The sequence below is a fragment of the Panicum virgatum genome, chromosome 3N (assembly GCF_016808335.1).
Source record: "Panicum virgatum strain AP13 chromosome 3N, P.virgatum_v5, whole genome shotgun sequence".
Classification (NCBI taxonomy): Eukaryota; Viridiplantae; Streptophyta; class Magnoliopsida; order Poales; family Poaceae; genus Panicum; species Panicum virgatum.
This window is the reverse complement of record NC_053147.1, coordinates 18185480-18255286: the sequence shown is the minus strand read 5'-3', so window position 1 is coordinate 18255286 and position 69807 is coordinate 18185480. Positions and strand designations below refer to the sequence as shown.

The 69807-nt window shown below is 47.9% G+C and overlaps 5 protein-coding genes across 8 annotated transcripts; 2 read left to right on the top strand and 3 right to left on the bottom strand.

Moving 5' to 3' along the window:
* Positions 1-20793: 20793 nt before the first annotated feature.
* LOC120664793 (beta-galactosidase 8-like) lies at positions 20794-27625 on the bottom strand. Its single transcript, XM_039944132.1, has 19 exons — positions 27177-27625; positions 26944-27057; positions 26190-26385; positions 25708-25796; positions 25537-25617; positions 25332-25426; positions 24711-24781; positions 24412-24502; positions 24207-24324; positions 24029-24124; positions 23897-23945; positions 23400-23590; positions 23224-23295; positions 22998-23144; positions 22710-22760; positions 22420-22615; positions 21635-21765; positions 21457-21522; positions 20794-21179 (listed from the first exon to the last, which is right to left on the bottom strand). Exons 1-19 carry the CDS (start codon positions 27246-27248, stop codon positions 21093-21095), a joined length of 2013 nt encoding a protein of 670 aa, XP_039800066.1. The 5' UTR covers positions 27249-27625; the 3' UTR covers positions 20794-21092.
* Positions 27626-27829: 204 nt separating this feature from the next.
* LOC120664796 lies at positions 27830-33027 on the top strand. The gene is made up of 7 exons (XM_039944137.1): positions 27830-28036; positions 28551-28669; positions 29488-29570; positions 29812-29933; positions 30399-30563; positions 32482-32575; positions 32673-33027. The coding sequence occupies exons 1-7, from the start codon at positions 28006-28008 to the stop codon at positions 32878-32880; spliced, it is 822 nt and encodes a 273-aa protein (XP_039800071.1). The 5' UTR covers positions 27830-28005; the 3' UTR covers positions 32881-33027.
* Positions 33028-33773: 746 nt separating this feature from the next.
* Positions 33774-36760, top strand: LOC120664794 (probable ADP,ATP carrier protein At5g56450). The gene is made up of 2 exons (XM_039944133.1): positions 33774-34371; positions 35932-36760. The coding sequence occupies exons 1-2, from the start codon at positions 33781-33783 to the stop codon at positions 36556-36558; spliced, it is 1218 nt and encodes a 405-aa protein (XP_039800067.1). The 5' UTR covers positions 33774-33780; the 3' UTR covers positions 36559-36760.
* A 497-nt stretch (positions 36761-37257) lies between these two features.
* On the bottom strand, positions 37258-41050 carry LOC120664795 (nucleosome assembly protein 1;2-like). Of its 2 annotated transcripts, none has more exons than XM_039944134.1 (11): positions 40813-41050; positions 40676-40719; positions 40442-40537; positions 39618-39710; positions 39120-39222; positions 38968-39032; positions 38654-38838; positions 38379-38556; positions 38245-38288; positions 37849-38017; positions 37258-37751 (listed from the first exon to the last, which is right to left on the bottom strand). In XM_039944134.1, exons 1-11 carry the CDS (start codon positions 40874-40876, stop codon positions 37683-37685), a joined length of 1110 nt encoding a protein of 369 aa, XP_039800068.1. In that variant the 5' UTR covers positions 40877-41050; the 3' UTR covers positions 37258-37682. The 2 variants fall into 2 exon arrangements, with proteins under 2 accessions (XP_039800068.1, XP_039800069.1); XM_039944135.1 differs by having other exon boundaries at positions 39144-39222.
* Positions 41051-42579: 1529 nt separating this feature from the next.
* LOC120664792 (protein REVERSION-TO-ETHYLENE SENSITIVITY1-like) lies at positions 42580-45776 on the bottom strand. 3 transcript variants are annotated; one of them, XM_039944131.1, is made up of 3 exons: positions 45529-45761; positions 43861-44236; positions 42580-43173 (listed from the first exon to the last, which is right to left on the bottom strand). In XM_039944131.1, exons 2-3 carry the CDS (start codon positions 44140-44142, stop codon positions 42754-42756), a joined length of 702 nt encoding a protein of 233 aa, XP_039800065.1. In that variant the 5' UTR covers positions 44143-44236; positions 45529-45761; the 3' UTR covers positions 42580-42753. The 3 variants fall into 3 exon arrangements, with proteins under 3 accessions (XP_039800065.1, XP_039800064.1, XP_039800063.1); XM_039944130.1 differs by having other exon boundaries at positions 45464-45607; XM_039944129.1 differs by having other exon boundaries at positions 42582-43173; positions 45619-45776.
* Between the last annotated feature and the right edge of the window lie 24031 nt (positions 45777-69807).

Below are 69807 nucleotides of genomic sequence, written 5' to 3'. Positions count from 1 at the left end.
TCTTTCCCCCTCTCCAACATTATTTTCCAATGGCCTTTTTGACTAGTCTTGGTAATCCCATTAGATCTCTCTCTTAGTTTGACAATATTTCAGATATAATGTTTTGCTAGGATTGTTTTTACCTACCAAGCTCCACATAAGCCTTCCACTTTTATATATGAGTAGAATAGGTTGAAAACAATCTAATGTAGGCTTGAGCGACTTGATGAGATGAGTATTTCCATGATCTTTTGCAAGAGAACCTCACTTATGTTTGATATGCATTCTTTTGAAAATTCTTCATGATGAAACAAGGTAAAGGTTTGAAGTTCGCTTAAGTTTGAGAGCATTGCATTTATTTATTATTGTGGCTTGTTCTTTAATTGCTAGTCTATCTTCCATAATGAAAAAGTAGCCGGTCACAACATGAACTTAAATGCTAAATACTTGAGAGAGCAATATGTCTTGTTATGTATGACTAAGTGCAGAGAAGACATTGAGGGGCAACGCTGATTTCTTTATAAGCAAAGCTCCTGGACTTACTCGAGGACGAGCAAGGTTTAAGCATGGGGGGAATGTTGGCGCTCCTTAAGTACCCATTTTATCCCTTGTTTATCCTTGATAATGGCATGAATTCAATATCAAAATCACTAACCGTCCTAACCCCGGCCTAATTATTGGCCATTTTCACATATGCACATATATTTTGGAGGAACTTCGTTTTTGCAGGTTTTTGGCCTATTTTGGAGCATGAAATGACGAGGCCCGTGATCGAGCGCTAACACGGAGAAAGACGAAGGCCAAAGCCCAAAGGAAGGACCAAAGCCCATGTTGATTCGAAGCACATTCATGCACATCCATCCTCCAAGAGAGCCCAAAGGACCAAGCCCACGAAGATGAGATCAAGATACTTCGGGATTAAGCAAAGCAAATGAAGATTTAAGGAAGGATTCCCTATCCTATCCTTTCCTCGAAGATATCTCCAAGATAACAACGTCCAAAGGGGTGCAATCGTGAAGGACAGAAACTCTAGAAGATGCGAGGAGTCTACACGCCAAAGATGAGACCGAGGTGAGCCCGAAAAGGGGTAGGCCGGCCGGCCTAGGCCCATGGGGCCGGCCGGCCCAGCCCTTTTCTGAGGCGGTTTGGCCTCCCCTTCGACCGGTGGCTTCCTTGGCTTATAAATAGCTCGCACCTTATTCAACTCGAAGCATCCATCCAACCAGAACTCGACGAAAACCTAGGGCCAAGACCGGAGGGAGACGACGGCCGCCGCAAGTCTTCGAAGTTGTTTAGGAGATGGCTTAGGCCATCCCTAGCCGCCATGGCCTCCCTGCGTGGTTGTGTCATGGTGGAGTTCATGAGCTAGTTGGAGTCGTCAATGGTGTATACGCGGTGGTGGCGATCCAAACGAATCTATTATGTGAGTAATGTCTTCATGTCATCCGATCTATTTAGCGATCATGTCTCTCCTCTTTCGATTTCGTTCTTGCTTTGGGTGCGCTTATTCCTAGATCTATTCTCGAGATAGATTGCATGGGGTGTTCTTGTAGCTATGGTGGCTAGGAGTTCATACCGGATCTACCCAAAGGGGGTTCGACTTGCTTCAGGGTATCCCGTTGAAAAGGGGGGCGTCGTGACAGGCCGTCTCCACAGAGTAGGTTGGGTATCGAGGGATCGGATTGGAGGTTTTGATTTAAAGAGGCTTTGGATGAGATGCATGTTGAGCTTACTCGTTTAGCTAGAACTACAACTAGAATGCGTGTGATAGGTTTAGTCATGCCTTCGGTCATGCTTTATCCTTACCGATGTTCATGGATGAGATCAACCTTCGTACATCACTCATATTTATCAAAGGTTCACCTTTTATATGCAATTAATGCTTCATGTTAGGATAGATCCGTTAGATTAGATGGAAAACCCTAGTAAGTTCATTGTCGATCCACGGATTGATAAACCTTGGGGGAATACTCTAAGGGAAAAGCTACCACGAACCGTGCGCTTGCGGTATACAAATCGGGGGCGTTAGTGAACATCAACAATGACCTATTGCTTCCTTGTCACATTCGAAAGACTTGAGGAGGTCTCCGCATAGTGAAAGGACTCCTGTGTTGCCTGGCATCTTGGGGAGCAGGTAGACATAGTGTGGCACTGCCATGAACTTGGCTAGTGCAGGTCTTCCCAAGATAGCATGGTAAGAGGACTCGAAGTCGGCTACTTCGAATTTGATGTACTCTATCCGGAAGTTCCGTTCTGTACCAAATGTGAGTGGGAGAGTAACCGAGCCAAATGGTGTAGAGGAATTTCCGGGGATGATACCGTAGAACGGAGCCTTGCTTGGGGTAAGCAGACTCATATAATTGAGGCCCATCTTTACCAATGTGCTTGCAAAGATCAGGTTGAGCCCACTTCCACCATCGATGAGCACTCGAGTAAGCTTGGAGCCCTGAACGACTGGATCGAGTACTAGCGGGAACTTTCCAGGTTCAGAGAAGCTGGTCCACTGATCCTCCCTAGAGAAGGTAATGGGGACCTCGCTATATTTGAGTGGCCTCTGAATTGCTGGCTCGACTGAGAGGATCTCTCTGAGTAGGAGCTTCTGAGCTCGCTTGGAGAAGCTAGGATCTCCTCCAAATATGACGTTGATGACGTTTTGGTGCTGTTGGAAACCATCAGGGTCTTTCTTGTAGTCTTCATCATCTTTGGCTTGTTCTTTCTTTGGAGCAGTAGCAGGTGCCGACTGGAAGGATTTGCGCAGGATCGTGCACTCCCACATCGAGTGGTTGCTCTTGGGGTGGATTGGACATATTTTGTTGTGAAGGATCATGTCGAACTGGTCCTACGGCTTGTCGCCCTTCTTACCACGCAGTGAGCGATCCATAGTGCCGACAGTGTCGTCAAGCTTACGTTTATGCGTAGGATCTTGCTGGTTGCTGGGCCCTCCACGGTCGTTGTGGCACTTCCCGTTGTCGTTGTTGCGGCGGGGAAAGCGATTGCGTTCTTGCTCCACTTCATCTGCCCAGCGCTGCATCATGTCACGTCGATCTACCACCGTTTTGGGCCGATTACGCCCAAAGTCGTGGTATAGTGACTGGACGGTGATGCCGCTCTGGATGTAGTCGATGACGCCATCGTCGGCGACGTTGGGGATGGTAGCTCTTATGTCGAAGAAGCGCTTGACGTAGGATCTGATCGACTCACCTTGCTCCTGCTTGATCATGGATAGGGCGTGGCGAGTGGCTACTCGGTGTAGCGACCCTTGAAAGTTGTCGACGAACACCTTCTTGAGGTCCTCCCACGAGTGGATTGACTCACGCGCCAGGCTTTCGAGCCATGTGAGGGGTGCGGGCTCCAAGGCCACCGGGAGGTAGAGGACCTTGGTGTTGGTATCTCCCCCTGCAACACTAATAGCGGTCGAGTATAAACGTAACCACTGAGCAGGGTCTTGCTTACCATCGTACTTTTGGATGTTCGTAGGCTTGAAATCCTTCGGGTACTCGATGTTGTCGAAAGCCTTGCTCAGGGCTTGGAAGCGGTCGGAGTTGTCCGCAAGTTGCGCTCTGCGTCTTGCGTTGATGATGTCCCGTGTGTCCACAATGGAATCGGCTACCTCTTCCCTATTGTTCCCACGATTGTTGTTGTTGCGGTTTGGCTGAGGGCCAGGAGCTTGATTTGCTTGTGGTTGGCCACCTCTGGGGCGATGACTACTCGCAGCTTCCTGATCCTCTTGGTTTCTTTGGATCTGTTGTTCCTGCTGCTGTTGACGCTAGTGGCCTCCGGGGGTACGGCTTGCTTGAGGTATTGCTGTTGCAGTAGCCCTTGATCGCGTACCGTGAAGCGAGGACAGGGGGTTCTGTCCCTCGAGTTGTTCAATAGTGTTTTTGGTGAGATTTATGACTCATTCCATCGGGATTCTGGGGCATCGTCATGAGTCGCAGGGTTGCTTCTGTCATTGCGGCAATTGGTGTTCTGAAGATAGGATCCGCAACATTGTTGAATTCGTTGTTGAGGTTGCGTTGCGGGAAATGAGCACGTTCGGCCGCACGAGTCCTGCGCACTTCTTTGCATTGATTCCTTTCCTTGCGGGCTGTACGAGTGACTTCGTCTTCATCAGCTGGAGCGTCTTGGGTCAGATTGTCTGCTGAGATATGATCCAAGGCTTTGTTTGGATCATGGAGGCTTGGAGCTCCCCCGGGCTGGATCATTACCGGAACCAAACACTTGTGAGAGAAGCTTTCCAGGTCTGATTCGTAATCAGCTAGGACAGTTCCATCGGAGCCACTTTCCCTCTCGGTTTCGAGGGGAGTGCCGTGTTGAAATGGGAGATCATCAATGCTGGCGACTTCTCGCAGGTTGTAGAGTAGTTCTGCGAGGATATGACCTTGGCAAGATTTGAGTTGCATCTTAGCCAGCGCATTGGTGATTAAATCTAGGCTGTCTTGAGGTGTCTCGACTGGATCTGGGTAAATGTCAAAAATGGGTGCCTCCTGGCTAGCGGTGGCTGTTTGGTTTTCGACGTGAAGTAGGCGATCCAAGCTATTTTCATAGGAGGATCTAATCATCTGTTTGTAAACAGACGATGAATTGCGCAAACCATAAATAGGTTGCGCGATATGAGTCCTAATCCGAGTGGATTTCGGTTTGAGATCAATCTAAGTCCGAATAGAACTCGAGTTGTTTTCGAGTTTCAGCTCGATCTCCTTGGCGAGGTCGGGAAGCAACATAATGCCGCGATCATGAGATCTGGTGAGCTTGTTGGAGTCTTCCAACGTAGAGCTCTTCGGCGTGGGAGAGTTGGTTAAGTGGCTATCGAAGCCGCCCGAACCATTGGCGATGCAGACCCACGAACCGAAGATGAAGGTGGCGCCTCTGGGAGGCATCATGGTGCTGAAAGCGAAAGTGGCCATCGAACTCGCCGATGAATTCGCCGAGTCCACTACATGGCGCTCCAGCTGTCGGTGTTTACCGCCAAGCCTGCTCAGGGATACCCTTAGCAGTAGGATTTGTAGGTAGGGATCGACTGCTCTGGAACTCGATGGTGCAAGGAACACAAAGATTTAGACAGGTTCGGGCCGCGAGTTGCGTAATATCCTACGTCCTGTGTGGTGGTTTGTATTGTCTTAGGTGTAGATGTGTTTCGAGGGGGTCCCTGCCCGCCCTTATATATCCGGGGGGACAGGGTTACATGGAAAGTCCTAGCTGAGTACAGTTGGAGTCCTTCTACAACACGATCGGGTAGTTTCCTTGTACTGCAGCTAGTTCTACGCCTATTCGGGTAGTTACAAAAAAGGTAAGGTACATCTATGAGCTATCCCTTACTCTAGAACATTCTATGCCTGTGAGCAGTCCCGCTGCCCTGGGTCTGACAGGGAGTGCACTAACCACGAAGCAGCTTCGTAGCGGACCGACAGGGCTGTCACCACCGCAATACTATAAAGTACGAGGCAAACAAAGGCAATCTAGGGCCTAGACACCACGTCTAATCCTTCGATTACTACTCTAGCGGCGTACAAGGTTACCCGTCTTTATTAGGGGCCCTCTACCAGAGCATACGTGACAAGAACGCACGATGAACCCGTAAACGAATAAATAACATAAGAATACTTAGCCAAGAATTTAACAGAAGATGAACTCCGGATACTTACTCAAGTGATTCGTACCCATCGAGGTACCAAGACGAAGAGAGGCCGACAAGTCCGGCTCTTCTCCGATCCTCCTCCTCGCACACTCCCTACTCTAAAGATACAAGTGGAACACTACTACTACTTCTCCTCCTTGAAGTGTATGAGAATGGAAGGGGAATGGCTTGAGAGGGGTGAGGGAGGCCCCTTTTATAGTCCTAATAGGTCGGTTCCTGGGTGAGATAAGGGCGGGAACACTGATAACCGCCTTCTAGAGGATAAGAGGGATCTTCCCACCAAAGATGAGCCTGAACCGCCTCACAAGGGGGTCGGCCCATCCATGGGTTCGGCCAAACCCCGACTAAGGCGGTTTGGGCCCATCTTTGGCCGGTGCACTCCTTGTGGGCCCCTTGTTTAGGATTTGTGGTGCCCGGCCTTGGTTGGTCTGTTTGCTCGGTCAAATGGGCCTCTTTTGGATGTGTAACGCAGACAGCGATGTTCTGTGTATTTCTGTTGTGTCTTCTGCGTGTTTTCATGTTATTCCCGACTTGTGTCCCTGCAAACCAAGAATCACCAAAACTCGTGGAAATGGTTAGCAATAAGCCCTATAGCTATGTTTGGTGATTGAATGTTATGAAAAGCTGTAGGAATTGACGGCTTTATTCCTGACTTAAGGACCGTCAACAACACCCCCACACTTAGCCTTTGCTCGTCCTCGAGTAAAGAAACATCCTAGCCTATGTAGACGACATCATTGTCATCAGTGCGGCACGACAAGACCACATCTCCGACCTGGCAGAAACCTTCGCGAACCTCCGGAAGGCCAACCTAAGCCTCAACCCTGAAAAATGTGTATTTGGGTACACAAGGGAAAGATCTTGGGATGCCTGGTTTCAACTAAAGGCATTGAAGCAAACCCAGACAAAATTGCAGCCCTCTGCAACATGGAGGAGCCACAATCAATCAGGGGTGTACAAGAGCTCACAGGAAGAATCGCTGCTCTAAACAGATTCATCCCACGCTCGGCAGATCGAAGCTTGCCTTCCTTCAAGGTGCTCCGAAGCTCTCAGAAATTTGAATGGGGCGATCAACAAAGAGAAGCTTTCAACTCCCTCAAAGAGTACTTACAGCAAATAACTAAACTAACCTCTCCAGACCCAAAGGAGACACTCTTGCTATACACCTCAGCCTCTCAAAAAGCTGTCAGTGCTGCATTAGTTGTTGAAAGAGACAGATGGCACTCGCAAGCAACTACCCGTTTACTTCGCATCCGAAGCTCTAGCAGGTTCCAAGTTGCATTATTCGGAACTTTAAAAGATATCCTATGCAGTCATCATGGCCTCTCGTAAGCTTCGTCACTATTTCGAAGCTCACAGAATCATAGCCATCTCCAGTCAACCCCTACATGACCTACTACATTACAGAGAAGCTTCACCAAGAATAGCCAAATGGGATTCAGAATTATTAGAGCTGGTAGTTGACTTTGAAAAATGAACAGCAATCAAATCCCAGGTCCTGGCAGATTTCATAGTAGATTGGACATCCCCCGAAGTCTAGGCAGAAGAGCCCGTAGAAACATGGACAAACCACTATGACGGAGCTTAGCAGAACGAAGGTGTTGGCATCGCAGCAATCCTCGAGTCACCTTCGGGAATAAAGATAAGATACGCTGCTCGTCTAAGCTTCGATCAATCAGCACCATCCACAAACAATACAACTGAATATGAAGCTCTCTTACTTGGGCTTCGCAAAATGAAGGCACTTGGACACCCAAACTACGTCATCAAGATAGACTAGAAGGTCATAGCCGACCACATAAAGAAAGAGTCCGAGGCCAAGAAGTCCGAGCTCATCGAATACTTGTAAACAGTAAGGGCAATGGAAAAACATTTCAAAGGCTTTACCATCACTCTCAGTCCACGTGCCCAGAATGACGAAGCCGACAGGCTCGCAAAGTCTGCTGCTAGAAAGCAGCAACTCCCGCCAGATGTCTTCTTCGAGGAAATCTCCACACCTTCAATCAAGGCAAGGAAGGAAAGCAGAATCAACGCAATCTTCAGTGAAGATTGGAGGGCGCCAATAATGGCGTACCTTCGGGGCCACTACGAACCTTCCGACGAAGCAGAGGAGAAAAGACTCTCTCAAAGAGCAAGAGGCTATGTAATCTCGCAAGGCGAGCTATACAAATCAGGGGTAGTAACCCCTTGGCTCACGTGCATTTCAGCAGCTCAAGGCATTGAACTCCTCAAAGAGATTCACTCCGGCATTTGCGGATCTCACATTGGAATCAGACCTATTGCAGCAAAAGCATTCAGGCAGGGATTTTTTTGGCCATCAGCATTAAAAGACGCAGAAAGAATCGTCAAAACGTGCGAAGCTTGCCAAAAACTGGATCCCAAATCCAACAGACCTTCGGATCCCCCACAGCTGATAGCCCCCGCCTAGCCCCTCCAGTGGTGGGGAATGGACTTGGTAGGCCCCCTGCCTACTGCCCAAGGAAACTACAAATATGCAGTGGTTGCAGTAGAATACTTCACCAAATGGGTCGAAGCCAAACCCCTGATAAACATTACCTCCGAAGCAGTCCGCAAATTCTTCTGGCAAAAAATAGTATGCAGGTTCGGGGTACCCAAAGAACTGACAGTTGACAATGGCAAGTAGTTTGACTCGCAGCCGTTCAGAGAATTCTGCCGAAGCTTAGGAACAAAAATCATGTTCGCCTCGGTCTACCATCCTCAGTCCAATGGGGCCGTGGAGCATGCCAATGGTATCTTCACAAGCATCAAAAAGTGCCTCCTTGATCAGAAAAAGGGGAAGTGGGTTGATGAACTCCCGAAGCTTGTCTGGTCGCACAACACATCTGAAACTAGGACCACCAAGTTCATCCCATTCAGACTGTTGTACGGTGCCGAATCTATGAGTCCAGAGGAGCTAAAGAACCAAAGCCTAAGATCAACCTCTACACCCGGAGGCAATGAACCTTCGGATGAGTTAGATCTAATTGAGCTTGACATCTTACAAGCAGGCTCCAACTTGAGCAAATACCAAAATAAAACCAGAAAGTGGAGGGATAATAAAGTAGTTAAGAAGGACATCTCCGTTGGGGATTGGGTACTCAAGCAAAGGCCAAATGCAGAAAACATAGGAAAAATGGAACCAAAATGGGGCGGCCATTACCTTGTCATTTCCAGCAAGAGGACATGGTCATACCACCTAGCTGATTCCGAAGGCAACGAGCTGCCGCATTTGTGGAATGCCGACAGCCTCAAGAAGTACTATATCTAGCCAAATGTAAAACGGGCTGGACTGTGAGCCTATAAGCAGGACCAGACCCATTAGGCACTTTTCATTTTTATTTCATTTCGGAACTTTCGGGCCGTACTCTTTTCCTCACAAAAAGGGGACTCCACTCAGGAGGTGAGGTTTTTAATGAGGCGGACCCTTGTAACTTTCATTACCTTATGAATGAAAATAATTTCCCCTATCCCCAAAGCTCTCGACAGTCGAAGCATCATTTAAGCCGCAAAATTCGACCGTCACTCAACTCAATTCGTAAAGTTGAGTCAGCTAGGCTCGTATCCCTCACGAGCCCAGCATACTTATTCCAAGGGGTCCAAATCTTGCTTTAGGCAACATGGGCAAGGTGGGGGGAGACGCTTTCTCAAAAATTGCCCATGCCGCTCAAAGCAATCCCCACACCTTCGCCCTAAAAATTAAAGTGCAATAAGCATTAAAAATGCAAAGGGTTGTCGACTCAGCGTCGAATCCAAAACACCTTCACCCTAAAAATCAAAGTGCAATAAGCACTAAAAGGCAAGGGGCTGTCGACCCAGTGTCGAAGCCAAAACACCTTCGCCCTAAAAATTAAAGTGCAATAAGCACTAAAAAGGCAAGGGGCTGCCGACCCAGTGTCGAAGCCAAAACACCTTCGCCCTAAAAATTTAAAGAGCAATAAGCACCATACGGCAAGGGGCTATCGACCTAGCGGCGAAGCCACGAAACCTTCGCCCCAAAACTATAAAGTGCAACAAGCACTAAATGGCAAGGGGTCGTCAACCTAGCGTCGAAGCCAAAAAAATCTTTGCCCTAAAAATCTAAAATACGATCCGAAGCCCAAAAACCTTCGCCCAGCTTCAACCAGCATGGGCAAGGTGGGGGAGATGTTTTTTTCTAAAATCTACCCATGCTGCTCAAAGCATAGGGTCATCGATCTCAGACCGAAGCCCAAAAACCTTCACCCAGCTTCAACCAGCATGGGCAAGGTGGGGGAGACGTTTTTTCTAAAATCTACCCATGCTGCTCAAAGCATAGGGTCATCGATCTCAGACCGAAGCACAAAAACCTTCACCCAGCTTCAACCAGCATGGTCAAGGTGGGGGGAGACGTTCTAAAATCTACCCATGCCGATCAAAGTATAGGGTCACCGATCTCAGACCGAAGCCCAAAAACCTTTGCCCAGCTTCAACCAGCATGGGCAAGGTGGGGGGAGACATTTTTTTCTAAAATCTACCCATGCCGCTCAAAGCATAGGGTCATCGATCTCAGACCGAAGCCCAAAAACCTTCGCCCAGCTTCAACCAGCATGGGCAAAGTTGGGGGAAATGTTTTTTTCTAAAATCTACCCATGCCGCTCAAAGCATAGGGTCATCGATCTCAGACCGAAGCCCAAAAACCTTCGCCCAGCTTCAACCAGCATGGGCAAGGTGGGGAGAGGCGTTTTTTTCTAAAATCTACCCATGCTGCTCAAAGCATAGGGTCATCGATCTCAGACCGAAGCCCAAAAACCTTCGCCTAGCCTCAACCAGCATGGGCAAGGTGGGGGGGAGACATTTTTTCTAAAATCTACCCATGCTGCTCAAAGCATAGGGTCATTGATCTCCGACCGAAGCCCAAAAACCTTCGCCTAGCCTCAACCAACACGGGCAAGGTGGGGGAGACGTTTTTTTCTAAAATCTACCCATGTTGCTCAAAGCAGTGGCACACAAAAATAAACATGCAAACCAAAATCCCAAAACAAGTAAAAGATAACGCAAGGGACAAACCTGAAACGGCAAACCATCGAGCAAAAAACAAGCATATAAAGCTCACAAGTCATAGCTACCATTTACATCCAACACAGGTTCAACAGTCATCATCCCAAGAAAGTATTGTGCATCACACAGGCAACTCAAATGCTCCTAGCTCCACTAGCGTTCAAAAACTCGGCAACACTCGCGCCGGGATGCTCGAAGCTGAATCGCTCCCAATTAGACCAGAGCGCAGCGACACCATCGCGTCCGATTTGCAGCAGCGCCACAATAAGAGTTTGTCCTGCCGGCACAATCGCCTGGCCAGGATAGGAATATTTACATCAGTACTCTCAACAAAAATTATCAAAGTTCTATCTCATTAAAGCTAGCTCCTAGACCTTCGGGCTCCCATCATCATTGCTCCGAGCCCCGCCAGATGTCCCCGCAACTTCTTCTACATCTGCCCCCTCGCTGACAACCCCCTTCCCAGCTTCGCGAGCTTGCTTAGACTGCATAAACAAGAAATCTAGTTATAAGAAAGCTCGGCAAATACTCAAAAATAGCAAAAAAAGCAAGCGCCCTAACCTCTTCAAGGCACAGACGCGCAGTGTCCCACACAACTTGTCGACCCGCAGACAACCAAAATCTTCGCAAGAAAGCTTTCTTCATAGATTGTATCCTGGCAGTACAAGCTTCTATCTCAGAAGAATCCGGAAGCTGATACCCAGGAGCGGAAAGCTTCCTCAGATCCTAACAGCCCTCGTGCTCAAGCAAAGCAAAAGCATTCTTGCCCGAGACCACAGCTGAGTTGTCGGAAATATTCGTCAAGATGTTGCCCAGGACAGCAAATTCTCTCAGCATACAATCCAACAGCCCAAACACCTCCGAACCACTAGATTTGACCAAAGGTTCGGGCTCTGCCCCGAAGGTTGCGAGTGCCTCACGATATGCCTCGAAGATAGCATCACTTTTTTTCCTAAATCTCATCGCAGGCATCACTGAATAGTTCCAGGTTCTCCTGAGCCTCTCTTTGCAGTTTCTCAATCATAACATCCTTCTTTGAGCACTCGGCAGAAAGTTTGATGACCAGGCCCTAAGCTTTCTTGGTATTATCAACTCCCTTGGCAACCTCTTCCCTTAAGCCTTCAATGGTCTCCTCCTTCGAGTTCAACTTTCTCTGCATCTCAATAATCGCATCGTCTTGCCTCTTCACTTTCTCCTTCAATTCTTCATTCTGCTTCTTCCGAGAGTCGTCAAGAGCTTGGAGCGCTGCAAGTTCTTTCTTCAAGCTTTCATTCTCCATTACCAGCAGAAGCTTTTCAGCGGAAGCTTCAAGCATCCTATCAGAGTCAGTCTTCGCCCTCCGGATAAACAAATTTCTAGCAACAAGAGTGTTGGCATTTCTTAGCGTCTCCACTAGGAGGGGTTAGTTCCTAGCAACGCCGCCAGAAATGCTGGTGTTGGTATGTCTTAACGTTTACATAAAGATTCACAAGCGCACGGATATACCGTTGTAGCATTTCACCCAGAAGTATTCAGGGTATCGTTATTTATATTTTCCCAAGGGATGGCTAAGTTGTGTAAAGTGTATTTACAAGTTCCATAACCATGACCCGTATGAAGTAAGATGAAGACCACTGACTATATAGGGGTAAGTGATAAATGAATGATAATCAGAGGTAATGTGACACACACAGAACAGCCAACTCTCATGAATAAAGAATAAACAAGCAATCCTAAGGTTAGTGGGAGCATAGGCAAAGATTCCTAGTATACTATTCATGTTAGCAGATAAGTTACGTTAGTCACATGCTTAGAACTACAGGTGCCGGGAAATTAGGGACATCGGGGAGAATGACCCGCACTGGAGAACATCCAGTCCCGTTTCATCTGTGCATGAACTCCTACACCGTACCCGAACGTCGGGGAGTACGCTAATCGAGAAGCAGCTTCCCGGCGGACCGACAGGGCTGTCACCACCTGCGGTCTACCCCAGTCACACCGTGGAGCACCGTCATATCCGAAAGATCCCGCATACCCGGGCACCATGCCCGCATATGAAGTCACTACCCTAGCAACCCCGGGTCCCCCACCCTTCGGATGGATAGGTAAGATGCTAAGGCAAGCCCGAAAGCACAACGAACCGATATCCTTACCCAGATCATCTAGTCTAAGCAAGCAACTACTATAACATGATGAGGCACCGATCAAGGCTAAGCATGCTAAGAACATAGCAAGATAATCAAGAACGAACTCGACATGAATAATATAAAGAAAGTCGGAATACAAAGCAATACCAGAGGACGAGGATTGCTCGCCGACCCCGAGGGCGGCTGGATTCGCTAAGGAGATGAAGTACTAGCCTAGCTCCACTACCCTAAGGAGTACAAGTCACAAGAGAGTGTAGAGAGAGGGGCCTTCAAGTGGTGTGTGTGGTGAGAGTGGTGGGAGGCCCCTTATATAGCTCTTGAGGTCGGTTCCCGCCATCTCTAAACATGGAAACGTGCCAAACCGCCATTGGGAGGATAAGATCAAGCTTCCCGCCAAAAATCAGCGGGAAAGGCTGACAGGTGGGGTCGGCCGACCCCCTCTGCCGCCATTGGCCACTGTCCTTCTCTGGTACAATGCCTAGCGGGTCCTGATGTCAGATGGTCGGTGCCGGGGCTTGGTTGGTCGGTTTGGTCTGGTTTGTGGGCCTCCTTTGCTCATGTTATGCAGGACACGATCGTCTGTGACTTCTGTCTGCGTATTCGTAGTGTTTTCGTCTTATTTCGGACTTGTGCTATTGAAATTATAAATCTTCAAAAACAACTGTGGAGCTAGGTTAGTGATACAATGCGAGTAAGAGGTATAGTTTTCCTTCTTTTATGAGTATAGTTGACGGTCATATTTTGCACTTAACGACCGTCAACAAAGAGCATGTGCAAAAGACAGCGTAAGACCCCGAGACAAAAGAAAACCCGCAAAGTATCCTGCATCAACCCAAACCTTCGCATTCATAGCAGCTACCACCCGGCCAAGGTCACCGGTACCGTAACCTTCGAGCTCCTTCTTGAAACCTACCCAGAAAATCATAAGATCCATAAAAATAAATCCCTGAGCACACTATACAAAGTAGACAAAAATACCTTCGACATCAAAGAACTCCTTCTCCAACTGGCATTCCTCAGCATGTGAAGAGCCGCTCCCCAAAGGTGGAGGCACCTTCGCGGCGCCAACTTCGATCTCGTGGCTTAGCTCCGCCATCATAGAGGCAACATCTACTTCACGCACTCAAGGGAGATAAGGATCAATATCTGGCCCCTGAAAATCAAGAGGACGAGGTAGTAGAATCCCACCTAGCTCCTCGAAGCGATGTTGTCCACCGTCTCGAGTGTCATCGCCCATTAGGATTTCTGCCGCTTCCACTGAGTCCTCACGAATCGCAGTAGCAACGGCCCTGGTCTTCTCGCCTTCAATACTCTCGAGCACCTTCGAAGGTTCAATGCTCGATGCCGCACCGGCTGCACTTGCAACCTTCGCAACAACCCTCGCCAGTGCATGAGTCGGTTGAACAGTGGCCATGGTCATAGGCACAATGGGGTCAACAGTTGCCCCCCTCATCCTCGAGATCAAGCAAGCTAACACTTCGACCGCATGTGCCACTTGACTGGTGGAGTTTCACAACCACATCACCAACACTATCTGGGCCTGAAAGAAGGGACCCAAATTGATCAAGATAAAGTTCCATAGGCTCCCCTCGAAGAGGGGAATAACTTATTGTCTCCTCCAACTCTCGCATGAAAGACTCACTACTTAGCTCACTGTGAGAAACCCCTCGAAGGTAACGAGCCAAGTGATTACCTTTCTTCGCCAAGGGGACCTTCGGCGGCGGGCGGGCCGGTCTCGCTAACGGAATCTTTAGAGTAACCTTCGAAGACTCGGTAGCCGCAGAAGAAACTTTCCTTTTTTTGGCAACAGGATCCTCGCCCGAAGCCCCCTTGCTCCTCTTCTCGGGTTTCTTGGGCTCTTCCCGATTTGGGTACCTCACACCCATAACAGCAAAAGACTGGTTAACCCGGATGCCCTCTGAGCAGCAGACCGCAAAGGAATCATACTCCTTAGACAAATACAGCCCCGCTAGCTCCGTCGCCCTCCGTTCCACCTCCGCGACAATAGCCTCGTCTGATTCTCCGGATTGCTTCAACAAATCAAACTTCGGGAAGGGGAGCGTCTCTTTTAGCCCACGCACTCGAACCTTCCCGAAGGGGCTCGCAAGCCATCCATCAGATAAAGGCCAAACCCTTGCACAGATAAACTCTTCAATCAAATCTCTGCCTCCGATCAGGCCAGCCGCCGAAATAAAGTCATCCAAACACTCCCGATAGCCAGCTCCCAACCTCCGGAAGTCGGCCTGGCTGATGTGCTCCACAGGCTGGATCTTCGAAGCCAAAGGATAAGACACCTTCGCAGGGTCCTCAGCACCAGGGGAACCAACCTTAGCATAAAACCAGAACTGGGCCCAGTCATCGTCCCATCGGTTCTTCTGGCAGTAAGATAACTCCACACGTTCAATCTTCAAAGTCTTGTTGGGCCTTCGAGGGACGAAAGTGCAGCACCCGCTCTGAGCACTGAACGCCTCATCCTTGTCCTCAAATCGAACTTTTCGGCCTTGCGGATGAAGCTCATACAAACGGCAAAACACATCAATGGAAATAGGGCCTCCGAAAGTCTTGACAGCCCAAAAAAATTTCGAGAGTTGCACGATTGCATTGGGCGTCAACTGATGAATCTTCACCTTGAACTTAGCCAGCATCTCAGGAATTGCCGGGTCAAGGGGAAAGCGAAGCCTAGCGACAAAAAAGTCGCGGAACACAACGCATTCGCCATCTTCGGGGTTTGGCGTTTCCTCTCCCTGGGGTGGTCAGCAAACACCCGCTGGAAAGTACCCCCTCTCAACATACGACTCGAGCAAAGCCACAGAGATGAGCGAAGGTCCAAACCTTAGGGTCGGCTCTGGCTTGTCCTGTTTCATCAATTCAGAAGGATCGACATCTACATTAGACAGATCCTCATCCCCCTCTGATCCTTTTCCTCACCCGAGTCCGCACCTTCGGAAATGTCTTTCGCAGTCAATCGAACAAGAGCCATCCCTGCGTCAAGCACAAGCACAAATCATAAAAAAAAAACTTACAAAGACTTTAGGAGACACGAAGCTCCACAGACTCAGGAGACTCGAGGCTTCTAGTGAATCGTGACACTCCACGTGGCAAGCTCAAATAAACTGGCAGAGCTTCGCTACAGGCGGGGGGCGTGAAAGTGACGCCTCACCCCCCCTATATAGGGGGGTAAAAGTGAACAGTAACCCCAACGGTGAAATCGAGAAGAATACCAAGAGTCATCCAACTAAAAGCTGACACGTGTAAAGAATTAACCTTCGGCTCGTCCCAACCTCCGACGGAGGGAGACGTTTTTTGGTTGCAGGTGAGAGGTGCTTCGAGGGTTCGGCCCTCGCTCGCGAGGGGCTATTGTTGGGGATCACCGTCTCGAAGGTCGGAGGTTGCTCGAAGGTACAAGGCGGGGCAGCCAAGACGGTCGAAGGTGACCCAAGGACAGTCGAAGGTTCCAGGAACCCGAAGGTTGCCTCAGCACCCGAAGGTCTCCGGAAGCTCCCTAAGGTCACCCGAAGCGCCCGAAGGTCCTATAACACCTTCGGGGTAGCGTCTCGCTTACGAATCGGATAGGGAAGACAATTTGTACACTCCAACCTATATGAAATGACCGCCCGAAATATTCGCGGAATATTCTGGGCAAGTAAAGGGCATTATAGCCATTATGTAGCAAAAGTTAGGGGTATAAATACCCCCAACCAATTTGTATTAGACACGTGCTATTACGAAGGTGACACCCTGCCACTTTGTCTCGTCTTACCTTCATGTATGCTCATCGATTGGGTGATCAGGAAGTCGAGAACCTAACAAAATGTATTCAGATCAGAGCTGCCACAACCTGAATTTGACAATCCGGATATGGACCTAACACGTGTCGGGTCCCGCTCCAACCGACGGCTCCAGAAGCAGTCCTCGTAATGCACTTTTGTGTAGTGTAGGTGATGAAAAATGCCGCCCAAAAGAAGAGCTTTCTGTAGCTGAGACCTCCTCCGCGCAATCCTATTCCGATCAGCGCGAGTATGACATTCGGCAACAGGGAAAAGTGGCCACGCGCAGTAAATAAAAACTCGCAAAAAAAAAGAGCTGCAGCAGTAGCGGGGTGTTCGCGTGCGCTACCCGAGCCAACCCCAACCAACGCGAGCTGCAGGCAGGCAGGCAGCGACCGCAACGGGCGCTCGCGCGGGGTGCCGGCGCGTGGCGAATCGGGCGGGTCCGGGTTGCAGCACGTGAGCACCAACAGGGCGGCGCGCTGCCGGCCGCGGGGCAAGCGCGCGGGCGGATGGGAACGCCGGTCACGCGGGCCGGGGGAGAGGCGCCGAGCCGAATGGCCACGGCGGCGGCGGAGAGGCCGCCGGCGGGCGGGCCGGGCGCTGCACGACACGCGATGGAATAGTTTCCTGGGCGTGGCGACCGCGCCGCCGGAAACTCTGACGCCTGACGGCGGCCGAGACCTCGGGGGACACGGCCGAACCATCGGGCGCCACCGCGGCGGCACGCCCGGGCGGGCGGGGTGACCATTTTTTCCCCGGGGCGCGGGGGACCGTCGCCGGCTCGCCCTCGCCCACGCGCGCCCACACACGACGACACGACACGAGGCTGGTCCAGCGTTCCAATCAAATCATTGAAGACTACGGACGGATCACCTCGCGCGCCCGCTTAGAGCAGGGCTTATAACGTCGCCGGCTTGCTGGCGGAAAGAGGCTCCATCTCAGCAGAGCGATGCATTTTTTATTCAGCAGTTTCAACTTCATTTATTGCATAAAAGCCACTGCAGCCAATTGAGAGAGAAGAGAGCAGCGCTGGTTGGCCCAAAGATTGCATGCGCCTGCTCAGAGCCGGCGTTTCGCTGCTCGCCCGCTATTTTCTCTCACATATTTTCTCTCTCCACCTATCACTATACTTGCTCTTAGATGACTTGTCAGGTGCCACGGCGCTTCTCGCCGGATCCGGCGACACTTGTCACCCGGCCGGCCGAGCACGGACGGCGGCATTCACCCGTCGCTGCAGCCGCCAGCGAGGGCCTCCTTCCGTCTGCGTGAAGGAAGGAAGAAGCCGAGCAGGACTGGGGGTGTGGCGTCAACGGTGACTAGTAAAAATGATGTCTTTTTTTTCAAAGCACCCAGAACACTGGGGAGTCATGTAAGATTTTTGAGCGCCCACGCTGGAAAAAAAGCCTTCAATTCGGCAATTATTACTAAGGCTTTGTTTAGATTCATAAAAGTGAACATGTAATATATTGTAGCACTTTTGTTTGTATTTGATAATTATTATACCACCATAGATTAATTAGGCTCAAAAAATTCATCTCGCAAATTATAGACAAACTGTGTAATTAATTATTTTATTTAATTATATTTAATACTTCATACATGCGTTCAAAGATTCGATGTGATAAAGAATTTTATAAAATTTTAGAATTTTGATGGAAACTAAACAAGGGCTAATTAAAAAAGTGAAAGAAAAAAAGCTGAATAAAGCCGGGAAGAAAGGATACGGCCATACAGGAAGAAAGTACACCTTCCCAAAATAAGTGTATTTCTTTAACCATTAGATATCATATTTGACTATTAGTCTTATTCAAAAAATTTACGTAAATATTATTTATTTTCTATGGCTTGTTATATCACTAAAAATATTTTAATAATAAGTTATTTATTTTATAATTTATGTAAAAATTTTGTATAAAATGAATGATCAAACATGATATCTGACGATCAAAGAAATATACTTAGGATATACTGCTGTTGAGCTGCTGGGTGCTGCCGTCCCGGGGATATGTACCAGGGCTGTGTTTAGATCCGTAAAATGATGGTAAAAAAGTCACATCGGACACTATAGCATATTGTAGCACTTTTCGTTTGTTTTTTGTAATTATTGTCCTACTATGATCTAACTAGGCTCAAAAGATTTGTCTCGTCGTGTACATCAAAACTATGTAATTAGTTTTTTTATTTACTTACATTTAATGCTCCATACATGAGGCAAAAAAATTTATTGTAATAGATAATAGTAAAGTTTGAAGAGAGAAATTTTGGCGCCGATCCTTACGTGCCCCTCGCCGTGGAGCGTCGGCATTGGCCCAAGTGTCCAGGGCTACCTTTTCGTACCTGTGGACAAAGCTGGCTGCCAGGCTACCTAGGCTTTGTTTGGTTTCTTCCCGTGTTAGAAATAGTGACATTTTGACCACTAATTACGATATCAAATAAAGTCAGTTTACAAAAATCAACTTCAGAACCCTCGCACTAGTGATCCTGAAGAATCTAATGAGACCTTTGACCGCGCGAGTAGAGGATGATACTGTAGCATCACTGTAGCAAATCATCGATTAATTACCGTCATTAGATTCGTCGCGAAAAGTTACACCCATCCCTGAAAAGATTTTACAAATATACTTCATTTAGTACACCATGCAAGTGAGATTACTTTTTAGAAAACATGCGCGCTAGAATTCTAGCCTCCGTTTGGTTTGTAACGTGCTAATAAATAGTAATATTTTAACCGCTAATTACGGTGTCAAACAAAGTCAGTTTACAAAACCAACTTCAAAACTCCCGCGCTAGTGACTTTGAAGAATCTAATGAGGCCTTTAAACGCACGATTAGAGGATGGTTACTGTAGCATCACTGTAGCAAATCATCAATTAATTACCGTCATTAGATTCGTCGCGAAAAGTTACACCCATCTCTGAAAAAAATTTGCAAATAGATTTCATTTAACACATCATGCATGCGAGATTCCTTTTATAGCACTAGGTAGCACTTCAAAACCAAACAAGGCCCTAGCATCTTTCTACATCCATGGGCACACGTAGGAGTAGGCGAGTATTCCCTCCGTCCCAAAATAAATATAATTCTATGGTTCAAAATTTATCCCACAAAAAATACAATTTTGACTTAGCAATCACAAAACATATGAGTCTCCGGAAACTTCTCTTACAAAAGATCAATATCTAGATTTTTCTTAAAAAAACAAGAAGCAATTTAATAATTTACATTTAGTATTGGTTTACGTGTTTGGTCTTAGAATTGTATTTATTTTAGAACGAAGGGAGTAGCTATCTCTCACAGAGAGAGAGGGGAAAAGGGAGAAAAACCTAGAAGAACACGTCCTCGCTCGTTTGTTGGAATAGGATTCGGCGCGGTCGTTCCCATCGACGACAAGCCGGCAATGGCATGCGAAACATGCCTTGGGCGAACGAACTCGATGGCTCCAACAACTCCGAACCCCCATCCGCGCTTGCCTTTCGACTTTCGAGGGCCCGACGGAGGCGGTTGCCGGTTCGGCGGAAAGGTTGGAGACGCCGAGCCGTGCACGGCAGGGAGCGCGGAGACGTGGCGGCAGCTGGCAGACCCGCCGGGCGGAGCTCGTTGGAGTGCGGTGTAATTGTGTGCCCGGTGCGGTGGACAGGTGGAGTGTGGAGTCCGGTCGCGCGTACTCCCTAAAAAAATATTGTTTTGGATAAAATTTGAGTCAAATATTATGAATATAAATTATGAATAATTTTAAAATTGTTGAATTTCAAAATACAAAAATTATATAAATAGATTTGTTTTGAAAAATATTTTCATAAAAATATAAATATATCACTTTGTGATAAATATTTTTATAGAAATAAAAAGTCAAAGTTAAGTTTTGGAGATCGTGTCGTTGTCCAAAACGATATTCTTTTCCAAGTATAGAGGGAGTACGGAGGAAGGGGGGCGTTCGTTAGGAAGTGTGTAGGGACTTTGGGCTTTTGCTGGGCCTCTCAATACAAGCGGTAGTGGGCTGGGAAGGCTGAAACTCGGCTCTTCAAAAAAAGGGGCTGAAAATCCCTTTGCAGTTTGGTCTAAAGTAAACACTCCAAATTCGAGCCGAGAGAACCACTGACTTAACTCCAAGCGTCAGTTTAATCCATCTTAGTCCGATTATCTTGTCAAATTCAGAGACCACTTAGCTCAAGTGCCGGGTTGATCCACTACATGAGCCGATGAGCGTCACGATCTGAAACAGCTCGCGAGATGCTTTTTTTTTAGGAAAACACTGGTGGCGAGATGCTGAAATGGTGATCACGTAGATTCATCTCTGCTAAAATGGTGACTCCCAGATCTGAGAATACAATGTTCAGTACAGCGAGCGATGGATGTACCGTGGATCAACATATACGACGAGGGATCTAGAGAATGAGCCCTGCTCTGCTAATCATGGCGTGAAGATGCTATGAGTGGCGCAAAGCGAAGGGGAACCTTGCATCTTTTGGATGGCAGCACACAAGCACTAACGTCGAGGTGAGAAGCGAGAGGAAGGAGACCAAATCCGCTGCACCGTGCTCTGCACACCACGTGCTACCATTGTTACTGTTTTGGACCGCATGTGAAATCTGGATCTGTTACTAAGTTGACGGTGAGCTCAGGATTTGGACCGTGCAGTTCAAAGATTACCTGAAAAAGAATAAGATCACGTTGCATATGTTACTTTCTTTATCACTTAATGAACAGGAAAAATCGGCAATCAAATGAAAAGAACTCTAGCCGGTAATAATTAGGATGAATCTGAACAATAAGTAATTACCTAATCCAGTTATGCTAAATGTTTACCTTTTTCTCTGAGCATAGAAAGGATCATGCTATTTTCCCACTATTTTCAGAAAATGTACAGCAAAAGCAGGAAAAATAATCATAACCCAACAGTGTATATAAGAACAGATAAAGTACATACAATGACGTTGTCTCCAGGTCTGAGGATTGGCCCGGGAACATAAAGGGCACACTGTGGTCCACGTGCCTGAAAAAAAAACAGTTCAAGGTAAAGTAAGCAAAACATAGATTTATTATTAAAAAATAAATATAACTGGAATTCATAAATAAATAGCAGAACAGAATGCACAGGATTTTACCGGCCAAAATCTTCCAATGTTGAAGTTGTTCACAAAAACAACACCCTTGTTCCAACCACGAAATGATATAAATGTATCCTTTATCTCACTCTCAGAGTCAATATGGAAATGGCCTTCATAAAATTCAGGTTCTGCAGAAGCACATTATGTCATAAGATGATGCAAGGATATTCGTTTTTAAAGCAACATGCTTTTTTGAAACATATATATTACATATGACATTTGATATCCAAGTAGAAACCAAACACAGAAACATGTCGATTACCAGTTCTGAAAGAAAAGGTACAATTCAGTTAGCTGTTTGATTCATGTGCCAGCTCAACCAAAAATAATATAAGGAAATCGTTAAATATATGTTTTTACGAGAATTTACCGTTTCAATATTTTTGTTGACTGGCACAGAAAGAGCTCTAGTATTCCACTAACTTAAACTGATCCAAATAACAAATGGGGCCAACCATGCCATGAGATTCAGAAAGTTATCCTTATATTATTATGTGAAAAAATGATTACTTCATAATTTCACACTGATAGTTAGCACAGCAAAATTTATGCAAAGCTGCAATCATGTTATTTAATAGATAGCTACATCTTGCTCCTACGATTAGTACTATCCTAGAGGTGAGCCGTTGCTCATGCATGAGCCATGATGGACCATAAATTGTGCCTGACTATTGTAAAATCATAGATGCATGCAAATTAGACATCTGACCATTTTACTGCTTGCAGATGTTTTTGGTTTTTGAGAGAAACTGCTTGCAAATTAGTTGAATGTGGAGACTTACCATTCAAATAGAACGACGATTCCTGGAATTTCTTTTCTGAGTGACCATGAATAATGGACACTTTACTAGCTCTAACATCAGGCATTTGAGTGACTAGTTGGATTTTTGGAAGGTTGTCCAGTGAATTGAATGTAAGTGGATACATTTTCCAGTGACAGAGAGTAACACCATCTATTTGAATAGGAGATAGTATTCCCTGTAATTCAAAACTGGGCACTAATCAGCACAAGAAGCTTATAATCATGGTGAATGCAGATGCTGCAACTAGCAAGAGGCAATGTGATACTTACTTTTCGGTCAAAAATATATGGCCCATAATTTATACGACCCATATTTTCTACCTGTAGAACAATTGTGCATATGTTAGTAAGCAATAAATCACTACGTAAGAATAATTTAAATATTTGAAAGGAAATATGGAGAAATACCACCTCTGTTCTTTCTTTAGCTGATGTTTTAGAATTGGAAAAAAAAGTTTATTTTAATGTGATTCACTAAAATTCGAGTCAATCAACAATAATTGTAAAAGTTGTAAGACTCTAGCAAGAAAATTCTAGAGAGGATGCAAGAAATATTACCAGGATATACAGGCTTGTATTAGCTGGACATCCTAAATTTGGTATTTCTAGTGTTTTACTAGACCATCTTTCAATTGCACCAGCATATCTTGGGTTTCTGACACTGTCAGTTGAGCAAGACAGGAACACTTGAGCTCTGTCATGTACCTGCGGCAACCCAGAATTTACATCTTAGAAGCAATGAACTTTTTTCATGCCAAGAAAAATCGAAGATGAAGGCCACAACCTTTGGGATTGATAGGATGCTTGATGGGAGTTTCCCTTGGTATTCTGATATGTACAATAGAAACCCAAACATCTAAACAAAAAATAAACCCCATCATTAGATATATAAAATGTAAACTTACTCGATATGTTCACCGACAATAATGGAAATACAGGTATAATTAGATCTGTTTGTACCTGGCCTATTTGTTCCATATACAGGGGATGCTCTGAAACAACACCTTTCAAAGGATCACTGATGTTATCAATGATGTCAAACAAAGACGCAACCTTCTGTAATTTCACAAGCCCGTAATTTGCCTTTTCAATGTCAGAAGGAAGTGGATGGAGAGGAGTCCCGATACATTCATGTATTACGCTTCTCAGTGCTGCTTGAAAACACCAATTGTAATGATAAACCAAAATACAGAAATAAAATAGTACTTAAGAAACCAGTTCCAAACATATTACTTCTTTTGAAAATTTATCAGAGATTCGGAATGAAGTGATTCCTAATCCATTAATCTACATTGGCATACACATTATGGACAGAATAGGATCTTCCATTCAAAAATATATTCAGCGTTCCATTTTTATCTCATGCTGAATGTTAGAAAGCAGAGGCTAAAGTGCACCCAAAAAAATCTTTTTCATTCCAAGTTAGTGAAATTTTAAAAAGAAAGATATCACCATGCCTTTGTATTTTAAATTATGCACATCTCCATGCTCCTTAATTGGTGCATCCTGCCCATTAAAGAGGTCATGCAAATAAGTTGACATGCAAAAACAAATTAATAATGAAAGAAATTTTTTGGAGTGATACTTGCATAGTCATAAGAAGTAAGGTCTGGCTTGTAATCATATTCATCTTGGCCAGTATTTGCACCACTATAAAATCCAAAATTGGTCCCACCATGAGCCATCTGGATAACCTCATGAAGAAATAGTATTAATATACCTAGATTACAAATGCAATGAATTGATGAATGAGCTCCAGTGACAGACATAAAGTACAGCAGAACCATTGCGGCACAAAATTGTTTTAAGGGCTTTAGCTGTACTAGTGGCATCTGTTGTTGCCATACTTTCACCCCAGTGTGTTAGCCACCCAGTATAAAATTCCCTGAAAAGTAAGAGGTGCCAACACTAGGTAAAGTGACACCCAAAAAATACATGACAGAATATTTGACAAAACGTATAGCCAACTTACGAAGTTAGAGGGGCTGATTTTCCTGGTAAGTTGTATTTCTTCTGTAATCTGAATATGGGCCATGGATTGGATCCGGTTTCAAAATCAACAGCTGCAAAATCAGACATCCCTAAAGTGAATAACAGAGGAAAACAGGGGAAAATATAAGCATGTAAGGTTAGAAACTTAGGCATGTCAGGAAAATATAAGCATGTAAGGTTAGAAACTTAGGCATGTCAGGATATGAAGAAAACATGATTCTTCACTGAAGGCAACAAATCATACACACCATGACACAAGCTCAGCTATCATATTTTTACCAGCAAAAACATCATCTTGAGAAATTGATCCGTTCTTTAAATTGCCCATGGCGCCCCCATCAGTTGTATAACTGAAAGATGATTGAATAGTACACATTGTCACGACCGAGGTAATTAGAACCAAATCATATTAAAAATGCTACTCAGATTGCTCCCTCCCTCCCTCAGTGCATAGCGCTAGTGTTTTCCATACTATTTGAGCAATCTAATGTTTCAATATACCGAATTTCCCTTATACTGAATGATAAACGTCTAGGTGGTACCATTTCACCCAATTCTTATAGCATCCCCACTATCAACCCCACAAACTGGCATAGGCATAAATAATATTTGTGCAGTAATATTTGACGAATTTCATAAGGATACAGCCAACAAGGGCAGCTGTGGTTGTGTTTAAAATATACAGCCACACACATCTTTTCATTAACAACACAACACGCATACACGGATGCTGCCTCAGTGCTGTTGAACAAAACTTCTGCTATCCCATACCTAATCGTTTCTACATTTTCATAAACACAACTTATAAAGCCAATTCCAAAATGGACATAGATGCAAATGCTGAAAAGAAAACTGCACTAATTTGTATAGCTAATAGTATGAGCAGAGAGAACTGTGTACAGAACAATGTCATCTCCAAGATATCTTCTAGCCAGTTGAACAAGGTAATGAAGGTAATTCTTGTCATCTCCAAATGAACCAAATTCATTTTCAATCTGCCAGACCAGCTATACAATTAGGCTCTTCCACATATGCAAAAGCTGGATACACTAGAAAGGCAAATGAACAGGACGCAGAAAAGCAACTCAAACCCTGGTGAACTTGCCTGAACCATAATAACTGGACCTCCATTTCTGTACAATAATGGTGCTACTTTTGGAAGTAGTACTCCCCACCATCTCCCCACCTGGAAAATGCGGTAGCATAGGTCAAAATATCTACAAGAACATCTAAAACCAATTCTATAAACCATAAGAATGCACTTTGGTCAGAATACCAAGGAGAGATATGTCGAATCAGATGATCGCAGTTTAAGAGCAGGTTCTATGGTGAGCAACCAAGGTGGAAAACCTCCTAAGTCCCATTCTGCAGTGCACAAATTACAAAATATAAATTTCAACACAAGCACAACTTTGAAAGTGATGAATAGTGTGCATACTATAGGTTACTATAATCATAACATTACTTCATCACATTAGGGCATCTACATGGTCTCAAATGTAAAATTGAGTAGTTTTTAGAAATAAGTGGATGAAGGTTTTATTTCATTTTCCGTAGATTCAAAGACCTATCTATTCTGTACTATTTTCTGACTTTCATAATGAACCATTTGAAGTGCATTAATCCTCTGCAGCAATAATAATTTTGTTTGTTGATTATTCAAAAAAAAATTCTGTTAGTCGCAGTACATTGACACAACTATGTCTTCAGTCGTTGGCGTGCCGAATCCATGAAGTTTCAATACGATTTTCAACTTACCTCCACAAATGTATGGACCTACACGAAGCATGACCAGCATTCCTAATTTTTGTGCAAGTCTCAGATATGATTCAAGATCTGCAAACCCATTGAATTTCCAACTCTGTGGTTGTGGCTCATGCAGATTCCAAGGTACATATGTTTGAATTGTGTTCAAGCCTAGTGCCTTTGCTCTTAAAAGTCGATCCTTCCAGTACTGCAAGCACCAATGAATTGGAGAAGCTAATGATAGTATAAACAGAGATAATAAAGATACCTAAAAGAACATATTGGCATATACTGATAAATAAGGTCAATCACATAGTTATTCGCACGTTCGTATCAACAAAATAAATTCATCTCTAGATGATTCTTTAAGCACTTTGGAAGCTGGTGTCTGGCAGAATATAGCTAGGCATATCATAGAATGCTAAAAGCCCCCCAACGAAATTGCAGTCATGCTTAATATATGAGACAAGGTCGTCCAGTATTTCAACATTACCAGCATTTTGGAATGTTGGTTTATTCAACAATGTTTACTGGAAAAATCAAAGTGTATGTAGAACAACTGGAATTTAAACTCCAGCTACTATTTGCTCATATACACTTGAGATACTAAAGTACTGACAAATGTTTTAACTGATGAAACTCTTGGAGAAGGATTCACTCCAGCCCAAGCAGTTATAAATTGGTTCAACACCAGTACTTTAGTATCACTCAGCTACTTCTCAGGAGCAACGCAGGAACAACTGCTAAAAAAAAGGAAAAATCTCACCTCAGGAACAATGCGGAAGTAGTGGACGTCGCCGCCGACGATCTGGAACGGCGCCCCATCCTTCATGAAGGTATCATTCTCGATCCAGAATCTTCTCGACGCCTCGCCACCGACCTAACACCGAATCATCGACGAGACCAGAAGCATCGCCTTTAGTTCAGCACGGGCTCGACAAGGAATCCCCAGACCGTCGGATCGCAGACAGCAGCGAAAAGCGTGTTGAGCGTACATACCGACGAGGTGAGCGCGAGGCAGAGGAGGACCGCCAGGAGAAGAAGGTTGTGGAAGGCTCCATCAGAGGCCATCCCTGAACTCGTTGTGCTGCCGCTGCAGCCTGCAGGGCTCCTCTCTGCCCAGCGCCTTTGGGTCGCACTTGTACCGCGGGAAGCGTGCCTTACGAGCCACGCGCAATCCCAAAGCGCCGGGGAACGCCGTGACCAGGACGCCCTGCTGATCGAGACCGCCGCGAGCACGGGCCCGAGCGCGGGGCCGGTGGCGGGAGGAGAGGCGAGTTGCCGAGCTGGGCAGCGGCGGGGAATTGTGGTTGTGGTGCGGTGGTGTGGGCAGCGGTCCTTGGTGCGGGCAGGGGCTCGGCTCGACAGCGGATTCCGGAGACGAAACGGGTCGTGTAGTGATATGCTTTTCGGAGTAGTGGCAGCCAGCAGCGCGGCGGCGGTTGGTCCTGGCGCCGGCGGGAGAGATGGCAGGGGCCCGTGGCCGGTGGCCCGTCACCCGTGGTGGCCTCTGGGTAGGTAGGTAGGCGCGAGTCCGTAGTCTGGACAAAGCTGCGGTGCCACGCTGGCGAGTATTGACTGCTATGCGCGTGTAGCACCGTTCGATCCTGTGCAAAGGAAAATCTGACCGTCCATGCTCGGCTTCTCCTTCTCTTCTTCCTGTGCTCGGGTCCTTTCCGTTTCAGGCTCTCTGCTCGCGTCGCAAACTCGCAATCGGAAACGCTCCTCCTTCCGCGCGCGCCCCTCCGGCGAGGCGCGTATCTCGTAGGTGACTGCGCTTTGAGGCAAGGCGGTTCGAGGGCTCCTCTCTCACCTGCCTTCCTCGTCCATGCCGGGGGAGAAACCCCCACAGTCCCCAGGTAAGAGCCCCCCGCGCGAGCTTGAGCAAGGGTTCATATTGGTGACTGAATTCTTAATCGATCTGTTCCTTTCCGCCGCGGTTGTGTGATTGAGGGAATTTTATAGGGTAGCATGATATTAGGATGTTGCAACCTCAGTTGAATTGTGGAGATCACATGATCAACTCCAGTTACACATGGTGGGCTTCAGAATTTTAGTCACAATTCTAGAGATGAGATTTTAGAGCCTGCTTGGTTGGATGCCAATTTTTGCCTAGCCAAAATTGGCAAGCAGTGCATAGCATGATCTGGCTACTTCCCTACTGTTCCGCTTTAAAAACAGGTCAGATTGTGAGCCTGCACTAGACCAAACAGGATAGGTCCTATTTGGTGTGTACTAACATAGTTGATTTTCTGAAGAGTTATAAGGCTTGAGCTCTGTAAAGTTGCAGAATCTTGATTTATACTTGACAACATATTTGATTTCGAAGTTATTTCCTACTCTGATTTTTGTACTTGTGTGATGGTTTTACAGTTCTTCGTGAACAAAGAGTTCTAATTCCGAATGAGCATGGGGAGAAGCTTGTTGGTTTATTACATCAAACAAGTTCGAAGAAACTTGTGATCCTTTGTCATGGATTCCGAGCCACAAAGGCAAGTCCGTACCTTCTGTAGCAATTGCGTTCAAGTATATTCGATATTGAGTGTAGCCGTCTAAAGATTATCATATGTTTAATGTTTTTTCCCCATACTATATCATTGGAAGTTGGAACAATATAGTCTAAAGAGATATTTTGTATTTAATTCTCTTTAACACTAATTCCCTGTGACTGTACTTTATGAGCATTGTCGAGTGAAGTGATAAATAGGAGTATAGATCTAGTTTGAATGGCAAAGATCTGAATATTCTTGTATGGGTTCATGTTTGATCTGCTAAGATTATTCTTTTGGGTTGGGGTGAGGTGAGGTACTGCTTTATTTTTATTCTTCTCTTTGAAGATGTAACATTTTAGATGCTTCGACAGTGTTGGCCCAACTGTTCTCTCTCTCTCTCTCTCTCTCTCTCTCTCTCTCTCTCTCTCTCTCTCTCATTCTTTCTTCCTTCCTTTTTTTATTTTTTGTGGCAAACTGTTGCTTGGAAAAATTTGTTCCATCTGCCATGTACGATCTGTTTTCTTATATCAGTGTGATAGAAATTGAAGTGCGATACAGATCTTGCTATTCATACTGTAAAGGAATGAGCAAGAATAACAGACTGCTACCTGCCACAACAATGATATGTTGTCAATGTATGACAACAATATCAGCATGAAGCCTTCTAATCCGAGAAGGTTGGGTTAGGCTAGAGATAAATCATGAATCACAAGATAGAGCAGAAAGGATTATGTATAAAAAGTCAATATGTTTCTGCTTGAGCACTATACTATTAGCATCACTATTAATAGTCTAGCACTTTTGAACAAAACTTGCAGGATGACAGCATCTTAGCTGACCTTGCTGCTGCCATCACATTGGAAGGAATCAGTGCTTTTCGGTTTGATTTTTCTGGAAATGGGTAAGCCATCTGTAAACACGTATTGGTGCCTACCGCATATGGCATGATAGCACATTTCATCGTAGACCTTTACTGTCAGCTCTGGATTAAAATGTTTCATGCCATTTATACCATGCCAGCTATTGGTCTAAACCATAATTCTCCAATTTCTATACTAGTGACGCATGAGTGATTTTTGTTTTGACAGCCACATTGAATTTGTCTTCTAGTGTTATACTTATTTTTGCTCATTTTTTAAAAGGGAAAGTGAAGGTGAATTTCAATATGGAAGCTACAGAAAAGAGGCAGCTGATTTGCGCTCTGTAGTATTATATTTCTCAAAACAGAAATATGATATAATTGCTCTTATTGGGCATAGCAAAGGTAATTAAGCTGTTGACATATGCAATATTTTCTATATCCACTGAATTTTCTTTTTGTTTTGATGCCTATTATGCACAGTGAAGTATATGTTCATGTACAAGAATTGCATTAACTTGCATAGTTGCCATCAAAAGTTGGTAGGGAGGCAAAGTTGAAGTACTGCTTTCTGAATTAGTTGCTTGGTGGAAGGACAAGTCGAGGAACATTCAGTATTACTGAAAGTAATCACTTTAGTAGTTTAGCGTGCATACCTGCCATGTATATGTATTCTAATCTCCCTTTAGTTTTTTGTGTAAATTGAATGTCTGAGCTGATATTGGTAGTAGCCAATAGCCACTACTGCTTGCAGGAGAATAATTTCAGATTTTTCATTCACTCCTATTGTTCAAAATACTTGGCCAAGTTTGCATGACATTCCTTTTCTCATGATGTGCTTTCATCTTTCTGAGTATTCCTTACCTTCAGGAGGAAATGCTGTGCTTCTATATGCTTCCAAGTACAATGATGTTCCCATTATTGTGAACATCTCTGGCCGTTTTGCATTAGAGCGAGGTATTGATGGGCGCCTTGGGAGGAATTTCATGCAGAGAATAAATAAAGATGGGTACATAGATGTCAAGAATAAAAAAGGTATAAGCTTTCTTTATGTCGTATTGTATTCATTCTCTGCTAATGCTATAACTCTCTAATTGAATTGAATATTGCGAAGTTTTATAATAAATAGTACAAGGTCAAAGAAATGCATCTGATCTTGCGTGAATCTTGGAACTATCAAAAGTAAAACTATGTTGTCGGTGGTTGGGCTCACTCTTTCAAGACTAGGACACATGCCAATGTAGTACTCCCTCCATCCAAGTATGATAGATATATTTCCATATGGCACAATGATTAAGGACACCAAGTGTGCTTATCAATCTCATAAATACAACATAGACTTTTTGTTGGTCCTCCAATGTTTTAACTGGGAACTCCTCGTTTCTAGTGCTATTTATTGCCACAACCCATGCCAATAGCAAATATAGCTAACATTTTTGAACATTTGAAGTTTTGAAATATATCTATCATACTTGGATGGAGGGAGTAGAACGATTATAAGAGCAATCCCAACCCTCCAACTCAGCTGGTTTCCATAGCATTAAGTACGTTGCCGTGTAAGTAAAAAGCTGAGGTGACAACAAAGTTAATGGTGAGAGAAGATAAAATATGAAGAAGCCAGGTCTCGTGCAAGAAATCATGTCTACACGAAAACCAAGACAAAAGGAGAGAGGATTGGAGAGGAATAGGAGAGAGAAGAGATATGATTGGATAGCAATTTATTTTGAAGAAACTATCCATTGAAGATATAGTTTCTATGAGTAGTGTCTGGCCCTGTCAATGTTCTTATGGCGTCGCCTAGGCGACAAGGCGCTCCCCTATTTTGGCCCGCCTAGGCGTCGCCTTAGCCCGCCTAGGCGGCTAGGCGGTGGTGACTCGCCACAACTCGCCTTAACGCCGTAAGAACATTAGGCCTTAAGGCCGGGGAGGAGGTGGCCGGCCAGCGGCCGCGGGCAGGGGCTGCAAGGGAGCGGGCCCGAGGCGGCGCTGGGGCAGGGTGGCGGCCATGGGGAGGAGGAGGTCGCAGGCCGGGGAGGAGGTGACTGGCCGGCCGCGGGGAGGAGGTGGACGGCCCCGGCTGCGGCGGGGGCGGGGGCAGCGCGAGGAGGGGCGGCGATGGCGGCGCCTCGGGGACCCGGTGGTGGAGAGATGCTTCGATGAGGCCGGCGGCGCTACCTGGGAAGGAGGAAGAAGCTGCGGATGGAGATAAGGAGGGGAGAGAAAGAAAGGAAAATAAAAAGGAAAGGAAAAAGAACGAAAAAATAGAAAAGGAAGGGTATTATGGACATTTTACCTTTTCTATGTATTTTAAACAATTTGGAGGAGCTGTTTTGCCAAACGGTTTTCAAAACGACTCCAGCTCCATCAGAGAAGCCGCTCCACCAAAGGAGCCGGAGCCGTTTTTGGAGGAGTCTGAGCTCTGCCAAACAGACCCTCTATATGACATGGCAACTATAGAAACTACTAGTGGTTTCTTGGGTTGGGACTGGCCTAAAGTGGCTTATTGCACTTACACTTGCATTGCAGTGCTTTTTTGTTACTGATGATAGTGATGGCTCAACCACTTGCATGATGCAGTAGGCCTCGATGCCAATCATTTTTAAAAGGGTTGGTGCCAATGAAGGCTTTATTCTTTTTCGGTTCAGTGCCTATCACAGAGTTAGCCTGCTGGGCGGCTTGAAACTTAACCACACAAAAAAATCTAAAGCCTTAACATTAGGGAATAGAGTAGCAGCCTAAGACAGCTTACAATGTGCAGCATCTTTTTAAGCCCCGGTATCGAACATGTATACAATGTGCAGCATCTTTTTAAGCCCCGGTATCGAACATGAATACAACGTGCAGCATCTTTTTAAGCCCCGGTATCAAACATGAATACAGGCTAGAAACATCATTGTCTCAGGATTTGTTTGTAAGATTCACAGGCCACTACAATCTTTTTGTTCTCACGCAGGGGAGGTAGAGTACCGGGTGTCAAAAGCGAGCCTGGAAGATCGGCTGAGCACCGATACCCTTCTTTCCAGCCGTGCCATCAGCAGAGACTGCAGGTGAGAGTGAGACACACACCTCTTACACCTCATCCAACAGGCATCTGCCCCCTTTACCTTTCCCTGGCGGAGACTCTGTTCTGATATCGATGCGCAGGGTCCTCACGATCCACGGCGCCAAAGACGAGATCGTCCCGGCGGAGGACGCCCGGCGGTTCGCGGCGAACGTCCCCAACCACGAGATGCGCATCATCGCCGAGGCCAACCACCGGTTCGCCGGCCACGAGCAGGAGCTGACCTCGCTCGTGCTGGGCTTCCTCAGGCCCCATCTCCAGAGCACGCCGCCCTTGCGTCCCAAACTGTAGAACGCTGCGAGACCAGCCGTGAACAAACCTGATGAAATTGCTTGGTTCCGATCCGAATTGTCCGGACTCGGGCTGCTGGACTCTCTGATGTCCGAATCAGTTTGGCTCTCTGATTCGAGAAGTCGGTGCCACATCCAGTCTGATCCATTCATTCATCGTTGCACACAGCTGGCCACACCCTCCCTGATGATCAGGAAAGGGAGAGCCGGAGAGGCAGGCCATTTGGTTCACAACTCCGCCCGCGTCGCTTGCTGCGCGTGCGACAGTGGCGGGCGGGCCCCACATGGCATCCGTGGAGGAGGATAGGATCGAGATCGATTGATGGAGAGAGGACTGGGAGGAGACCGACCGTTAGCTCGGGTGGTTGGCTCCCCAGGTGCGGGAGTGGCCGCCGCCTCGTCGCTCATTCGCCTTCCCCTTGGACTCCGCCGGTCGCTCTCCTCCCTGCTGTTTCGGGCGCGGCTTCCAGAAACCAGTAATCTGAGGCACTAGTAAGCTGAGGGCTGAGGCCCCCGACCTCAAAACTCGGTGCCACTCGATTTGGCGTGCGTGCGTCGCATTAAGAGGACTTCTTCGCTTCTTGGTTGGGCTCGACCACTTTGCGTCTGTTTGGGCTCGGTGAGCGCATCGGGATGGGCTTCCTGCACACTTGCGTTGCGTCGCGTGTCCGTCCTCCCACTCCTCTCTTTTTTTTAAAGCACCCAGGAACCGGAGAGTCATATAAAATTTTACTGTAGCACACACCAGCACACACCGCTCACGCTACAGTACCGTGAGCGCCGTGCTACAGTAAAAGTTTTATACACTCTCCAGTGTTTCTGGTTGCTTTCAAAAAAGGAAAAGAGAGGAGTGGGAGGACGGACACGCGACGCAACGCAAGTGTGCAGGAATCCCATCCCGATGCGCTCACCGAGCCCAAACAGACGCAAGTGGTCGAGCCCAACCAAGAAGCGAAGAAGTCCTGTGAATGCGACGCACGCACGCACGCCAAATCGAGTGGCACCGAGTTTTGAGGTCTGGGGCCTCAGCCCTCAGCTTACTAGTGCCTCAGCTTACTGGTTTCTGGAGGCCGCGCCCGAAACAGCGGGGGAGGAGAGCGACCAGCGGAGTCCAAGGGGAAGGCGAATGAGCGACGAGGCGGCGGCGCGGGCGGGGGTGGAGTCCATCGGGCGGCGGCGGGCGCGGGATGGGCGCGGGGCGGCGGCGGGGCAGGCGGCGGGGCCGGTGTGGGAGTTCGAGCGGGATCTGGTGGCGGGGGCGGTGATGGGGGGCGCGGTGCACACGGTGGTGGCGCCGATCGAGCGCGTCAAGCTGCTGCTGCAGACGCAGGACGGCAACGCCGCGCTGCTGGGCAGGGCGCGCAGGTTCCGCGGCTTCGCCGACTGCGTCGCGCGCACCGTCCGGGACGAGGGGCTGCTCTCGCTCTGGCGCGGCAACGGCACCGGCGTCATCCGGTACTACCCCTCCGTCGCCCTCAACTTCTCGCTCAAGGTTCCTTCCCTTCCCGAACCCGCAGACCCCCCCCCCCCCCCCGCCGTCCTTTGTCTGTTCGCTTCCATTCCATTGATTCTCGTGCATTACAAGCTAGAACTCTCGTTTTGCTTGAGGTGCTGTCGGAGGACATCGGGTCAGATGCAATCCTGTGAATATTTTGTTTTAGTTTCGTGGTTCCATTCCTTGTTTCATCCCAGTGCTTGGCGTATTTGTGATATACGCCAGTCAGGAGTGTGGAAAGGTAGGTGGTTGCTTGGTTTGGGACTTTGGGGGCATCGGGCATCCAGTACTATCCGTGTCTCTGCCTGCAGCGTGCGGTCTGAATGAAAGAATATTGGGTTGCTGCTGTTGGTTCTCGTTCTTTGTTGACAACAGATGAGATTTTGGTGGGATTTCGCTTTCTAGAGATGAACGTTTCCCACCACAAATGGTAGAAGTGTGAGAGAATAAAGGGATCATTGTCAGAGAGCACTAGATGCTAGCAAGTACCCCTGAATAATGAACGCTGTCTTTTGTGCATATGTTTTGCTCTTTTTAGACCAGTTGTATTCGTTGAAATTCGAGTAATCATTTTTCTCCTTGGAGGATCCATGAGCAGAATTTTAACGATTGATTCCTAGGATGGTATTATGCTAATACTGTTATATTGTCGTATTTTGTTAGGCTGATCTCACTACAATGAATAGTTGGTTTCTTGATTCCATCACTCATTAAAAAAAGATCTGGGGATTTACTCGTGGTTCATTCATCATTGTTTCTCTTGACATATAATTTAATGGCACGTAATACTTTGTTACGAAAGCTTGGTTGCTGAAGATTAGAACTGTCGAACAGTTTTTTTCACAAGATGGCAAGAGGCTATGTTTAAATAACAGTTATTGTCTTGAATGAACAATAGAGTTCAAGATGTAGTTTCTGGAGTATCTATTGGACTTGGCATTGCTGTTTGGAATGTAGCAAATATCATTGATTAATGATGTCGTCTTTTTATTCTTTATTACAATGTTTTAACCTGCTTTGGAAGGTATGCCATATTGTGATGCGAACAGTAGTTGATTTTGTGAGCATTACTGACTACGAAGTCCATAGTAGACATATTATCAGTGTCTTATCAAGACTATAACCAATAGTTTTTCTTTACCAATACATAAAGCTATCTGCTGTTCTTGACCTTCATTTTGTTAAAGCCTTGAGTTAGAGGTTCATGGTTAGGACACTAAATGATGCACAATATCCAGGTAATATAAGTCTCGGAGACCAACTTGAACTTGTACTGTACATGGGCATTGCCTGTTATATGCCCCGACATCTTTTTACGGTTTTTTTTTTTGCATCAGCCTTTTACAGCTAGCATGTAACATGTTCCTTGTACATGAGCATGATGTTCAGTTTTCGTAACTAACCAAGAGTATATGAGTAAACTTAGAAGGTTTAATGAGTATGCTCATGATGTTGTAATACAAATACATGGTCCTTTTACAAGAATGATTGTTAGCTCCTGAGGATAGTCTCAGAACTCAAATGGTTATCTCTAATCCATCACTATTTTTCTTCCAGGATCTGTACAGGAACATACTGAAAGATGCCGGAACCTCAGCAGACGACAAGTTAGCTTCTATCGCTCTTACCAACTTCTTTGCTGGTGCTGCTGCCGGATGTACTACCCTGGTTCTCATCTATCCGCTCGACATTGCCCATACTCGTCTTGCTGCGGATATTGGCCGGACCGACACCCGCCAGTTCAGAGGCATTCGCCATTTTATCCAAACCATCTACAAGAAAAATGGCATCAGGGGCATCTACAGGGGATTGCCAGCATCACTCCATGGGATGGTTGTCCACCGGGGCCTGTATTTTGGTGGCTTCGACACCGCCAAGGATGTTCTCGTGCCTCTGGAGTCCCCCTTGTGGCAGCGCTGGATTACAGCACAGGCTGTCACATCCATGGCAGGGCTCATCTCCTATCCACTGGATACTGTGCGGCGAAGGATGATGATGCAGTCGGGGATGGAGGTGCAGATGTACAGCAGCACCCTCGACTGCTGGAGGAAGATATACAGGCTTGAGGGTGTCAGGTCGTTCTACCGCGGAGCACTGTCTAACATATTTAGGAGCACTGGTGCGGCTGCCATACTCGTTTTGTATGATGAGGTCAAGAAGTTCATGGATAGGGGTAGGTTGTAACTGCTATAGAGGGGTCCTTCACAGATTTTTGGATTCAACATGGGGGGAGGGATTAGGCCAAAGGTACAGGGAGCAGCAGCTCGAGCATTTTGTAACTGAATGCTGGTTTCCTACTTCTTACTAACCATTTGATGTAACTGAGCCTCATGCTTCTAAACAATGTAGCTTGTTCATTTCACCTTATGGTAGTTCTTCCCTTTCACCTTCTCTTCCTTTTTTTTTTTTTTGAACTTACACCTTCTCTTCCTCTCTTTTCTAAAGTGATTGCGCGTGTATTTTTTTGTTACAAACTTTTGTTGCGCCATTGACGTGCAGGGAGTTGTTTTTTTCTCAGCCGCCAAGTTTGAGTCACCACATCGGTTGTATCTTCCAAATCGCAAGAACATTTGTGATCGCCCTCGACGCTCGCCCGACCAAATAATTGGTCATCGACCGGATTTGGTTAGCTTGTTTCCGACGGGAGCCAATGTTTTTTTAAAAAAAAAATATGGGAGCCATAGTTTGGCTTGCCAATAGAATCCTGCATTCCTAAACAGCCAGATAGAAGCCGTTGGACTGTGAAGATATAAAATTGGAACGGAATAATTTTCTTCTCCCATAGAGGCATAAGCATGCTAAAACGAATTAAAGAATGGATGCTGGAACGGATCGCTTGAACCGTTTGAAGCACGGGCCACATAATTCTCACTCGGTAGCATCTGATCAAAAAGTTGTAGAATAGCATATAACATAAGTCTGCAAAATGCAGTGCAAACATAATCAGGTGAAAGTTGCCTTTCCGGCCTTCCCCAGGGCAAAATTTCTCCGCAACACTCGCTTCATGAATGTACAGCATGCTAAGCCAGCGGTATGTGGAATAAGAAATACTAGACTGGCAACAATGACCACTCAAAGCATAAGCAGAGCACATAATATCTGAAACCCAATACATAAGTGACAAAACTACCAACATATGAAAACGATACCAAGTCCCAGAAGAATCCCCCCACCGATTCCACAAAACCAACACACGCCCCTCCAAGGGCTCCACAACCAACTCAATGACATTGCATCAAGCAGAACCAAACTTTCATCATTCCAGAACCCGCTGTATGCATAAATTCAATGTGCAGCGCGGCAGCGCCTCACTGCTGCTTGCACTCTGCAGGTCGTTCACCCTGCTGCCCATCCCCTCCAGCAGCTCCCTTGGTCTTCTGTTCCAAAGAGGAAAGCAAAAATATCAAGAGGTATATTCTGGAGCTAGATAAGGCATAGAAATGCTATTCCTTCTTAAAAGACAGGTTTACATACCTTTGTATCATGATCATCTTCACTTTCCTCATCCTCATCATCTTCATCTTCATCTTCTTCATAATCGTCCTCATCACCATCTATAAGGCCCTCAAAGTCATCATCTTGAGCAGCCTCTCCAGTGAACCATGAGACAGCATGTGGTATAATCTTGTCTCTGATGGTAGATCTGGTAAATGTATGAAGGAAGTTTAGAAACAGTGAAACTAACTCTAAATCTTAGTGTGTCAGTGGATGCTGGTAAATGTATGAAGGAAGTTTAGAAACAGTGAAACTAACTCTAAATCTTAGTGTGTCAGTGGATCGATTGAATCCCCTGATCAAAAGAAATATAAATTGTATCCATACTGCAGCCACTACATTGTAACTTGTAAGACAGCATACACAACGACATACCCGATATCATAATCTTGCTCCATTTGGTTCTGCAACTGTTCAGCCTATTGAAAAGGAAACATCAAGTCAAATTACATTATGTCATGCATGCATGTTTAACAATAAGAGCAGGTACCGATAAGCTAAAAACTTACTGTATCCTCATCAATTTCCTCCTCATCATCAGGGACTTGAGGTGGACTGAAGAAGTTGAAGAAGCTATCACAGTCTTCAGTTTTTGTGATAGGTTTAGTGTTCTTTGACCCCTTCCTTGGCTTCTTTTTTAGCACCTTTTGTGTCAAGCACTTCCCAGCATACCATTCAATATCAGTACTGAAAAAACAAGAATTTGCTGAGCATAGGTGGTTGTAAAATTTTCTATCAATCCAAAAGAAGAGCTGAACTCCACGAGAGCAGAAAGGTTAATTACCCAATGGCTTTCTCTAGAATTGGTTCATCCTCATCAATCATGTGATATGTTTTTGTGAGCACTGAATTCTTGAAGAACGGATTGGTATCAAAGTGAAACTCAAGCTTAAAACCCTTAGGTTCGCTGATCCTGTACCACTTGATGTCCTTGAGGTACTTGAGAGCTTCCTCATCCCTCTCCTGGATCTGTAAATGGAAGGACAAGAATTATTTCCAGCCAGCAAGAGAATGGCTCATGTATGAAGAGCCAACAAGGTTGAACAAAGTATTAACAGTTCTCAGAAGGAAATATTGCACAAAGATGCAAGACTTCACCTCCTCGGCCAGGATTTCGTGGTTCTTCATTGCATTAAGCCAGAAAGCTGGCACACCTTTTTCTTCTGCAGCGAAACATTGTGATTTTAGTCACAATAAAAAACAAGAGGGTATGTTTATCATTAGTATAGGATTCCATTATCTATATTCACTTTTTTGCTCAGAAGGAGTTTCACCTCCACTCTTTTGCTCTGCAGGGGTTTCACCTGCACTTTCTGCCTCAACCTCGATCACACCATTGACAATTTCGTAACGCTGTCAATTTTAGGTCCAATAAAACAATTAGAAGGATCATGGCTCATAGCATAGAATAGGATGCAGCAATATTGAAGGGAGAATGCTTGTACTCGGGAGCATGCATAACAATATCCATCTCTTTTGTCTATGTAGGAAGGATAGATTGTGTGGGATGAATTGCATTGAGCCTCTCGGGCAATATAAATAGAGTACAGAGACTTTGGGCGATACATATGGCAGTCCATATAACATCTAGCCTACCAAATGTACTCCCAACAATCTACAAGCTAATCTAGTGGCTATTGCTATTGTACTGATGAGAGTTCTCAGAACAGTTCAGGAGTTTGCAATGGTATAAATAAAGGACAATGTATACAGCGACATCATTATATCAAAGACATGAACAAACTTACCTTTGAGTAAAGTGGTTCATACAACTTCTGATACTTAGCTTCAAGTGCAGCTCTCTCCTCGAAAAACTTTGCCTCAAGTTCATCGTGTTGTCCCTGGAAGACAGTAAACACTGGTAATGAAATCACCACAAATTGTGTCTACAGCATCATATATTCAAATTGCACTCCTTAAATAAGAGTGATAGCTGCATAACATAAAGAAGGCAGAAATATGTTGCCCAAGGTAAAACTAGTCCAACCACGTATGAGAACTATTGAGTATCAGCTGATAAAGAAACAAAGCTTCAAATCATGAAACGGATGTTTTCAGATGGTCAGATTTATAAAGATAGTGTATAGTTCCAGAATTCTCCAACAAAACCCAATAAACCACCTTGAGTTAAGGAGCCAATGGTACGTTACAGCCAAAAAAGCTAGAGTAGGTATGCCATTTTGTACGTTTCCCAAATTCTCCAACAAAATCCCTACAAACCACCTTGAGCTCAGGAGCCAACAATGCATTACAGCCAAAAAAAATCTAGAGTAGGCAAACCAATCAGTGGATGAGACATGACGTGAAAATAGGAGGTGACAGTATTATACAAACATTCGCAGTGACTGGAATTTCTCCAGAACTGGTACGAGCTTTAACAAAAAGGAACCATGCAACCTAAACTGGTGCTATTAAACAGAACATTCTATTAAGGCTGGAATTCTGGTGCTAGTGTACACCACCACCACATCATTTTCAACAGGTATTAACATAATGACTGAACTCACGCAACAAGCTCCCTATCCATCACAAAAACACCAGTATTGCATCTGAAAAGTGGAAGCATCTATACCTGGATCTCCCTGAGCTTCTCGACACGCTTCCTGACCTTGGGGTCGAGGCCTTCGAGCACGTCCATATGCCGCGACGCCAATCCCTCGAGCGTGTTCTAAGCAAGTGCACAAACACCGAATCAGGATAAGTTCATCCAAAAATCCCCAAACTCACCCAAAATGAGCACAATCCCTCCTAAAACCCAACCAGAAAACAGCAACCGCCGCCCCTAAAAATGCAATAGAAGCCTCACCTTGATCGAGGCCACGAGGTTAGCCTTATCCTCCGCGCTGAGCTCTGCATCGGAACCACCGAAAATCAATCAGGAGGAACCACAACCCAACAACACTAATAGCGGAGTGGTAGAAATCGAGGGGCGAAGCAACGAACCGTTCGAGTTGGGGATGGCGGCGCCGAGGCCGGAGAGGTCGAGGGAGTCCTTGCCGTCGCTCATGGCTGCTGGAGGGGCCGCGCGAGGCTCTAGAAGCTCCGGTGGGGAGATTTTGGGGGAGGCGGCGAGGGGAGGAGAAACCCTAGCGGCGGGGAGGAGAAACCCTAGCGGCGGCGGGAGGTTGCGCTGGGTTGAGGGGAGAGAGGGGAGGGGATGGCTGAGGAAGGGATAAAAATAGTGTGGGGAATTGAGGGTTGCGATTTATAGCGGGCGCGTGGGAACTCTTTTTTTTTTCTTTTTTGATGGTGGGCGCGTGGGAACTCGGGAAGACGTGGGGGAAGCGCCGGTTTGGTTTCGAGTTTGGACTTTGGACTCGCGAGCGGAGCGGTCGGGGGGTGAGACATGAGAGAATATATCTGGGGCCACCTGTAAGCAAGCGAGACGCTGGAATATTCCAACCCAGGCTGTGTTTAGTTCCGTTTCAAAAAAAATTCAAAGGAATCTTACTAATTTGAAGTACTAAATGAAGTCTATTTATAAATTTTTTTGCACAGATGGGTTGTAAATCGCGAGACGAATCTAATGATACGCATTAATCCATGATTAATTAATAATTAGTAAATGATTACTGTAGCAGCACTGTTGCAAATTATGGCTTAAGTAGGCTCATTAGTTTCGTCTCGCGATTTACAGCCCATCAATGCAAAAAGTTTTATAAATAGACTTCATTTAGTACTCTATGCATGTGTCGAAACATTCGATGTGATGTTTTTTTTTCCGTTTACTGGGTTTACGGGGGCAGATCTGAACAGGGTCATAATGTCGAACGGTCACGGTCCACGTGCTATAAATTTTGCGAGGTTATGTTTTTTTTTTGGCGAGGAGTGTGTAGCAAAGTTCCACGGGAAGTATTGTGCAAAATCATCTAGTAAAATCGTCTAGTAGCAATTCAAACAAATTTCAGGGCACTTGTGTTTGGGAGAAGGTTGTGAAAGCAATGTTTTAGACATTTTTGTGCTGGACACATTTTTTGTACTGTGTATATTTTTAAAGTCTGGTTGAGTATATTTTTTTCCTACCGACATTCCTATTTTAAATAAAGTGCATCAAAGCCACATGATCAGTTCAATGGTTTCTAAACTTGCCCGCAATGTTGATCCAAAAAAACTTGGACATCACTAGGTCTCTACTTTCTCGTGATGCGCTTTGCTAGGGACGTTGATGACATCTTGGAGCAGAGTTAAATAAGGACCCCAGAACGCGTTCTACATGGACCATGTGCGGGAACTGCACAGCAGCGCGGTATGAAAGACGAATCGATCTCAAGCACGAGATTTTTCCTCGGAAAGTCGGGGGCTCCCTGCCTTGCTTGCAGGGGCAAAGCAATGCTTGCCGTGCCAGCCGAGCAGCGCACAGGGGTCCGAGCGTGCGTGCGCCAGGTACGCTTTGCTTCCTGGCCGGGGCCAAGCCTCTCGTTCGCTGTCCCCGGCTGCCAGGGACGGAAGCCCCCCTGGCAAGTCAGTCGGCCTGTCACTCATTGCTTCCCGTGCTCCGGCATGCCGTGCCGCCGGCCGAGCGATCCGTGCCCTTCAATGATGCCATCAATGCTTTATGGCGGAGCGCCACCACACGTGAACGGGAGTCAGATCGCGAGGATCCATCCATGGAGTCTTCTATACTCGCGACGGGCGATCGACCCGTACACACTTCCATGCTAGTATCATTGATGATGTGCCAAGCACCCTTCATCGGTGTATGAAACCACGTCTGAAATCTCCGTCGGTCGCATTTCAGCACTACACTTTATAGTTTGTATATATAAATCTTGTTCGAACGAGAAGGATTGTTCTAGAGTGCTTTTGAAAACTACTGTATATTTTTAAATCCCGGTCCCCATTTATCAAAACAGGCTCAAAACTCCACTCTCTCCCGGTGTCGGTTCAGCCGACGAGGCCCTTCAAGCAGTAGACGCCGAGCACGAACCAGCCGAGGAGCATCAGCGAGAACGCGGCCATGCCCAGGAGGAACGACCAGCCGGCCATGAGGACGCCGACGCAGGAGACGGCGGCGAACGGGAGGAACGACCGGACGGCCGCCGCCCGGTCCAGCCAGCGGCCGCGCAGCCAGACGAGCGCCGCCAGGTTCAGCACGTTCCACCCCACGGAGCCGCCGTAGGCGAGCCGGTTCAGGCAGTCGGCCACGAAGGAGTGGCTGTTGCAGGTGAAGAGGTTGTAGCACTTGTGCTCGAAGCGCCGCGCCCCCGACCGCAGCGCGTCGTCCCACGAGATCGCCGTCCCGGCCTCCGAGTGCTCGTGGGACCTCGCGCACACGTGCTCCGCGAGGTTGGCAGGGAAGCAGCACTGGGTCGTCACAAGCAGCAGTCAGCACAGGTTCAGCTGTTCAAGGCTAGGTAATGTTGAAGAGAGTATGGACAACAGAACAGAACTCGGGTGGATTGTCAGTAGTTAAACATGCCAAATTGGGTAAAATAGTTTCGTTTCAAAGAAAAACAATCAGCATAAAGGCATACCAAGATACTACTGAACATTTTGATTACTGATCAGCATTGTTCTGCACAAAATGAGGCTGTGAACCGTTTTCAGACTGTTACATGAAAAATGTTTGACTGACTGGGTAAGTGCAGCAAACGTGGACCTAATAAAATGATATGGTATCAAACAGAGAAGCATAGGTTATCCCTGGCGCATTATCCTGCTAACAAGTGATGATTGTAGCTTACTTAGAGGAGAAGCGTACTAAAATGGATGCCATGATTACACCATGTTAAGATTGAATTCAGTAGCATGGTATATGACTAAACGAGTACTAATCGTTTTTTGCTTACTGAAGTTACAAACTTACTACATGAAACAGCGATGTGGTGTGGAACAGAGTGGGCACCCCCTGCATTCTGAAAGCTAGTACTAGTATTTTCCACAAAGCAAACTCAGGATCCCACCTTACACCCCCTGGTCCTAAATGTCTTTGAAATCTTGATATAGAAACAGAAATCTGGTAGGGAAGGAGCGATTGAGCATTATGCATACCTTCTTCCTATCAAGCTGAAGACATCTTGCCGCAGAACCATAAGCAAGATCATCGACGCTCACCAAATTCGAACCTGCAAAGTCCATGACAGTTCCATCCTCCCGGGCAATCCCCACATGCCCTATGTAGGGAGCCAGCCAAGAAACTACAGGGAGAGGAGTCCAGACAATGCAACAAGGAAACCTTGCTTTCTTTGGGTCTACTTCTCCCAGAGGCCACAACTCCTGCATCTCATCATTTGAGCTGAATACTTCATCATCAGGGGTGGCTTCAAGCTCCATTAAAGGTAGTTCTTTCAGTTTCAGCTACACAAATGCTCCTTGCGCTATAAAATATAATCTGCTACTGCTAAATTCCATGTCATGGTCTCTCAACCTAGAACAAGATTAAGAACCAGTCAAGTCGTGCCCATTAACTTGTATGATCATCATACATTCTACTTAAGGCAGAAAAAACAGGTACAAAATGATGACCACATAATATCTGGGGTACATTGGTGGCTTTACGAAAACAACTGCATGACCTTTTCTTTTAAAGAAAGATGACAATAACAGGAACAAAATTGTTACATATGCAGAGAAAAATGGTAGCAGCAAATCTTCAGGAATAAGTGTGACAGTGACAAATCAACACAAAATGACAAACACCGACTAAAAGGATAAAGAGGCAGAGTGGTAGGATTAGGATGACGCCTAGCGTTTTCATTTGCCTTTTACAATGCAGATAATCGTGTTCTCAGTATAGACGTGGTAATGAGTATTTAAATCACATCTTTACTACTGCAGTCACTACAATACGTCTCACTAATTATTCATCATAGCAACGTTACCAGTTTGATAGTAAACAAATGACAATGGAGGTAAGCAAATAAACGAAGTCCACAACTGTTAAGAGTAACAAGCAAGTGTGTAAATCGAATATTCAAATGTAACTGCAGCTGCGGTAGCTCATGTTTATCTCCCTCATTATAAACATAAAGACCCACTATCAGATTATTTTTGTTCACTTCTAGAGAAAAAGCTGGTCTTCGTTCACCAGATCAACGTAACTTAGTCTGATAATTCACAGCATGAAGTAGACCATATATACGGTTAACAGAACACACCAGCCATGAATCTAAGTTGCAGACTGATGTTAGCTGCTTTTGCATTCTCACTAACCCGTTGGGCGTCCATTTCTACTCTGAATTCGACCGACAAATCAGTCCCAGCGCATGATCACTATGCCATCGCTTTCTTACTGATCGGTTACACACGCAAACAGGATTCAGATATTTTTGGCGCTATACGGTGTACTATTTTTTTTCTTTGGGGGTGAAGGGCAATGTAAACCGCACACTCATATAAAATTCAGAATCACCCTGACGAGATCATCTTGCAACTCGGCACAAAAACCTAAACACAACAAACAATCCTGCAAGCTAAATACCATACTCTATGCGAACCCTCTTCACCCGCTACACTTCTCTTTGCGCCCAATCCAAGGATCCTCGTACTAATGCAGTAAGAGAACATCGACCGAGTTGCATCAAAGCACTGAACGGGACCTCCAATCCCAAGCAGACATGCCTTACAAACAAGAACCGCCCTCATCCGAGCTCACCTTCCTTGAAGACTGAAAGGACCGAGATTTCTCAAGCCAAGAAGATCCTAGCTAGCAATACGCACCCAAGCACAGAGCAGCCGTAAGGGGGCCGAAGGGGGGACGGAGAAGACCAGAACCGCGATTCTGAGAGCCATGAAGCGAAGGGAACTCACTAGAAGCAGCCGGATCCTTCGCAGCAGCCGGCCAGCCGCATTGGGTGGGTGCGGGTGGGCTGGATTGGGACGCCACCGCCGCTGTCGGAGTGCAGGTCAAGTGTTTGACGCTTTGGGGAGGGGAGGCGGAGGCGCAGCGCGGCAGCTGTTGTTGTAGCGAGCTGCGGGGAGGAGGAAAGGTGGGGAAGGTGCATGCACCTGGGGAGCGCGGGTGTCGGGGGCTACGCTCACCCCGGACGCTTGGCTCCGCGAGCATGACATGTGGGTCCCGGTGTCGGGCAGGTCTTTGATTCCTCGGTCAGGGCACGACACCGTGGGTCCGTTGGTGGATTCGGACGCGGCGGGTCGGTACGATCCCGCGCGATCCGCCGTTGGTTTGACCAGTTGCTTTGTTTGAGCGGTATGGATTCGTAGGGCGTGCTGATGGCGCAAGTGCTGACGTGGACAAGGGAGTAGTAGTGGAGTGTAAATGAGTAGCGCTCCACTGTGAAGGATTGCATGCTTGGTTGCGTGTCTTGCGTCACGAGGAAAAAGCAGATATTCTTAATGAATATTTTTTTGCGAAACATTCTTAATGAATAATGAGACGGCACGTTTGGTTCACTACCACGCATTAGTTTGGCAAACCTATAAGCCCTTTTCCGTCCACACGAGTGTGACAGGCCACAGTTATAAACCATCAATCACACATCTTATAGCCCGTTTAGTTACCAAAAATTTTCACCCAAAATTTTTTGCCTCACCTTTAGACACATGTATGGAGCATTAAATATAGTTAAAAAATAAAACAAATTGCACAGTTTAGATGTCCACGACTAGACGAATCTTTTGAGCCTAATTAGTGCATGATTAGTCATAAGTGCTACAGTAATCCACATGTGCTGATGATACGTCAAAGACATCAAAAGATTCGTCTCGCAGTTTCCAAGCGAGTTCTGAAATTAGTTTTTTAATTAGTGCCCGAAAATCTCTCCCGACATCTGATCAAGCATTTGATGTGACCTTTGTACCAAAAATTTTCATCAACTAAACACCCCTTAAGAACCTATAGTGTCCAACGTCTGGTAGATCAATATTTGCCATAACAATTTTTTCTTTGCGATTCCATTCCTTCTAACGAAATTAAGCCAGCTTGTCAGAGCAAAAGATTTGGTGCTGGAGACCGGAGAGCGAGGCTTATTACATTCACAAATCACACGCATGCAGGCATCTGTAGAAGGCCCTCTGTAGAACGACTAAGACTAATGCGTTTCATTTCCTCTGATCTCCGCGAATGTTTTTTGGGCAAAAAAAAAATCGGTAACAGAAATCGCATCAAACGAAGTGGTAATGATCGTGCGATTCGGTAGCAAAGCTAGGATGTTTAACTGATTAATTATTGTTGGAACCTAGAACATAGAGAAGTTCCAACAGAGTCGTGGCAGCTTGGCGTCCGCCCTAGAGGTAAAGGATGCCGCTTTTTCCGATACGATCCCAATTAAATACAGTTCAGTTCTACCTTTTTTGAAAGATGTTTTCTGCCGCGTCGACACATCACCGATCAGTGGATATTTGCATCCCCTTTGGGAATTGGGAGAATAATCGTCCATCATCTAGCCTAGCATGAAGAAAAGCACATTCCTTCCGAAGAAACCAGAACTGGTCGTATATTTATCTTCTTGAAGCTGATTTAGCTAATCATCTTTAAGCCAAACAGCCTATCCACCTCCTCCACCCTGCCCCTCGTCCTCCTCACTGGCCAACGGCTACCGCGCCGCTGCACCGCCCGCCCTCCCACCGCTGCGCTGCTTGCCTGACCTTACTGCTCTGCCATCGGCCTTCAACAACGTCTTTTTCCTCACCCCTGCTGGTGGCCGTCGCCCACCAAGAATCCAACCCTATCTAGCCAACGACGCTTCCGTGCCGTCTTCCTTCCGCCGCCGGTCGAACCACTACCACTGCGGACCTATCGCTTTCGCCGCCGACTTCTCCTCTAGAGCCGCCGACCATTGGAAGCCCGGCAATCCAAACCCTAACACCACCACCTCAACCACCACTCCCGGCCGTCGGCGATCTCGCCCACAGCCACTCCTCCACCACCCACCCCTCGCTGTCGATCGCTGCACCTCCTACTACCTCGCCGGCGCATGCATAAGCGGCGGCTGGTACGAGCGTGAGCGGCGGCTGGCGCGAGCGAGAGGAAAGGAGAGGAGAAAAGGAATAAGGAGATCGTGCGATTCACACGAGCCGCATGAATCTCAAATATTGGAAGAACACTATTTGTCGGTGTCCTAACCCGGCGGTCCGGACCCAACCAGTGATGATGCTGTGTGTTCCTCATCCCAGATGTTGATGCAAGAGGCAACACAGTAACACACGGGTTTATCCTGATTCCGGCCTTGGGGCCGTACGTCCAGCAAAGAGGTGTGCGAGAGCACTGTACTGTCTTGCACCGGGGGTGCCTGTAGTAGGGGGTACAAGCGAGGCGAGAGAGGGAGGGAAGCTCCCAATTCTCTGCTAGAGGGGGAGTTGGTTGAGACGAGTGCCAATATCGGGGCTCAGAAGAGCGTATGTGCTATGTGAGTAGTGCTAAGCGTTGTGTTCTACCGAATGGGCCGACCCCCTTAAGGGAAAGCCCGCCTCCTCCTTTTATAGACACAAGGAGGGACGGTATACATGCACAGGGGATCGTGGAAGTCGTCGTCTTCTCCCCGAATCACAGGGGTGCAGTGGTCGAGCACTGTGGGAAGTACACTGTGGGGTATGGCGCCGGGCGTGGCAGTCATCCTGGGCACCGTCCTTGGTCTTGCGGAGATCGCGCCGGCGTCCTGGCGGCTCCAGCGGGCGGCGTGGTCGTTGCTGTGGGGGTACCGTCCTCCAGGCGTGGCGTGGCGGCGTTCCGAGGGTCCTACATGCCAGGGTCTTGTCCTGGTCAAGGCCGGAGCCGCTTCCGAGGGTCGTGCACATGCCGTTCGAGGGCTCCGCGGAAGGGAAAGTACGAAGGAGGTATTGGGAGTTGGCAGTATAGTAGCTGGAGCAGTGCCGAGCACGTCTTGCACTGCGTCGCAGGTTCCCACAGTGTCGTCACAGCGTCCGGAATGGCGGAGCAGTGACCGGAGTTGGCGGACGAGACTCCGGTCCCAGCCACTGTGGGGAATAGCGGCCTGACGCCGTCTGACCCGGGCGCTGTGGAGGCGTGGTTGGCATTAATGCCTCCGTACGGCGGGCGGGTGAGTGGAAGGGACATTTGTTCCTTCCGTCGAGGGGTGGCCTCGAGCGAGGCGGAGACGATCCGCCTCCCCGAGGGTGGGCTCGCTACCCTCGAGCGAGGCGGAGGCGATCCGCCCCCCGAGGGTGGGCTCGCTACCCTCGACCGAGGCGGAAGCGCGGGACGCGGTCGAGGGCTTCGGCGGGGAGCCCTCGAGCGAGGCGGAGATCACCCCGCGGGTCCGAGGGGGGTGCGGATGGGCCGCACTGCGTACGTGGACCGCGTGCTGGGCTTCTTTGAGTCATTTCCTTTCTTTCAGATTGGAAGGAGGCTATAGGCTTTCGTGGGCCCGGTTGTCCAGCATGTGTTTGTGTTTTTAGGGCGATTTTAGTTCTCTGATCAGGGTGCCCCTAATCATGATACCCGACACTATTGTAAAAAAAAGAAACTTTCGGATGATGTATAGAATTTGTGGGTTGTACCTAGGGGCTAGGAACACATCACATTCTCCTTTCAAATGGGTCATATGGGCCCGAGGTGATTACGGTATCCCATGGTCGCGCGATTTTTTTATTTTTTTATTTTTGTTTTTTTACAAAAAATATATCTTCGATTTGGAAATTTACAGGAATATACCCCGGCCGCCCCGCTGCCGGGCGGCCGAGACCTGTCCGCCCGGCAGCGGGGCGGCAGGGGCATTTCTGAAAAAAAATCGCGGAGAAAATTGTGCGCAGGTCCCTGGGGGCCGGTCGCCCGGCAGCGGGGCGGCCGGCCCTAGCCGCCCGGCTGCAGGGCGACCAGCTCTCCCACCCTTATATAAGGGTTGACTGGTCCCCCCACCCCTCATTTGCATCACTAAAATTCTAGAAACCAAGAAAAAAGAGGGAGGGAGGGAGAGAGGCGAAGCCCTGCCGGATTTTCGAGCCGGCGACTGCAGGTAACCAAAATTCTTCTACGCTTTACAAATAGATTACGTTGTAATTATTTTTGTTGAAACAGTAGATTAGCAATCAATTTAATATCATGATTGTGTGTCCAGATATGTCGAGTAAGCTTCGTTTTCAAGTCATTATGGTGACTACTATATTTCTCATGATGCATATGGAGTAGATCTATCAGCTTTTGAACGAAGAGAGTGCGGAATAGATAAACCCTTAGAGAGGAGTTTTGGTTCCATACGCAAATGGCTTCACGAGATATTCAATGTGAATCCAAAGACTCATTTCCTAACCGTTCAGATTGTGACGAATTGGGGAACTGAAGGGGATTTCTGGGAGTTGATGCTTATAGCAAACACCGAAGAATGGCGGACTTACATGCAAGCAGCTCTTGACCGCGGGTGGCCTCTTGCAATGCTAATTCAGATTCACCAGAAGGAAGCCAATTTCGGTGAAGTGTCAACAAGTACATCATCTCATATGAACCAAGCAGTGGAATAAGAAAATGAAGATCAGAACATGCATGTCACAGAACCGGAGCCGCAAGGTATAGCTGATCAGGTAGGATAAAAAGAAGATCAGAACTTGTTTGTCATTCAACCTGAGCCGCAAGGTTTAGCTGATGAGGGGGAGTGGATACCTGGAATAGTGGTAGTTGTACAGAATGAAGACCAAGAGGCTCGAATGATGGAAGAATGTGGGGACTCATCAGACGATGAGGACTACCCGTTGCTAGGTGAATGGCGAGACAAGGGTTTGGAAATCCAGTGATACATGATATTAGGAGTAATGAGTACGAATACAGAGAGAATGAGGTTGTGCAGGGGGCAAAGTATCCTAGCATTGAAGCTGTGAAAGATGCTTTGAAGCTTTGGGCTATATCATTGAGGAAGGAATTCAGAGTTGTGAAGTCTAACAGCAAAGAATATGAGGTGAAGTGTGTCAATGTCGATTGTACATGGCGAGTACATGCCTACAAGGGCAAGTACAAGACACACTGGGAGTGTTCAATTGTTACACCACATATATGTAGATTAACTGCTATTGCGCAAACTCACCGTAACATCACATCCACTTTCGTGACCAAGAAGATTTATGGGGTGATTCTTGACAAAATTGATTATGAGCCAAAATTGATAATTAGGGGCATCGACAACCGTTTTCAATACAAAATCAGCTATGCAAAGGCTTGGCGGGCAAAACAAAAGTTATTTGAGATGAGATTCGACACATATGAGGCATCATATGATAACCTGCCTCACATGCTGTCAGCAATTGTGCAGAGAAATCCTGGAAGCGCGGCTGATACCTACATTGTACTGAGCTTAGATGGGGGACCTGGGTTTCTGCTTCGTGCTTTCTTCTGCCTTGTTGCATGTGTGAGGGCATTTATGTATTGTCTTTCTGTTCTATGTATTGACGGCACATTCTTGACAGGAAGATATAAGGGGACAATACTGACAGCGATTGGAGTTGATTGCAACAAGCAGGTGGTTCCCATCGCCTTTGCTTTTGTTGAGAATGAGAACACAGAGAGCTGTTACTGGTTCCTTGAACGTGTGAAGATTCACGTTGTTGCTGGAAGGCCTGATGTTTGCCTCATCAGTGACAGACATGCAGGTCTTCTAGCAGCAATAAGGCAACTACATGAATGAAGTCGAGGACAACCTCCTCTATGGCCAGATGTTGTGAGTAGGTGGTGCATAAGGCATATGGGTGCAAACTTTTATGAGCGCTTCAAGAATAAGGAACTTATGAATTTGTTCAAGAGGTTGTGCACTCAGAATTAGTAGTGGAAGTTTGATGCATTATGGCAGGTGCTAGATAACATGTGCGCCAAGCTGCTAAATGAACAGGCCTCAACCTCCAGCCGGAGACGTTCCGGCAGCGGACCTTTCACATAGTGGATTAAGGATGCACCTAAGGAGAAGTGGTCCATTCTATACGACACTGGTGGTCGTCGATATGGGATCGAGACAACCAACCACGCAGAGTGTTACAATATGGTATTGCGTCATGTTCGTGGATTTTCTCTTGTTGGCATAGTTGAGTTCATCATGTACGGATGCACAAGGTACTTCAGAGAGCGGTACCAGGCAGCTGCTGTCTTACTTAATAATCCAGGAGTGATTTTTTTGTAATAGGGTCAGTAACTACATGAAAGAAAAGATTGAAAAGGCTCAATATCATAGAGTGGTCTCCATGGGCACAAAGGATCAAATGTTTGAGGTTTCATGCAAGGACAGGACAGGGCAGGGTGTCCGCAGACAAACGGTCGTTCAGGATTGCTTGATAACGCCAGAAGGCAAGGTTTTTTGCAGATGCAAGAAGCCACAGCTTCTTCACTTACCATGCTCCCATGTCATTGCGGCAAGTTCAGAATCTGGGTTGGATCCTGGGGTTTTTGTTTCAGAATATTACAGAAAAGAAACCGTTGTGCACACTTGGGGCCATGAGATATATGGCATAGTCAGTCCGGGATCATTCACTACACCAAATATCTCTCCAATGTACATTCCCAATCCAGATGCTAGGAGAGGGGTAGGTCGACGGCAGACACTTCGTATCCGTAATGGAATGGATGAGTCTGAGGCAGGAAAGAAGAAAAAACGATGCAACCTGTGTGGAACAGATGGTCACACTTACAAGAAGTGCTCTAAAATGCAAGAAGATAATGTTGGTGCTGAGGTTGGACCTTCTGGAAATCCCACCGATGGATTGCCTCCGGATTTTGGAGCCCGTCGCGTCTAGATTTCGTTATGTGTGCATATGTATTTGAACCAGATGTATGGATATGTATTCCGACCTGTATGTGATAATTACATTTCGTTATGTATGGATATGTATTTGCACCAGATTGTAGCATGTAATATTACGAAGGTATTTGTGTAGTAAGATTTCTTGGTTGCAGTTCTTGTCGGTACCTCTGGACTAGGGTACCCCCTCTTGCTGTGTCATGACTCGTAGTTATCCGTAACTACGCCCAAAGGAGCTGAGCAACCGGACCCCTGGGGTCCGACTCCATCTCACCGGACCAACGGTCTCGGACCTGCATCCCGCTCGGGGATGGGTCCGGTGTCACCACGTGTCCCGGAGAAGGGAGCACTCAGACAAAACAGCCGGGGGCCCCGGACCTCCCACGAGGTCCCGGACCCCCATATACTATCCGGAGCCCTCGGCAGGGAGGGAACAGACACCCCGCCTGGGGGGTCCGGAGCCGCCGCGTGTCCGCAGACGCAGATACGCGCGCGGCTGCCAAGCTTCCTCGAGAAGACTTGGCCACCTACCGCATTCAATGCGGGAGGCATTAAGTGCGCTCTGCCATAGCAGAGCCCGAGGAGACTTTCGCCAGGCTGTACTGTTGATCGCGCGTTACCAAGGTACACTGTACAGCCGCTGGCGCCACTCACGCCACGCACGTCAGTCTGCTACACCAGTTAGACACGACAACTCGGTGACGGAGTATCATAACGCCTACACGGTAGACCCAACAGTCTACGCCGCAACCTACACTGCCTCAACGGGCGCCTCGCCGATGAGACAGGAGAAGACCCCCCTCGGTCCGAGAGTCTCAGGACGATGAAGTGTATCCGGCAAGAGATTCTCCATCACTGTAGCACCACTACTGTCTAGTAAAATATACATCCTTGTTAGGGCCCACCTGTCGGGGTCCGACGCCTGTGTACACGTCCTCCTTGCTCTATAAAAGGGAGACGCCCGCTAGAGAAAGGTCAGGGGGGAAAAGAGGCCCCGAGAGGCAGAGGATAGACTCATTCATACTAAGAACAATACATCTCATAGTGGACGTAGGGTATTACGCTCCGGCTGCCCGAACCACTCTAAATCCGAGTGTTCTTGCGTTCTTGCCCCCAAGCTAGATCGGCCTAATCGCTTAGCACTTCCCCGAGTATTCCCCCTCTGGGATTAGGCGAGTGCGTTCCGCCACCCGGCTGTGGGTACCCTAAAAAGCCCGCGACATTTGGCACCGTCCGTGGGGAGGATGCAGGCGTTGGCTAGATCTCCAGGCTTCTGAGGTTGAGCTCATCCTCTGCAATAGCGACGAGAAGATGAAGAGAGGCATGGCGTCACCCACGCCGCATGCCATGGCACCGAGACGACGACGCCCTCGGTGCAGCGGCGCCTGCTATGCGTCGCCCTGCGACACCTCAAGGCCGGCGCGGCGGCGCACAGCGGAGATACTCGTTGTGCGTCACCCTACAACACCTCTGCGTCGGCTCAAGATTTTCTCTCAAGCAACCGCCAGGGTTCCCCGGCGGCGGCATGATGTCGGCTCAAGGCTTTCTCTCAACACGAAGCCTGGAGCCAACCATTGTCGCCCGGAGGAAGTTGACCGTCGACTCCTCCCTCACCAGGACCGAGTCTCTCTCGGTGCTGCTGCAGACAGGACTCCGCCACCAGGCGCGGGGCCCAACGCCAGTACCAAGGTCGAGCCGGCGAATGACCACCCTTCTCCACGCTCCTTGCTCATCCAAATGAGCACCCAGCTTGTGATGAGCGGTCATCGGGCTGGCTTCCGACGGCAGATGGCGATAGCTGGCAACGGCAGGGCCACTCCCATTCAAAGCCAAAGAAATTGTTCTCATGCAAACTAAAGCATGAAAAAGTTCTTATGCTGGGAAGGGCCCCGCGAGCTCCCGAGGTGATGTTGGATGATGCTGTGAAGGCACGTCCAGGGCGCCGTTGCCCCCAACAGCTGAGAGGAACCTCCAAGGTGGCAGCTCCACTACGGCTAGCAACGTGTACGCCTTACGGGGCAACGGCTGTAGGTTATCACTAGATAGGATTGAGTGTGTTTCTCCTTTGTAATGATTTGGTGCCTACGTGTGGTCCAGAGTGGTAAAGGTCCGCCCTTGTAAACCCGATCTCTGGCTTCATCGCACAAACAGGCGACACCAGCAAGTGGTCCAGAGCGGTAGAGGTCCGCCCTCATAATCCCGACCTCTGATGTACCCCACGAGTCAAGCAATAAAGGAGATGTGCTTTCCCAGTCCTATCTTTACATTAACCTGATAGCACTTGTCCGTTCAGCTTGCATGTTTTCTTTCTTCCGTACGGAGGTTTTTGTTTTGTTGCTAACAATCCAAAATCAAGTTACTGGCTTGTGGTCAGGTGGGGATGCCCCTTCTAGCTGGAAGGTAGTTCGGACCTCTAGGGACCTACTCCGGAGAAGTGGTGCCCGTATCCTGGGGTAGAGAAGCTCCGCGTAGCTTAGATTGGTAATGTACCCTAAGCTTACGTACTTCACTACCTTGTTACGAGTCCCCTAATATCCGAGACTGCTGTCCCTAGAGGTCCCGGGCTCCCTTCTAGTATAAGGCCTGGTTCCCTACACCTCACTGCAAGGTCCGGTGGCGTAAGTCATGGGATCGGCAGCAACGCTCCAAGTCCACTCCTGTGGCCCGCTCCAGCGGAGACCGCTCGCCACGGTCGCTCCAAGTCCACTCCGGTGGCCCGCTCCGGCGGAGACCGCTCGCCACGGTCGACTCAAGTCCACTCCGATGGCCCGCTCCGGCGGAGATCGCTCGCCACGGTCGACTCAAGTCCACTCCGGTGGCCCGCTCCGGCGGAGACCGCTCGCCACGGTCGCTCCAAGTCCACTCCGGTGGCCCGCTCTGGCGGAGACCGCTTGCCTCGGTCGCTCCAAGTCCACTCCAGTGGCCCGCTCCGGCGGAGACCGCTCGCCACGATCGCCTGGAACTAGGTCCGGGGAAGTAGTGCTGGCTCCCTGGGTGGTTCAAGGTCCGAGCAAGCGCTTAGCTCGGTTCCGTACCCTAAGCCTACACCTTCGCCGCCCTGCGGAGAGCGCTCTAGTACCTGAACCTGGCAACAAGTGCTACGACCTTGAAGGGGTCCGAAGCACTCGCTCTCAACATGAGCACGCCAACACAATCAGCATTGCATCACAATAATGGCCCCCACCTGCGGGTTCGTACCTCTCCCGAGGTGGGCCCGGGGCCACTATTGGTACCTCTGGACTAGGGTACCCCCTCTTGCTGTGTCAAGACTTGTAGTTATCCGTAACTACGCCCAAAGGAGCTGAGCAACCGGACCCCTAGGGTCCGAATCCATCTCACCGGACCAACGGTCTCGGACCCGCATCCCGCTCGGGGACGGGTCCGGTGTCACCACGTGTCTCGGAGAAGGGAGCACTCAGACAAAACAGCCGGGGGCCCCGGACCTCCCACGGGGACCCGGACCCCCATATACTATCCGGACCCCTCGGCAGGGAGGGAACAGACACCCCGCCTGGGGGGTCCGGAGCCGCCGCGTGTCCGCAGACGCAGATACGCGCGCGGCGGCCAAGCTTCCTCGAGAAGACTTGGCCACCTACTGCATTCAATGCGGGAGGCGTTAAGTGCGCTCTGCCACAGCAGAGCCCGAGGAGACTTTCGCCAGGCTGTACTATTGATCGCGCGTTACCAAGGTACACTGTACAGCCGCTGGCGCCACTCACGCCACGCACGTCAGTCTGCTACACCAGTTAGACACGACAACTCGGCGACGGAGTATCATAACGCCTACACGGTAGACCCAACAGTCTACGCCGCAACCTACACTGCCTCAACGGGCGCCTCGCCGATGAGACAGGAGAAGACCCCCCTCGGTCAGAGAGTCTCAGGACGATGAAGTGTGTCCGGCAAGAGATTCTCCATCACTGTAGCACCACTACTGTCTAGTAAAATAGACATCCTTGTTAGGGCCCACCTGTCGGGGTCCGACGCCTGTGTACGCGTCCTCCTTGCTCTATAAAAGGGAGACGCCCGTTAGAGAAAGGTCAGGGGGAAAAGAGGCCCCGAGAGGCAGATGATAGACTCATTCATACTAAGAACAATATATCTCAGTGGACGTAGGGTATTACGCTCCGGCGGCCCGAACCACTCTAAATCCGAGTGTTCTTGCATTCTTGTCCCCAAGCTAGATCGGCCTAATCGCTTAACACTTCCTCGCCGTGCCACGACAACCGGATCAGTAGCTCGCCTTTTTGGTGCTTTGATGCCAAAGGGGGAGAGAGTTAGGGGGAGTTGGAGTCAGGGGGAGGGTAGAGATAGAGAGAGCTCATAGTTGCAGGACCTTGATGTTTTATTATCATTTGATGTTAGTTCATGGATATGTACATTTGACTCTTGAGTATGCTGTGGTTTGAGACATATCTGAGTGCACCGGGGATATTTTTTCTTCCTAATAGCTTCAGACACTGCTTCCTTAGCACGGCGGGCCCTCTCTCACTTCCTCTCCCTATCAGCTTCACGTTCCTCTGCCTTCTGACGTTCCACTTCTGTAATCCTCTTTGTAAGCATCTAGGCCCTCTAGGTATGTTTCGGTGATTAATGACAACCATTATTGCGACTAATGAGTTTGTGCAGCTTAATGAAACATTATCGCTCATTTGGTCATATGACAAAAGAGGCCCCTCATTTTCATTATTCAAAAAGGCGATCTCGGTATTCAACTCAAATATATAACAAGACTAAGGATCTTTCTAGTCCTAAGTGTCGTAAGGTTGAGAAGGACACTTAGGTTAGTATAGGTTTTATAGTTTTGTAGTGATCGCACTATTAAGAGGGGTTAAGGTCAAGTAACTTGAGCATGGACATGGTCATTTAAAAATGGATGCACACTATGGTCACTCAGGTTCTAAAGAAGTTCAAATAAGTGGTTTTTAACTTATATCTCAAGAATATTTGGATTTCACTCAAAACTCAAATCAGAAAATGCAAAATCAGAAAAAGTCTATACACCGGTTTAACCGACGACTCAACTTTTCTATACGTCGGTTAAACGCAGTTATCAGAGTCTGGACAGGTTCTATACACCGGTTAAACCGATGATGTTTGAAATGAACGTCGGTGCATTAGTCCAGAGTTGGTTTTTCCAGGGTGTTTCAAGTTCTATACACCGGTTAAACCGACGATGTTTGAAATGAACGTCGGTGCATTAGTCCAGAGTTGGTTTTTCCAGGGTGTTTCAAGTTCTATACACCGGTTAAACCGACGATGTTTGAAATTAGCGTCGGTACAATTGTCCAGTGAGTTGGTTTTCTCAGGGATTTCAGAAGTTATACTCACCGGTTAAACCGACGATGGATTTGAGTTAACGTCGGTGCAGTTGTCCAGAGACTTTTTTTCAGTTGATCAGTGGACAACTACACTCACCGGTTAAACCGATGATACGTCGGTTAATCTGCCCAAGTTGTAACGGCTAGTTTTCTAAATGGACAGTTTACATTCATCGGTTAAACCGACGCTGGCTATTGGAGGTTCGTCGGATTAACCGGCGCTAAGCAGTTTTCTGGCAGCTTTTCTCCAACGGCTCTATTCGTGTGAGCTACCTATATATACCCCTCCAATGGGTCATTTTGCACTCTCTTGACACCAGAAAACATTCATACACTATACTATTGTTGAGAGCCACCTTGAGCTTCATGTTCCACACATTTGTTCATTCAATCATTCAAGAAGCAAGACTAAGGACTTGAGTAGAGAGAAGCTTGTGTGCATCCGTTCTTGGTGATCGGTTCTTACTCAAGTGAAGGCCCTAGCTCGTTACTCTTGGTGATTGGCAGCACCTAGGCGATCTTGGTGATTGAAGGTGTTTATTCCGGAGCTTGCCAAGGATTGTGGGAGCCCGAAGAAGTTTGTACATGGCTTGAGCTCCACCACGCCGGGATGGTGAACGGAGACTCTTAGTGAGCGCCCAAGTCTCGGTGACATGGGAGGTGACAAGACTCTTAGTGAGTGTCACAACGTGGATTAGGGGTGTGTGCCAACACATCGACACCACAGAAAAAAATCCGGTTGTCTCTTGTCCACTCTTTCATTTCAAGCACTTACTTTCTTGCAATTATTCTTGTGCTTGACCTTAGAGATCATAACTTAGCTCTATCTTGCTTAGTTTCATATCTTTGTTAGCTTGTATAGTTTGCTTAGTTAGCCGGTTGGTGAATTGAGTCTTACTAGCTTTGCATAGGTTAAGGTTGCTTTAATTGTTTTAGAAATTTGAAAAAGGCCCAATTCACCCCTCCTCTTGGTCCATCGATCCTTACAATTGGTATCAGAGCCTCGTTGCTCATTTGGATCATTAAGCTTTATTGCCTAGGGCTATGGCCAAGATGGGAGGTTCGCCGCCTCATTTCGAGGGCAAGAACTTTGCCTATTGGAAAGTTCGTATGGCTGCATACCTTGATGCGATTGCCCCCGAAGTGTGGTTGGCAACAAAGACCGGGTTCACCGGAACTCCCACATCAGAACAACTCAAGTGGAATGACAAGGCTAGAAATGTAATTTTCGAAGCTATTAGTGAGGTAGTCTTTGCTAGAGTAAATGGCATGGACTTAGGAAGTGATATTTGGAAAGAGCTAATTGAAATTCATGAAAGCTCCACAAAAGTTCGTGAACAAAAATATCACTTGTTTAGAGCTAAATATAATTCCTTTAAGATGCTAGCACATGAAAATTGCAATGATATGTATTCTCGCTTGAATGTCATTGTCAAGGACATTAATGCTCTTGAAGTTTCTAAAATTGATAGTGGCTCCATCAACCGCAAGATTCTCATGCTACTTCTGAAGCCCAAGTACAATATTATCAATGCTATGCTTCAAAAGGAGAATCTTGATACGATGGAAGTGGGAGAGCTTGTGGGCGAAATTCGCGCTCATGAAATGGGTGTCCTTGGTATGTCCGAAGAGCTGACTACAAGCAAGTCAATCGCTCTCAAAACCAAGGCAAACAAGCCCCGCAAGCTCAAGATGAACAAGCAAGAATCAAGCTCAAGCAATGAAGAGGATCATCACGAAAGCTCATCCGATGATGAAGAAGATGGAGAACTTGCTCTCATGATGAGAAAGTTCACACGCTTGAGCGATAAGATAAACAAGAAGGGTTACAACTTTGACCCTAAAAGAAGAATGTTCCGGCCAAGGGAAGATGTCAAGCACAAAACATGCTACAATTGTGGAGAAAAAGGCCACATCTCTCCCGATTGCCCCAAGCCGGACAAAAGAAAGAAGGACAACAAAAGCAAATATCGCCATGATTCAAGTGATGATGAAGAGGATGAAAAGAAGAACAAGAACAAGAAGCTTGGGAAGAAGAAGAGCCATGACAAGAAGACCAAGCTCTTCCCAAAGAAGAAAGGGCACACCAAGAGAAGCTTCTTGGTGGAAAAACAAGAGTGCGTGACCGATGTCTCATCAAGTGAAGACTCAAGTGATGAAGAAGACATCGTCACCATCGCCCTCACCAATGAAGAATCACCGCTACCTCCGCCTCCCATGTGCCTCATGTCAAAAGGTAACACAAATGTATGTGAGGTGGATAGTGATAGTGATGAGGAGCTTGACCCTTATGAGTTCACTAACCTCAATAATGAGTATACATCCGTTATCAAGAGGGAAAAGGGCAAAGTCAAGATTCTTGAGGGCACTCATGCCAAGTTAGAGCTTGCCTACTCCGATTTGCTTGGCAAGTACAATGACTTGTTCAAAAAGCACAATGAGTCACTTGTACTTGCTAAGCAAGTTGAAGAGAGCCACAAAAAGCTTAAACAAGAGCATAGGGAGTTGGCTCACAAGTATCAAGAACTTGAATTTACCTATGAAGCAATTGACCCAAGTCTTGAGAACTTTGTCAATGAAACCATTGAAAAGGTCAATGCTTCTATTTCATATGATGACCTACTCATTAATGCAAATGCTACTAATATTGTGCCCGAGCTTGCTCCTTCTAGGGAAAAGGAATTGATGGATCAAGTGGTGTAACATCCCAAAAATCTAACAAAAATAAATCACGCGCTAATCCTTGTTTTGTCATTGAGCTCGATCCCTTCTTGTTTCATCTTCCGCCTGACTTCCCGATACCCCGAGGAACCGAGCTGGCACCCAAATCTTCCGCTGTCCCATCCCTGTTTGGCCCTCGGCCTGCGCGTCGCACGCGGCCGACACACGCGTGGCCGACCGCGGCCGCGATCAGCGCCGACGCGCTCGCCCCCTCTCTCTCTTTATTTCTCTCCCCTCCTTTTCTTTTTCTTTTTCTTTTTCCCATTTTCTTTCTCTTTTCTTTTCTTTTCCTCCTTTTCTTTCTTTTCTTCTCCCCTCTCCTTCCCTCTTCTCTCTCCCCTTCCTTTCTTCTCTGCCGCTCGCGCCTGGCCCGCGCCTTCTCCTCCTGCCCCCCCTTGCTCCACCCGGCCGCGCCCTCCACCGGGGCACGCCGCCCCTGGACCCCGCTCTCGGCCGCCGCTGCGCTCGGCCCGACCCCGCCCGCACGCCGCTCCAGCACCGCCCATCCTCCCCACGCGTGCGCCCTGCTCCGCACGCCCGGTCCCGAGCGCCGCTCGCCACGCGTGTCCGCTCACCCCGCATGCCCGAGCGCGCGCACACACGCACGAACGCGGCACGCCACGCCACGCCGTCGCCTGAGCACCCCTCTGCTCCGCTCGGCCGTGCGCCCGCCTGCTCAGCCCGTGCGCGCGCCCACACCACGCGCACGCGGCCGCGCCGCGACCAGCGCGCCCGCACACGCCACGCCCTGCCCCCCTCGTGCCCCACGCCGCTGCTGCCCGCCGTTGACCCCCGAACAGCGCCGCCTACGCCGGACGCTGCCTCCTCGACGCGTCACGTCCCGCCTCGCAGCGCACGCCGCCGCCCTGTGCGCCCACGGCGCCGGCGACCCTTCTACAGCGCCGCCGTTGACGCCGCCGCTACCTTGCTCCCCGCTCCACCGCCTTGGCCGCCTATAAAGGAGGCCGCAGAGCCCCTGAGCTTCACACCCACCACCTCCAGCCGCGCCGCCACCCCACGCCCCCTCTCCCCAGCCCTGCAGCCCCGCCGCTGCCGTCGATCCAGTGGAGCGGCCCCCTCGCTCCTTTCTAGCCCGAGCCAAGGTGGGTAATCCAACCCCCACACCACCCTCTCCCTTTTCCCCCGCCGACACCCGCCTCTGGCCGCCCCTACCGTGCCGCCCACGGCCGCCGCCGACCCACCACGGCCATGGCCGCCGCACTCCTCCCCGCGGGCCCTCTCCTCTGAAATTGAGGAGGGGAATCGAACCCCAGCGTCGCCCTCACCCTTTTCCCCTATTTCCCGGCCGTCCCCGAGGCCCAGGGCCGCCGGCCGAGCGCCGCCGACGCCCTGGGCGGCCTCCCCTGCTTCCCAGCGTGGGGGGAGGAGGAAGAAGGGGCACATTTGCCCCTAGGCCCTCCCCTTCCCTCCTAATTGTTTAAGAATCCTTCCACCTTTAGGGCCTTTTGCACATAAAGCCCTATCCTTTATTATATTTCCAAAACAAACCCCCACCATATGAACTTAATTACAAATAAAACCCTGACCCTTTTAGATTAACCCAAGAAACTTTTAAAATATAAACCAAGCCCTTGCTTACTTAATTTTAATTACAATTAGGTCCCTGAACCCCTGTTTAGGGCCTAAACACTCCCCTGACCTATCATTTTATGTGCCTAACGACCCCGGCTTAACCTAAAATTTTACCCCGCCTCTCCTAACTCAGTTTTGGCCATACCATTCAGAAACCATTCAAAAATAACAATCTATGCTCTATATTTCATGTGTTCCCGTTTCGAGCTCGACGACAAATCTTTGTTTTGATTGAATGTTTGTTTAGGAGCGCTGTAGACCACGGAGTGAACGAAGGAGAACCCGTTGACAAGCAGTGCTGTGAGCAGGTGGACGAGGACCCGTTCCGCGACCCCGAGCCCGAAGGACAGGACTTCCCCGAAGGCTTTGAAGACGGCAAGTTCAATCCCATCCTTTGATGCATGTTTCTGTCCTAGTTTTCTATAAACGCAACCCAATGGCCTGTTTTAAAAAGTTGCATAAGTTTTGCTTGCATGAAAACATGGTTGGATAGCCACCCCTTGATTTGTGATGACCATTCCTTGACTACCTAGATTAATGTCTGATTTTGCTTGGACATTAGTCAATATTAGAACGCCTTTACTCGTAATACGACTTATTTTATAAAGGAAATGTGTGCGTGTGGGAAGGGATAAAATGTGGATTTTCGAAAGATGAGTATGGGCGAGATGGACGGCATTTCTGTGCGATTTGCCGATTGGTGGCAGGGCAAAGAAGGGAGATATCCATCTTGTCGCGTCTAAGGACCGAGTTGGTGTGTCATCTCACCTAACTCCACTATCGTGCAAACCACTCGACCGTTGAATGGGCAACGGCGTAGCATAAATCCCACTAGTTGGTGTGATAGCCATCAGGAGAGCTGAGAGCAGCGGGTGACTAAGGAGAAGGGATAAGCCCAGAGGGACTTATGCCCGGTTATACCTAAGTGAATGGTCGATGACCCCTTGGTGCATCCCGTGATGGCTAGTCAGGCTTAGCTATGGTGGGTAATGGCTATGTTGGGATCTACACCGACACGACGGTGTTCGAGTTGTGGTATCCTACTTGTGGGTAAAGTTGCACACCTCTGCAGAGTTAAGAATCTATTCGAATAGTCCGGGCCCACGGTATTGGGCGAGTTATGGTGTGGTCACATAACTAGCGTTTCTTTGGGATGGGCTGGTGTGAGTTGTTTTGGAATTGGTTCCGGCAGTTGTGCCGTGTGCTACGACGGACGGGGAGTCCGGTAGCAGTTTTAAAACCTGAACTCTGTGTTACTGCAAAAACTGATTTCTAAAAGGTTTTTCATAAAATAAACCCCTGCATAAAATGTCGTTTTTCTGCAAATTAAACCGTAACCTTATCCTTGATTTACCTATGCATATTATTCTGTTATAACCCCCTCCGTGGGTGTGGTTGGACTTGCTGAGTACGTTTGTACTCACCCCACTCTTACTTTTTACAGAAGAAGACCCAGACTTCGTTCCAGACGACGCCGAGTAGGGTTATCGTTCTACACCCAACCTTGCCTGTGGAACCGGCCCTGTTGAGATGCCTCCGCTGTCGCAGTACTCTGAGCCCGTAGTAGACCCTATGTGGTTCGCGGTCTGGTGTTATGTCGTAGCCTGGTTAATTATTATTATCATCTGTATCGAGTGTCCGCCAAGGTTTGTAAGGTTTTGAACCATCTGATGTAATAAATGTGGCATCAGCCTCCTGGGACTGATGTTTTGTATCACATTTAAGTCTTCTCTTATGAGGGGACGCTTCAGGTGGTATCAGAGCCGTAGGTTGGCCGTAGGACGTGACCCTAGGAGTGAAACCCGTTTTCAGGACCTTTCACCTTAGGACTTTTCTATCCTTAATCCTTTCCTCACACAAACACTTACCTTTGGTTCTTGCCCTGTTCCAGATGGCTGACAATGGATGGATCGGCGGAATCTGTTTCGCAGAGCCCGGCCTTCCAAAGTTGTTGATACTCAGCCTGGAACGCATTGGAGTTGTGGATCCGCCAGAATTTCTTTACCGGGAGTACGACTCTAAGGGCACTCTTCGGTGTGACCTGATGATCTTCATAGCAAGAAGCACCCGCTACCCTGATGTGGACCCTTGGTTCATCTCCACCACTAGATTCCGTTTCCCGGATACCTATCGGAAAGCCGCCCGCAAAGCCCTACGACGTCTGCGTGTGATCTACAGGCATCACCTCCAGCGGACTCCTATGGGATTTTTCCCGCCGACTGAAGGAAGAGGACGCACATGGATTGCCAGGATGAGAGGACTTGGAAGAGAAGAAGAAGACCTAGAAGACATGGTCTCTCACCTATCCATCTATCTCACCGGCCTGGATGAGCTCTATCGCGAGCAAGCAGCACAACTGAAACAGCAGGTCCACTGAGCAGAAAAAGCAACCCAGGAGATGGAGGAACAACGGTCGAGGACTTTCCATGCCGAGTATTCCCTAGCCGCCCTCCAAGTCCAAATGGATGAAAAAGAGGAAGAACTGGAAGAACAGCGGGCAAGAGCCACACGCGCCGAGGACTCGCTAGCCACTCTCCAAGCTCGTATGCGGAGGTACGAGGCTCGCTGGGGAATAGGCGGATGGATGGAAGAAGACGCAGAAGAAGAACCCGAAGAGGCTCAATGGGATGTAGGCATTCAGGCCGAAGAGGAAGAGTCCATGGAAACCCATTGGGATGTTGGAACTCAAACTGAGGAAGAAGAACCTGAAGAGACCCACTGGGATAAAGGAACTCAGACCGAGGATGACATGATGGATTAGTATCTCCCACTGAAGAAATGCCCTCTTAGGATTGAGGAAGAGTCTCCATGATAGAAGTTGTCTCCAAGTTAGAACCTTTGCTCTAATAATAATCATGTACCCATGAAGTTGTACCCCCCATGACGCCATAAATAAAAAAATCATCTACCCCTTTGTGTACCTCAAATATTTGTGCAAGTTTTTCACCATATCTTTGTTTTCAGATGGCTGAGGAAGGATGGACCCAGGGCGACTGCCAAGCTGCACCTGGCTTCCCCAGCCTCTTGATCAACGCCCTGGAGAGCCTTGGCATCACGGAACGCCCAAGGTACTACAGCAGAGAGTACGAGCATCATGGCACTCTCCGCTGCAGGGTGATCCTAGTCGTCGCCAGAAGTGACCGCTACCCCGACATCCAGTCATGGTGAGTGACTGCTACAGGGTTCAGGCACCAGGACACCTACCCCCTAGCCGTCAGGAAATCACTTCGTTACCTGTGCCGGATTTTTGAAGGACACCTCACCCCCACACCAATGAGGTTCTTCCCACCAGCCATCAGGACTCCAGTTTGGGAAGCTCGAATGAGGAGCCTGGAACGACGCCGCCATGAAGAAGTCCTCCTGTACCAAGTAGCTACCTACCTAGCCTCCTTGGATCAGCTCTTTGACGAGCAAGCCAACTTGCTGAGGGAACAGACCCATCGAGCCGAGCAAGCAGAGCTCGCACTAATACTGCAGCAGATCCGAGCAGTCCAAGCCGAGGCAAGAGCCGCAGCAGCGGTCAGCAGTGAAGCAGTTGCTCAGGAGAGCCTCAGGCAAGCCCGAGACCGGCGTATGCAAGAATGGGCTAGTAGTGGAACCCCAGTCCCGGCAATAGGAGAAGACCATGTTCTGCTCGAGACGCCCGTCTTTGGATGGGGACCACTCGTTGGAAACCCACTAGCCCCACCCGAGAATCCTGGAAGGTCTACGGCCGCCGCAAGAGAAGCCGCAACGCAACCCCAGGAAAACGGAGGTCTAGAGGATGGCGAACCGGGACCACTCGTTTCCCCGGAGGTCGTGTGTTCCTTTCCGAGGGAGGAACCCACTCAAGCCGATGAGTCAGCCTAAAGTGTTAGCGACCGTCAAGGGATGAAGCCGTGTGGTCCGACGAAGATCTGTGCCCCTTTTCTTTTGTAGTTGTGTACCCGGTCGTGTAGTACGCGTTTGGCCTTGCCCCTTGCTGTACCACCCTTGCTGTAATAAAGTTGCTTGTGCTTGTTGTTTGTGATGATTGCTTGTTGATTGTGTGCTTGCCGGCAGTAAATAGATACTGCCTTTTCAAAAATACGACTTAACCAACTTAAACATCACCTAATCTTAGTCCCAATCCACTCGTTCTGCAGATGGTTTCCCGGAGCATCACAAGGGCCTCCCGAGTCAGGGACCCTGCAGCCGCTGATGCAGGAGTACACCCTGACGGGCAAAACCATCCTCAGGAAGAACAAGAAGTGAGTCAGGGCAGAGGAGCAAATCATGGTGCACAGCTGCCACCACCACCACCACCTTTCGTGGACCTGGCACAAGTAATCCATAACCAGACTCTCATACTGGAGACACTGGCCAATGCTCTAGTGAACAGGCAGCCACGAGAGCAGACCTTTAATGACAAGCTGACAGCTTTTCTGAGGGCCAAGCCACCCACTTTTGCCGGATCCAGCAACCCCTTGGATGCAGATGACTGGCTCCGCGTGATCCAGAGGAAGCTCGAGCCATTTGGGTGCCAGGATCGAGATAAAGTTCTTCTGGCTGCACATCAACTCACCGGGACTGCCTTAGCCTGGTGGGAGAATTACTGCGCTGCTGCCAGAGATGCCTCCACCATCACCTGGAATGAATTCGTGAGGGAGTTCCGCCGTTATCACATCCCCTCGGCCACCATGAAGCGCAAGGCAGATGAGTTCCGCGCACTTCAGCAGGGGAGTATGTCGGTGGAAGAATATACTCACCAGTTTATGGAGCTATCTCGATACGCGCCAGATGAAGTGAACGACGACGAGAAGAAGCAGGACATGTTCAAGAAGGGACTAAACCCAGAACTCAGGACCCTGCTCACTCCTCAGATCTATCCTGATTTCAACACCTTGATGAACAAGGCAATCCTCACCGAGAAGGCTAAGATTGATGAAAGGAAAGAGAACAAGCGCAAGTTTCTGGAGAGTAAGTCTCGCCAGCAGGATCGTTTTCAGAAGACCAGAAGTCTCAGCTACAACGCACCAAGGTCCCAAGCCCCAATGCAGTACAAAACTCAGTCTCAAGTGACAGGACCACGGGCCCCTAACACACAGCCCAGAAGCCAGAACACCGTGAGGGCCTCACAGAATAATGCGAGCCAGGTCACCAACAACAACAGCAACGTGAGAGCCTGCTTCAACTGCCGTGAGATGGGTCACTTCATCGCCGACTGCCCCTATGCCAAGAACAAGCCTGCTACTTCGGCTTTCTCCAACACAGTGAACGGACCCAAGCCAGTTCTGACCGGTGCCAACCGAGTGCCCCTCCGTGGCAACAGCAACAACAACAACAACAACCAGCAGAGGCAATCCCAGCAGTCTTTTGGACGAGCCCGTGTCAACCACATTGACGTACAGGAAGCTCAAGGAGCCCAGGGCGTAGTACTCGGTGAGTACCTAGTCAGCTCAACTCTTGCACCAGTACTGTTTGATTCTGGAGCATCACACTCATTCATATCCTCGAGTTTTGTGGAGAAACATAAAATACCTACAGTACTACTAAAAACACCCCTAATAACCCGGACGCCCGGAGGAGACATCAGGTGTCAACTGGGTTGTCTACGGGTAAGGATCAATTTAAGTGGGGTAGAGTTTCTAGCAGACCTAGTAGTACTTAAGTCAGAAGGGATAGATGTGATCCTTGGAATGGATTGGCTGAGCAAACACAATGGCCTCATAGGTTGTACGGATAAGGTAGTACATCTAACAAACTCAGAGGGAGTCCGAGTGACCTGTCATACCCGGGAAAGTGGAGCAAACCCGATGGTGTTTAGCATGGAAGCCAAGTCCTTGGAGGAAGTCCCAGTAGTGAATGAGTACCCCGATGTCTTTCCCGAAGAGCTTCCCGGTATGCCACCAGATAGGGACGTAGAATTTGTCATTGATCTTGTCCCTGGAACCGCCCCCATAGCCAAGAGACCGTATAGGATGGCAGCCTCCGAGTTGGCAGAATTAAAGAAACAACTAGAGGAACTACAACGGATTGGCTTTATCAGGCCAAGTTCGTCACCTTGGGGAGCCCCGGTTCTATTCGTCAAGAAGAAGGACGGAAGTATGAGGTTGTGTGTAGACTACCGGGCACTAAACGAAGTCACTATCAAAAATAAGTACCCCCCTTCCCAGGATCGATGATCTCTTTGATCAGTTAAAAGGAGCCAAGTACTTTTCCAAGATTGACCTAAGGTCCGGATATTTTCAGCTCAAGATTAGGGAAAGCGACATCCCGAAGACAGCCTTTGTCACCCGATACGGACAGTTTGAGTTCACAGTGATGTCTTTCGGACTGACAAATGCACCGGCCTATTTCATGAACCTCATGAATAAAGTTTTTATGGACGAGCTAGATAAGTTTGTCGTAGTCTTCATTGACGACATACTTATTTACTCGAAGAGCATTCAGGAGCACGAGCAGCACCTGAGGGTAGTTTTGGAAAAACTGAGAGTGCATAGGCTATACGCCAAATTCAGCAAGTGTGAATTTTGGCTGGAGAAAGTAGCCTTCCTTGGCCATATTTTGACCGCAGAAGGAGTGGCAGTAGACCCCGAGAAGGTCGAAGCAGTATCCAACTGGCAGCCGCCGACCAATGTGAGTGAGATCAGGAGTTTTCTTGGATTAGCTGGGTATTATCGGAGATTCATTGAAGGGTTTTCTAAAATAGCCCGGCCCATGACAGAGCTGCTCAAGAAAGAAAAGAAGTTCACCTGGACGGAGTCGTGCGAAAGGAGCTTCCAGGAGTTGAAGCGAAGATTGACGACAGCCCCAGTGCTAACCCTGCCGGATATTCATCGGGATTTCGTCATCTATTGTGATGCGTCCCGACAAGGATTGGGTTGTGTACTGATGCAAGATGGGAAAGTCGTTGCACATGCTTCCCGTCAGCTCAGGACTCATGAGCAAAATTACCCGACCCATGACCTAGAACTTGCAGCCGTAGTGCACGCACTTAAGATCTGGAGGCATTATTTGATTGGAAATAAGTGTGAAATCTTCACTGACCATAAAAGTCTGAAGTATATCTTCACCCAGCCGGACTTGAACTTGAGGCAAAGAAGATGGCTAGAATTAGTCAAAGATTATAATTTGGAAATTCATTATCACCCAGGGAAAGCAAATGTAGTAGCTGATGCTCTAAGTCGGAAGTCTTACGGGCCTAAGAATGACCATTTACAAGAAGAAATGGCACGATTAAATGTGCACATTGTCCCTCGAGGCTCCAGCCAAGTGCTGAACGTTCAATCCACTCTGGAGGAAAGAATCAGGAAAGCCCAAAGATCGGACAAAGGACTGATGGAAATCCGGAGGCAAACCGGAGAAAATAAGGCCCCAGACTTTCGAGTTGATAATAAGGGAACGTTGTGGTATAAAGACAGAATTTGTGTGCCCCAGAAAGGAGATTTCAGGCAGATGATCATGGATGAAGCCCATAACTCGGCCTACTCAATTCACCCAGGATCCACCAAAATGTACATGGACATAAAACAGAAGTATTGGTGAAATGGGATGAAGGCAGATATTGCACGATTTGTCGCCTGTTGTGATACTTGCCAGAGAATCAAAGCTGAACACCAGAAGCCGGCAGGATTACTGCAACCCCTACCCATCCCGGTGTGGAAATGGGATGAAGTAGGAATGGACTTTGTGGTGGGCTTGCCCAAAACCCA

Bases quoted from the DNA above. Each gene is read 5' to 3' on its own strand.
- LOC120664793 (XM_039944132.1), bottom strand. From the start codon at position 27,248: ATGGCCTCTGATGGAGCCTTCCACAACCTTCTTCTCCTGGCGGTCCTC. The intron at 25,618-25,707 runs GTATTCTGACCA...CGCATTTTCCAG, and splicing joins ATTCGACATATCTCTCCTTG to GTGGGGAGATGGTGGGGAGT. The intron at 24,782-25,331 runs GTACACAGTTCT...ATCATCTTTCAG, and splicing joins CTTGGAGATGACATTGTTCT to TTATACAACTGATGGGGGCG.
- LOC120664796 (XM_039944137.1), top strand. From the start codon at position 28,006: ATGCCGGGGGAGAAACCCCCACAGTCCCCAG. The intron at 29,934-30,398 runs GTAATTAAGCTG...CCTTACCTTCAG, and splicing joins TCTTATTGGGCATAGCAAAG to GAGGAAATGCTGTGCTTCTA. The intron at 32,576-32,672 runs GTGAGAGTGAGA...ATCGATGCGCAG, and splicing joins GCCATCAGCAGAGACTGCAG to GGTCCTCACGATCCACGGCG.
- LOC120664794 (XM_039944133.1), top strand. From the start codon at position 33,781: ATGCGCTCACCGAGCCCAAACAGACGCAAGTGGTCGAGCCCAACCAAG. The intron at 34,372-35,931 runs GTTCCTTCCCTT...TTTTTCTTCCAG, and splicing joins CCCTCAACTTCTCGCTCAAG to GATCTGTACAGGAACATACT.
- LOC120664795 (XM_039944134.1), bottom strand. From the start codon at position 40,876: ATGAGCGACGGCAAGGACTCCCTCGACCTCTCCGGCCTCGGCGCCGCC. The intron at 40,720-40,812 runs GTTCGTTGCTTC...GTTCCGATGCAG, and splicing joins CGCCATCCCCAACTCGAACG to AGCTCAGCGCGGAGGATAAG. The intron at 38,839-38,967 runs GTGAAGTCTTGC...TTCCATTTACAG, and splicing joins ACGAAATCCTGGCCGAGGAG to ATCCAGGAGAGGGATGAGGA.
- LOC120664792 (XM_039944129.1), bottom strand. From the start codon at position 44,142: ATGGAGCTTGAAGCCACCCCTGATGATGAAGTATTCAGCTCAAATGAT. The intron at 43,174-43,860 runs GTATGCATAATG...GTGACGACCCAG, and splicing joins TTCAGCTTGATAGGAAGAAG to TGCTGCTTCCCTGCCAACCT.